General features: G+C 40.7%; 3 protein-coding genes across 4 annotated transcripts; 2 read left to right on the plus strand and 1 right to left on the minus strand.

Moving 5' to 3' along the window:
• Window positions 1-2,347: 2,347 nt before the first annotated feature.
• On the plus strand, window positions 2,348-6,095 carry LOC143883716 (ACT domain-containing protein ACR8-like). The gene is made up of 7 exons (XM_077387036.1): window positions 2,348-2,533; window positions 2,963-3,009; window positions 3,135-3,248; window positions 3,362-3,429; window positions 3,965-4,546; window positions 4,657-4,761; window positions 5,318-6,095. Exons 1-7 carry the CDS (start codon window positions 2,472-2,474, stop codon window positions 5,672-5,674), a joined length of 1,335 nt encoding a protein of 444 aa, XP_077243151.1. The 5' UTR covers window positions 2,348-2,471; the 3' UTR covers window positions 5,675-6,095.
• Window positions 6,096-15,873: 9,778 nt separating this feature from the next.
• LOC143885438 (putative protein cornichon homolog 2) lies at window positions 15,874-20,772 on the minus strand. Of its 2 annotated transcripts, none has more exons than XM_077389610.1 (4): window positions 20,545-20,772; window positions 18,333-18,514; window positions 16,470-16,592; window positions 15,874-16,380 (listed from the first exon to the last, which is right to left on the minus strand). In XM_077389610.1, exons 1-4 carry the CDS (start codon window positions 20,605-20,607, stop codon window positions 16,350-16,352), a joined length of 399 nt encoding a protein of 132 aa, XP_077245725.1. In that variant the 5' UTR covers window positions 20,608-20,772; the 3' UTR covers window positions 15,874-16,349. The 2 variants fall into 2 exon arrangements, with proteins under 2 accessions (XP_077245725.1, XP_077245726.1); XM_077389611.1 differs by lacking the exon at window positions 20,545-20,772 and adding an exon at window positions 18,733-19,244.
• Window positions 20,773-32,641: 11,869 nt separating this feature from the next.
• PBF1 (N-terminal nucleophile aminohydrolases (Ntn hydrolases) superfamily protein) lies at window positions 32,642-43,301 on the plus strand. The gene is made up of 7 exons (XM_077387037.1): window positions 32,642-32,828; window positions 33,119-33,226; window positions 38,399-38,480; window positions 41,758-41,887; window positions 42,166-42,308; window positions 42,387-42,473; window positions 43,044-43,301. The coding sequence occupies exons 1-7, from the start codon at window positions 32,782-32,784 to the stop codon at window positions 43,116-43,118; spliced, it is 672 nt and encodes a 223-aa protein (XP_077243152.1). The 5' UTR covers window positions 32,642-32,781; the 3' UTR covers window positions 43,119-43,301.
• The last annotated feature ends 18,637 nt before the right edge of the window (window positions 43,302-61,938 follow it).

A 61,938-nucleotide genomic window follows, 5' to 3' on the forward strand; every position in this document is an offset into this window, starting at 1 on the left:
TTATCCTACAGGGGGTGCGAATCTATCTACTCCGTTAATTTACAAAATGCCCTTCTATTTATCTCCGCGTCAGCCGCAACGGACGCGTAACGGCGTTCCATTTACATAAACGTCTCTTGCCGGCCACAGTTAGACGCCGTTTCTGAGCATACTGCAGCGCACGCTGATCATTAAATGCGCTTGTCTGCCACGTGGCGTGATCGTGGAGAGAGGTGGGAGATCGTGCGGTGGAGCATTATTATGTTTTATTTTAGTAGCTGATCCTGTCGGGAGGTGGGCCGTTAACACTTTTAAAAACGGCATCATGTTTCCCGCCTTTGGCATCTTTGAGAGACATCCCGCCGCGAATCGTAGTCACGTGCTTACTGACGCATAGCGCGTGATTGGTGGGGACCACCCTTGCACGAGATCATCTTTGCCCTGAATTCTGCCACGTGTCGGAACCGTAGCCGAAGGTTTTAAATGAACACACGTCTCGGCATGTGCATCTCCGCCCTCCTCGTGTAGCGCGGGAGTCACATGATGCCCAAAAATATACCCCAAAAACACGATAGGAAAATACCCACAGAAAAAAAAAAAAAAAACCTTTCAGGATGCCTAAAATACCCTTCGATGTAATTTGCACCATACTCAATTGGATTAGCTAGCTTAATCTTTTGGACTAATTAGTTGTTTCAGATGATATTTTTAGAAAAGGTTCGGGTTTAAAACTTCTTGATATTAAAAGTCCATGTGTAATGGGCTAACCCTAAAAAAAAAGGGGCCACACTTGAGGGGGAGTACTAAAGTATGAAAGACAAAGGAAGTGGTGGAGCCCGAAATCAGTGGGCGCCAATATATAATTATGCTTTTCGTATATAATAACACTTGAGGTGGTGTTATTTAGGGGCGCCAATCGATCCACTTCGTATCGGACGGGAAGAGGGGGGAGGCTCTTGCGGAAGCCCTGCCCGCTCTTCTCTATTTTGAGGGATCCCTCATATTGATGATTCTAGGCTGCTGGAGTGACGTGACTGCAAGTCCGTTCGAGGCTCCAGCAACGCGATCGTAACAAGTGCATAAGAGTAAAAAAGGGGATAAGAAGGGGAGACCGCCCCAATATAATACTATGAAAGCATTTTTTAGGTATAGTCAAGCCCCTTGACTCTATCAGTTTGAAAAATATATCAGAGTCGTCTACACCATCCGGGGACCTCTTTCGCGAGACCAGTCAGTCATTGGTTCAATTCTTCCATTACTCCTTTCAGTGATGACTTACTCCACCAATGTCCGAGTTGCACCCTGTGTAGGACTTAGGGTTAGGGGAGTGCAAAGTGAGTAGAGAGAAGAAACTAAAGAAACGGAGACGATGATCCGTCATCAAAACAAAAATAAGGTCAATGAAATGTAACTTATGTTTTTATGCAGTGTTTCCGAATGTTACTGAATATACCTAAACGAGTGAAAAAACAAGGGAAATTTTTGTTCAATGGTAACCTCGATTCGATTCTTGGATTCACCGTCGTGTTTTGTGGTGGCTACGCCTGGGTTATGATCTGAAATAATTTTAGAGCTTAGGATATGGATCATGAACATAGTCGGATCCAATTTTGTGTCCAAATCCTTGTAATAGGATTTGGATCCTTTGGATCCATCAGACTATCTTGGTCTATTGATACCCCTACATGAATTGCATCTATAATATCGGTTCACACTCTGTTTGTTGCGGTAAGTGGGACCCCATTCCAGCATGGAATTCCTATGGGCTGGAGACCAGGAATCAGTGGATCCCCACCTCACTCTCTTTGATTGTACCTTCTTTTTTCCTCCTTTCATCTTAATAACTCAAACTCACTTCCTTTGATTGTAGAGAAAGCTAGAGAAAGCTAAAGAAAGCACATTCCACCAAAATCATACCATTTCTTGCCGTATAATATGCTTCACGTGTAAATTGGCATTTCACTAGAAGAAGATTCCATAACTCAATCAAGGGTAAACATGTCATTTAAATGGAAGTTGAAGATAACGGACAAACAAACGGGGTTTGGGAAGTTCGTTATAAGCGAGTGTGGCGATCATACAATTACAAACAGACCCCAACGGAAATAACGACAAGAATAAAAACGGAGTAATTCTTTCCAGGCCTCACAAATCATGCCACGTGTGTGGGCCCCCCATAATTGGCCTCCCCAATTCAAAACCCTAGAGTCAATCGCACGCAAGGTGTGAACGACAAATATGCTGACCTGTCGTCCTAGCTGGACAGGCCAACCAATCAAATACTCTAAGATCGACACGTGTCCATCACTTTGGTTTTTGTCCTTTAAATATAGACCCAAGTCTTTAGTACAAGAAAATAGAAGCTTAAGAGCTTAAGCTTCTTTTTTTTTCTTTTTCAAGCTTTTTTTCTTTGTTTGTTTGTCTCGTCGAGATTTAGAAAGTTTGAGGTTTTGTTCTGGTTTTTGTGAGAGAGTTAGGGTTTTGGTGAGAAGATGGAATGGAATGCGTCTTTGAATGAGTTTGAAAAGCTCGTTATTCGTATGAACACTCCAAGGTTAGTTTTCTTTGATTTCTCTCTCTCGATTTGTGGTTTTGATTCTGTTAGGGTTTGAGTAATTCTCCTTTTTGTTTAGGTTTTTTTTGTTATTTTGTTTGTGTTTGAGATCTAGTTCGATTTTCTTTTACTAATCTCTCTGTTTGCTCGAGATTTCATGTGATTTTGGAAGATTTTCTTTTACTAATCTCTCTGTTTGCTCGAGATTTCATGTGATTTTGGAAGATTTTCTTTTATTTTCTTAGATTCATTTGTTTCAATGAAAAATTATGCCCTAATTTGTTATAGAATCTGTAGATATTTTCTTAATTTACTGATTTCTTGACTTTTCTGCTCTGGATTTTGTGTTTTTTCATCTCTTTTCCTCTTTGAATTTGTTTCTCGATTCTACAAAATCTTTTGATATTGACACTCATTCCTTCTTCTCAGGGTTGTGATTGACAATGTGGTATGCCCTAATGCGACTTTGGTAAAGGTATGATTCTCTGAAACCCTAGAAATGAGGGAATTTTTTTTGAAACTTTAAGCAAAAACAGAGAATTTCTGAGAACAGAGATTGAAATTCTTTCCTTGTCCTTTGCTTTTTTTTTAAGGTGGATACTGGATAGTATGAGGAAACATGGAATTCTTTTAGAGGCTGTTCAAGTTCTCACTGATCTCAATCTCTGTATCAAGAAGGCCTATATTTCATCTGATGGTAGATGGTTTATGGACGGTAAAGATCTTCCTCTTCTAAATTGCGCTGTTTCAACTAACGTGTGCTATCTAGATATAATTTCTATTTTTGAAAATTTTCATCTCATTTTCTCTGTGGTCTTGTTTATGCAGTTTTTCATGTCACTGATCAAAATGGTAACAAACTTACGGATGAGAGTGTTCTCAGCTACATTAAACAGGTAACAGAGACTAGAAAAAACCCACAGAAAAGAAAAATTAATATCATTTTTATTTAATTTTTACTTTTTTCGTTTGTCTTGATTACAGAAAGAATAGGATTCTAACTGTTTATTTATTTACATTTGGGGTTTAATTTTCATAAGTATTTGTTTTTATTTCAGTCTACTGGCAACTAGTAATGCTTGGCTTGGGTAACAAATACTAAAATTACGAAGCAAATAACTATGCGGATTAAGAAATCAAACGAACAAGAGAGCAATTACACAACTCAACTCAACTCGACTAAAAGAGCAAAAGAATACAAAAGAACACAAAAGATTTATGTGAAAAACCCCAACTCAACTCAACTAAAAGAGCAAAAGAAAAGAACACAAAAGATCACAAAAGATTTATGTGAAAAACCCTCCAATGAAGAGGGAAAAACCACGGGACGGGTCCGCGGGGGTTTAATCAAAATAAGTAAATACAATGTCTCTCTCAAGTTTTCCTGGGTTTAATTTTTCTTAATTATTGTTTGCTTTCATTTCATTTCAGTCTCTTGCAACTAGTAATGGTCCCCGAGCTAATGGCTTCAAAGGCCTAACTACGGCTTTGGAACTAACCGGGACAGATCGGCCGGGATTACTATCAGAGGTATTTGCAGTCCTGGCCGAGCTGCAATGCAATGTGGTGGAAGCCAAGGTGTGGACCCATAACGGCCGGATTGCCTCTCTAATCTATGTCAAGGACGACGAGGACTCGGGTTCTTTTATCAAAGACTCCCAAAAAATCAGCAGAATCGAAGGGCGTTTGAGAAATGTATTGAAAGGGGACAACGACATTAAGAGCGCCAAAACTGCAGTATCCTTGGCCGCCGTCGTCACCCACACAGAACGCCGACTCCACCAGATGATGTTTGCTGATCGGGATTACGAACTTAAACCAACAGAATCCTCCTCTTCTCCTTCTCCTCCGTTGGTTTCCGTTCAAGACTGGTCGGAACGTGGGTACTCTGTAGTTAACATACAGTCTAATGATCGGCCGAAGCTCTTATTCGATATCATCTGCACATTGACGGATATGGAGTATGTCGTCTTCCATGCCACCATTGATACCGCCTGTGCTCAAGCTTATCAGGTTTTTTTTTGTTCTTATGTTTTAATTTATTTACTTCACTTCTCTTTAATTGAATTGGGTTTTCTTTATTTGAGCTTTTTTTAATCATTTGGGATTCTTTTGGAATGTAGGAATTCTATATCAGGCATACGGATGGAAGTCCCATTAGTTCGGAAGCAGAAAGGCAGCGTGTAATTCAGTGCCTCCAAGCTGCAATTGAAAGAAGAGCATCCCAGGTATTATTTTTCTGCTGTTATTGTTGCCTTTGGTTTTGATTCCTTGCGGGAAAGAAAAAGAAAGAAAAAGCAAATGTGAATCTGATTCTTTTTAGTTTTAAGTATGTTACCGCAGGCGTTTTGAAAGTAGGATGACTTCCCCTTACGGGGCCGTTTGGATAGAAGGATTTTATAATCATGGATTGTAAAGAAATCCTGGATTTTACAAGCTAAAACCTGGATTTTATAAGTTAAAACCTAGATTGTACATTTTCAAGATTGTAAAATCATGGTTGGTTTGTAACTTTAAAAAAAAATAAAAAATCATGGTTGGTTTTAGCTTATAAAATACAGGTTCTAGCTTGTAAAATCTTGGATTCTATAAGCTATAACCTTGATTGTACATTTTTCAGGATTGTAAAATCATGGGCTTAGCTTATAAGATACAGGTTCTAGCTTGTAAAGTCCAGAATTTCTACCATCTTGGAGTATAAAATCCATATATCCAAATGGCCAATTTTAAATTTCCATGGGCATATTGAGTAAACATTGAAGGGTTTTTTGGGTTGGTGAACAGGGGGTGAGCTTAGAGCTATGCACGACGGACCGGCATGGGCTATTGTCGGATGTGACCCGGACGTTTCGAGAGAACGGGTTGTCGGTGACGAGGGCAGAGATCTCCACGACGGGTGAAACGGCAGCGAATGTTTTCTATGTGACTGATGCTGCAGGACATCCGGTGGAATCAAAGACGATCGAGGCAGTCCGACAAAGAATCGGACTAAGCAGCCTCAAAGTAAAGGAACCATCCATTGTCGACAAGGAGTCATCTACAAGGGATGGGAATGGTGGTGGTGTGGTGGGTCTCTTCTCCCTTGGCAGCTTAGTGAAAAGGAATCTATACAATTTGGGGTTGATCAGATCCTGTTCTTAGTTAGGACAACAAGAAGGATATATCTATGTGCAGGGGCATATACTTTGCTTTTACTTTAGAATTTGTACATAGGAAAGGAGAAAAGGAAAGACATCTGATAGATTTTTTACAGGTAGTTGGTTTGGTTGGATAGAGAGGTGGCCCCTTTGAAACAGTTAAACAAAGACAAAAAAAAAACAGAAAAAAAAGAGGGTTTGTATTTGGAGGGCTTATGGATGGGGGCGCCTCTGATATGTAGGTTCATTGCTTTGTTTGGTTGGCTGAGAGTAGGTAAAGAATTGGTGGTCAGTGTGTTTCTAGCTGTGGAAGTTTTTTAGTTTATTATACACATTGTATATAACAACTTTGATCCTGGTACTAATTGCTCCACTTTCCTTGTAAATGAATTTTTTTCCTCAGGAATATGACTTTATGTTTCACAGTGATTATGGTAATCCAAGGCAATAAACTTTCTCTCCTCCCTTGAGATGGTGAAATTGGGAAATTTTGGCAAACGGTCATCCAAATAGATAGGGTGTCAACGGATCCGCATCGGATTGGATCCACTTATGTCTTGGCCCAATCTTATTAGTAAGATGTGATACCTTTTCTAAGTCTTATTTTTGCTGTACAAATTTAGGGCTCGGGGGCTCAGGGACGGAAAAGGGAATGTAACTCTACAAGGAAGACTCCCAAGCTATGTAGGGTTGGCAATTGCGGGGTTGGATGTTGCATTCCTCATCCCCATCCCCGCCTCAAGGAAGATTCCCCGTCCCCGCTTCGGAGATGGGAAAATCTAATACCTGTCCCCGCCCCGATCGGATCCACCTATGTCCCAGTCACGATCCATTCAAATCCCTTATCGTTCGGATTTGGAGTATTCTTCGGATCCTACTTCCCGCGTCTCGGTCACGATCCATTTCAAATCGAACCGTCCATCGGAGAGTCCTAGTATGTCCTACTTACATTGTGCACAATTAAAATGTTTAAAAGAAGTTAGAATGCTTAGTTGACTATCAGCAAACCCTTGTCCTTTAATGGATCATAAGATATGTAATATCTCCCAAATGACTCAAAGCCCTAGTACTTGCACAATGGAAATCCATGAACAGAGTTGTTCACCAAATGAAATCCAAATAGGTCTTCTGAATTCACAAAAATGAATAACAATGTGATTCCTTTTTTTATCTTGACTAAAACTTGAAGATTGCAATAGGGAGAGCTAAAAATGTGATCCAATGTCGTTTCTTTCTAATTATTGTAGATGGAGCACATGCAAGATAAGATTGTGACTATCGACGGAATGGAGTGGCTAGTGAATGAGGGTATGGGTGAGCGACTAGTGATGGTGTGAATGGATTGGCCGAATGGATTAGGGTTACGGGAAGAAAACGACGGAGGAAGAGGAAGAGATGTATCGATCGACGAAAATGGGGGAAAAGGAAAGTAAATCACGAAATCTTAGAAGTGTGAAATTTATTTCGGACATTGAAATAAATGTACATTGAAAAAACCCCTTTATTTAGGACATTGACACCCTTCATTCGGATCTAGGATTGTTCATTTGAAATACCCTCATATGGATGGAATGGACAGGGTTCAGATACAACTTCTGTACATTGAACTTTCCTATTCTTTGGATCCTTGATCTGAAAAAAAATCATAGTAAGTTTCACCAAATGGGGCAGAAACCCTACCCGATCCCGTGACTCATGCTCCAAAATCTGGACAGAGGCATTTGGGGCCATTTCTGTTATTTTATTACTTTCTTTGTTGAGACTGAGTAGTGTTCAGACCTTCCACATGCATGCATGTAATAAAAGTAATGAACAAGAAGTGGAGAAGACCAAGACCAAGACCAGATTATCCGTTGGGAAGGGTTTGGTGACCAACCGCCTGCTTTCTTAGGCTTAAAAGAATACTTAGCCTCGCATGCAATATAAAGTTTAAAAAAAAAAAGAAAAAGAAAAAGAAAAAAACCCTGTAAATCTCCTCCATATCCTAATCCTCCAATTTACTACAGCTTATTTACAAGTGTTTGGATCAAGGAGATGATTTACTACAGCTTATTTACATTATGGTCCGTCAAATGAATGGTTTAGATCATCCTGTGAAGTGGGCCGCCCCACTATGCTTTCTGAAAATTATCGGACATCACACGACTGCACCATATAAAATCTCAAGTTCTTAAATAACTCATTTTGAGGGAGCTTGCCATATTTAAGGTGGAGATTCTGGGGTGGAGTGGGGAACTTACACCAGGGGGCTGGACTAATTTACACTTGGCAGGACTTATTTACTTTGCGGCCCAATAAATGAACGGTTAGGATAATCCTATGAAGTGGGCCCATAACACTTTTTGAAAAATGAGTTTTTATACGGTGCCCAACCGTAGCGTGAAACCAGTACCACTCCTGAGTTGGGCGACACCTTGTCTCCCACTCCAGTCATTTGTACTTATTGTTTTGAGCTTAAAAGGATTCGGGCACCCTCCCCGTAACGGCTAGCTTTTGAGGGTTAGTTCTACCCAGGTCCCAACAAGTGGTATCAGAGCTAGGGCGTCGTAATCCCGGTGTGCCTCCGAGGATGGAAAAATCCCTTGGGGAAGATCTCGTAGTTCCCATGTTACCTCCGCGTGGAGGGGCGAGATTGTTGGGGGGTTCCACGTGAAAGCAATTAATCCTACATTGGATAAGTGAGTGAAAGTGGATGGGCTTAAAAGGATTCGGACACCCACCCCTTAACGGCTGGCTTTTGAGGGTGAGTTCTGTTGGGTATATAATATAACCCATGTATCTTCTAATATAAGCCCAATAAGATAATGGACCGGTGTAGTGGGCCTATTTGGGCTAGAGTCCACTAACATATTAAAACCCTAGTGTATCTAATATATATATATATATATATATATATATATATATATATATATATATATATATATATATATATATATATATATATATATAGGGGCTGCAGGCAATAAACTTGGAATTTCAAATTAGATACCTTGGTGTAATGCTTCAAGCAACCTCTTGCTTGACCTAATTACTTTAACAATCTTGAAGCATTAATAATAAAAAAACCCTAATTTTCTAACGTTTTTTCGACGTGGGTTTTATCTCTAATTCCATTGGTTTTGATTTGGGCGTTGGGTAACTTCTCCCCAAATAGGCCGTGGGTTCTCTTCTTCCACAAAAATTGAATTGGGCTTGGACTCTCTCTCTCGTGTCTTGATTCTTGTTCTCTGTTTTCTCACGATCCCACCAAAAAGAAGAAGAAACCCACGTTTCAGAACCAGAAGAACTCGAGTAGAAATTTCGTTCCCTCTTGTGAAGGTTCTTCACCAACCATGTGTGCCTCTCCTCTTTCTAAAAAGGGATTTCGATTTTCTGTTGGGGCTTTTTCTCACGCTCGAATTCCTTTGGAGCTGAATATGTGGTGATTAAATTCACCTTGCAATCGTCAATCTTTTCAAAGATTTGGCCTTATCAAGAACCGGCCAGACGAGAGACAGAGGACAGAGGGCAAGAGAAGAATTCCGTTATTCTTTACCACACTTCTATGTCGTTATAACGAAAAAAAAGAAAAAAGAAAAAAGAAAGAAAGAAGAAGACACAAATCTGTTGACTTCATCATAGCTTGGGGGATCTTGGTCCATGGCAAATTCTCTCTCGTGAGTACAAAGAAGGGGATAGACACCCTCTGTTGAAATAAATCCTACCCATCTTGAGAAACCGAATGTATTTTTGGGGATACTACTTTCTCTTCTTCTCACAATCAACAGAAGGTGTGGCTCGGGTTTTTTCTCACCAGCAGAAGGGTTGGTTTTGGAGGGGGACGTTTTTTGGCAATGATATTGTCAGCCCCCCTCACTGGTTGCATATTGGCATCTCTTTCTTGTTGACCGAAACCCACTTGTTCCCCAACTTGTGGCAGAATCAGTCTGGGCTCTACCTTAGTGTGGCTGAATTCTTTTCAAAGCCAACTTGGTGGCCAAAGGGACAAAATTTACTCGGAGCTCGCCTTTGCATTGGTTCTTGGATTCGACTAGCATGTCTTGGATTTGGTTTTGCGACTCAAATCAGGTGCACTCTCTCCACTTTTTACTCTTATCTAATTATACAATGGAAAAGAACAATATTCCGTTTGAGATAATCAAACTTCAATAATTTGGTGGGAATGAGTTTAATTCATGGACGCGAAAGACTCAATTCGGTCTACAATATATGAATTGTTTTTACACCGTTTTGAGTACCTTTGCTGCCTCAAATGAAGAAGTTGATGAATCTCAATGGCATTCTTTTAAAAATGAAAAGTATAGGAAAAAGGTGCAAGTGAGACTGGATGATCTCAAACGATTCTTTCGAATCGAAGATGAGAATCGAGCCAGGAATAACTTGGAGATGGTTAGACAGCAACAGTCTGCTGCTAACGCGGTAACATATCCCAAGTTGGAGGCCAAAACGACTATCTTTCAGAAAAAGAAGAGCAAATGCCCCAACTATGGGACATGGGGTCACTTTGCTGCAGAGTGTAAACAACCAAAGAAGGCTAAATATGACACACCACAAAAGGAAGCTCATTTGATGGTGGGCAGTGCTGAGCCTAAGAGTTTTGTTGCCATGTTAGGCAATGGTAAGGCCAGTACTTCTTCACACTGGTGGTTAGATAGAGGCGCCACCTGTCATGTTTGCAACTTTAAGAACCTACTTACAAATGTTGTTGCTGCGAAAGAGACCGTTATAGTGGCTAGTGGAGCAGAGACATAAATTACTCACACTGGTACTGCGAACTTGGTCATTTCTTCAGGACAAATACTAACTTTAAAAATTGTTAAAGTAGTTCTTACTCTTCAAAAGAGTTTCATTTATATTAGTCTTTTAGACTATGCTGGCATATGTACTTCATTTATGTGTGGTAGAATAACATTGATTGTTAACTCATACTATTTTGATTGTGCGTATTTGATAGATGATATGTTTGATTTGAGTTTAAATACTGAGACTGTTAGTTAGGATAGTTCATCGCTAATTGCTCCTAAGTTGTTACACAACCGATTGGGACATGTGCACTATTAGAAAATGGTCTAACTTACTAATACTCATAAGATACCATTATATATGTCACTTACATTTGACAAGTGTGAGAGTTCGGAGTGATAGAGAAGGAGAAGATACACATTAACAAGGTTCAAGGAATTCTGTGCCTCTCAGGGCATAATCCTTGAACCTTCTGCTCCTCTCTCACCTCAATCAAATGGCATAGCCTAGTGTAAAAACAGGACGTTCACTTAAGTGTTAAACTCCATGTTAATGTTAGCTGGCATGCCTAGTTGCATTTGGGGAGAGGCAGCTTTGACTGCAAATCACATCCTGAATAGAGTGCCAAACTCAAAATGCTCCTCCACTCCGTATGAGTTATGGCATAAGCATCCTTGTCGATATGACACTCTTAAGATTTGGGGCTGTATTGCTTATGTAAGGATACCAGACCCTAGGAGACCTAAAGTGAGAACTAGATCAAACACTTGTGTTTATTTAGGAGGTGCAGAAGATAGTGATGCTGCTCGGTTTTTGGATCTATCAACCAATATGATTATAGAATCTCGAGATGCAGTTTTCTTTGAGAATAAATTTCTCAGAGATCAGGGTTTGACCATACCAAGTGATACAGAGATGGTTACAAAATTGTCGGTTGAGTCTGAACTAGTTACGTCTGACCCTTCTCCCAATCTGATTTCTAATTCAGTTATTGTAAGAGTTTCTATAAGAGATAGAGTACCCAAAAATTTTGGTGAGGACTTTGTGACCTACCATTTAGAGAATGATCCATTATCCTATAAGCAGCGATGCGATCTAGGGACTCTTTGTTGTGGGCAGAAGCCATTGATGATGAAATGAGCTCTCTGTTGTAAAATCTAACTTCACAGCTAGTCGATTTGCCAAAAGGATCTAAGACTGTGGGCTGTATGTGGATATTGAAGAAGAAACTTAATCCTGACGGATCTATAGCTCGATATAAAGCACGTTTAGTAGCTAAGGGCTATACTCAAGTGAGTGGGATAGACTACTTTGATGTCTTCCCACCGGTCTGTCATTTGGCCTCGATAAGAATTCTTCTTGCTTTGGCATCTATTGAGCATTTTATTGTGCATCAAATGGCTGTAAAGACAACTTTTCTTAATGGAGAACTGTCAGAGGAAATCTACATGAACCAACCTGCAGGGTTTGTCATGGAAGGTTTCGAGAACAAAGTTTGTAAGTTACACAAATCTTTGTATGGTCTTAAACAAGCACCTAAATTGTGGCATCAAAAATTTGACAAGGTAGTAAAGAGCTTGATTTTTCTAATCAATTACTCAGCTAAATGCCTTTACTATCGTTTTGTGTCGAATAAGGTCATGATTATTTACTTGTATATAGATGTTTATTCTTGTTTCCAATCTCTCTCTGTGGTGCGTAATGTGAAACTAACCTTGGGTAAAGAATTCGACATGAAAGACCTGGGTGTTGTTGACACCATTCTTGGTATGAAAGTAAGTTTTGACAGGCAAGGGATTTTCCTTAGCCAAGCCCATTATATGAAAAACTACTTTCCTTTTAAGGATGCAGTGAGTGCCAACCGATTGAGACACCATTTTGATTATACCAAGAAGCTGATCTCTAAGGAAGAGACAGTGTGAGTCAGTTAGATTATTCTAAACTGATTGATAGTCTCATGTATGTGTTGCACTAGGCCAGACATAGCCTTTGTAGTTAGCATGCTGAGTCGTTTTACTAGCAATCCTGGCCATGAGCATAGAGATGCCCTTATGAGCCTGATGAGATACCTTTCGTGTACTCAAGAGTATGCTCAAAACTATGGTGGCCATCCACTTATCATGGAAGAATATTCTGATGACTCATGGGGCTCAGAATTAAAAGACAGTAAGTCTACCAGTGGTTATGTGTTTACCCTGGGTGGAGCTACTGTTGCGTGGAAGTTGAAGGGACATATTACATTGCTCTGTCATCTATGGAATCAGAACTTTATGCTCTAGCTTCTGCAGGAGATGAAGCAAAGTGGATAAAGAATCTTATTATGGACATTCCACTAACTCGGTTAAGGATTAATTCCTTACGTGTGTTCTGTGATAATCAAGCTACAATTACGATTGTGAAGAACTCACTCTTTAATGGTAAGATGAGATATCTTAGGCTGTAACATGTCATGCTGAATTATCTCATTGAACACGAGATTATCACTTTGATTGATGTGAGATCGAAGGATAATATGGTCGATGCTCTCGCAAAGGGACTGAACAAAGATCGAATATTCAAAACTGTGGGGGAGATGGGGTTAAAGTCTGTATAGGCATGACTTAACCTACATTCATGTTATTTTGAAATTTCGAATCACCCTTTTGGCCAAGATAGGCACTTGATATGTTTCGATGATGTTTACAGTTGTTGTATGTCATTCTACATTTGATGACATGTCCTTCTTGAGAAAGGTTGTTTCATTCCAAACTTGATGATTCAGCTTAACTCAAATATGGATAAGATGACTGTAACATTCCAAATGGAAACATGAAATGGTTCTTTGCAAAAGAAACTATTAGGTCTTGTTCTTTATTGAAACTTGACAATGATGAATGGTTCTTTGCAAAAGAAGTTGTTTAGGTCTTGTTCTTTATTGAAACTTGACAATGATGCTTATGATGAGAATGATACTGATACTTTTTCAGCCATTTTAGAATTGTACTAAGTTCTTCAGGTAGAACTAGATACTTTCATGAATTATGAAATTGTACTAAGTTCTTCTTCAGGTAAAACTAGATGCGTTAGTGTTTTACACAAATGATTGGATTCATTTTCATGAAACCTATATTTGGTAATTCACAGGGATTGGCGAAAAAGGAGTAGCTTGTCTTGATTTGGACTTTGATGAAGATGACTTACTTGATGAGTAAATCTTCTAAAGTCATAAAGACTATGCTTTCATTTCAGTATGCATAGAGTTCATTTTCTTTTGTGGAACTTTATTTTGGATCTCGATGAGAATCATGCCCCATGAATGAATTCATCTAAGATCAGTGAGTTCACTTATATGTGAAACTATCTTTTGGTTGAGTTTAGCTTGTTATATATCTAAAACTCTTAGTTTTTTCATAAAAGGATTCATGTTTTCAGTTGGATTACAGATCTTTTATGATATAGACCATATGGTGATGTGGATGATTCAATATTTTGTTTTGAACATTACACTATCTATCTATTGGATTGTGCTATATGTAGAACATAGGAGGAGATTGTTGGGTATATAATATAACCCATGTATCTTCTAATATAAGCCCAATAAGATAATGGATCGGTTAAAACCCTAGTGTATCTAATATATATAGGGGCTGGAGGCAACAAACTTGGAATTCCAAATTAGATACCTTGGTGTAATGCTTCAAGCAACCTCTTGCTTGACCTAATCACTCTAACAAGTTCTACCCGGGTCCCAACAGGTTCACTGTTGGATTTCAGAACTGAAGGGTTTTACTTTCCTGTCTGGTCACTGTAGCTATCAACAACTCTAAAAGAAGAATCCCACTGGTAGCATGTAAGGCACATTAAACTGATGTTAAAAGTTGCACAGCCCGTGGCATGAGAAACATATAAATGATGCTGCTAGATCCAGTTCTGATGTGGACAGGCTAATCTTACTAGTAATGGTGCTGTGACTGATCCGCGTATGCTCCCAACGGCTTAGATAAAACTGATATCCTTGTGGAAATGTTCCAAAAATTACCTCAACATCACTTCCCAAGTGTAGCATCCATTTGCAACAATCGATGCAGTTTCTTTTGTAGGGAATGTGTTGGAGAAGCGACTGCACAAGTCTTCCTCAATGAGAAACTGATGAGAGATGGATGGGGCCAAATCAGTTGTAACCGTCTTCCGATGAGTGAAAAGATTCAGCCATGTTTAGTCTGAATACCCAACAACTAATGTAGACCTGCCAAAAAGTGACCCCAATCCACAGGTCCACCCAGCCCGCCGGCAATTTAAGGGTCTGGGTCACTAAATTAGTGACCTGTTGAAATTTGACCCAACCCGTACGTGTCCCATCAAAACTGGGCTGGGCCGGGTGAACCCGCGGGTGCTTGTAAAAACCCAAATAATAGATATTTTATATGGTGACAACCCTTATAATCCCGTATTTTCAAAAAGTACTGTATGGATCACATCATAGGATGATCTAAACCGTCCATGTGATGGAACACAACATAAATAGGTTGTGCTCAAAAAATCATTTCCATAGGATGATCCTAGCCCTCCGATCTATAGAGGTATTCATAAATAATAATATACAATTCCTCCATAAATTAGAGGCCTAGGCTCGTCATATGGAGAAATGCAAAACCCTGAAACAAATGAAAAACAAAACCGAGAGAGAGAGAGAGAGAGAGAGAGAGAGAGAGAGAGAGAGATGGGAATGACGTCACGTTTCAAGTTTTCGAGACTCCCTAGCGACAACGGTGGCTGAACGACGAGGAAGTTGACTGGTAGAGTAAAAAAAGAAAGTTGAAAATGGAAAAGTTATAAATAAAAAAAGAGGGAAAGAATAGAGAAGATGGAAAAGTAGAAAATTAAACATGTTGCTTAAGAAAAAGCATTTTCGTCCCGCTTTTTCTGACAAGACTTCTTTCGTCCCTCGTTGGTAATTTCAGCAAAGCATGGGTCATCTTGACAATTACGTCATGTTTGTATTCCCCATTGGTAATTTTTCCTTTGAGTTGGGCGACACCTTGTCTCCCACTCCAATCATTTGTACTTATTGTTTTGGGATTAATAAAGTTACTGTTTCTCAAAAAGAAAAATGAAAATGAAACCGAAGAACTTAACTAGCTATGCAACCTTTTACCAGATCATGGCATGTACTAAGAAATTTTCTCAAACAAGTTTTTCTATCCAGTGAACACCAAAATACTTCTCTTTCCCTTTAAAAAAATCCCACCTGTCTTTTTACCAGAAAACCCATTCTCCCTGTCGCATTGGAGGTGAGAAACCGGTCTGGTTTGCTGAATGGGATGTTTCCAAAGAATGGTTGCCAACATGAACACACCCCAAGACATACATGGTTCGATCATTGGATTATATCTGAACATAAGAAGCAAATAACAATCTCTCCTAGTATTAGCCCACATAGCCATTCAGTCGAAAATTCAATAATACTGGCAGCAATTTGAATGGAAAAAGCTACTGCTTTCATAATATTAAAAAACATTACGACACCACAACAAATTAAGCAAATAAATCATCATATGTTTACAACAGTGGAAACATCAGAAACTCAGATGCCAGGCTAGCCAAACTCTACAATCAAAACCAAACTTACATGCCTTCTGCTTCTGAACCCGAGGACCCCTGAGCAGAACTCAGTCATAAGGTGCCTGATATTGGTTTATCCGGCATGGTCACAACCCGGATTCTGAGCTAGCAAATGTGATTCCAAGTTGACCAGGAACAAACACATTTTATATTTTGAGAACTGATTGTGAGTCCAAAACTGATTATTGGACTCAAATTTCCATTTAATTTTGAGCCCTATAATCAGTTTGGGACTCATAATCGGTTCTCAAAATCCAAAACAAACAGCGCCTTAAAAGTTTGCAGTTTAAAGGCACTTGCTACTGATGCTCACTGTGTGGTGAAGAGAAAATTGATCAATCATCCTCCAATGCTGTCCAAACCATCCTGCAATGAATAGATGGAAAAGCACATTAATCAACTCAACTGCGGCAGAAAATACAATTTCTTAAAGCAAGAAGTATTAGTCATAATACCAGAATATGGAGAAGAATAGGAGGATAACAGTATAGATGAGCTTAACAAAGCGCTGTTTCTTTTCCCAATCGAGCATATTAAATATCTCTGTCACATCTACCAAGTGCTGCCTTCGTGTATACCTGAAAATCGCACAGAGAAGCCAACTAACACTATGCATGGGTCCAGGTTTATGAATGAGAAATACAAAGCAAAAAGGACTGCTTATGGTTATATATCAATGTATTCCAAACATCAGATATTACTAAGGATAAATCTACCATTCACATTTGTAGTTTCTTCCCAGAGGTAACAAAATATTTATCCTAATAGAATAAAGAAATATGGAGAACATCACGTCAACTGAAAATATAATATATTACAGTTAATTCTTAAATTTAGCTTAATTAAATTGCTTCGCTGTCAATTGTGTTCCCGAGACAGTTCCATTTTTCTCTTGGATTGGAACGTTTCAGTGTTCGATTTCAGAAATTATGCTCGTCTGTGTAGAATGGTATGGTAGAAGAAAAATTTAGAGGAAGCAAGAGAAAAATGATAAAAAAGAGGTCATCGTAAACCTCGGTTTAGGATTTCAGGAAACAAAAGAAACCCCAAATGTGACAATTGACATTTTTTTATGGATTTCAATCCTCCATCTAATTGGGAGGGGTGAAACACCTTAAAGCTACCCAATTCCTTGAAAAATCTGACAAAAAAAGGACAATATCTGGGGAAAAAAGGACTCCTGATATTAACTTTCTCAGCAGTTTTTGTCGGTCGTAGATAGAACAGGGTGTTCTAGACAGAATTTCCTGGATTGGTCCAATCGCAACATTTCATTGAGATATTCGTTCCAACTTCCAAATATCATTCTAGATTTAAATTTACCGTCAATTCAGTCCACAGTGGAGCAGAATTGATAACTAAGCTAGACCATGTTACTCTTTTGGGAACCTCTCAGAAAAGTGTGGAAATGGATGTTGATTGACTAAAGACACTACCAAAATCAGTCTGCCCTCCATCTAGAAAAACTCCTCCTTTGTTAACAAATAAATTTTCTTTATCTCTCCTTGAGATTCCATCATTGACCATCTTTTTCAGTGAGCACACGAGAAGAAAAAGAAAGAAAAGCTAACTCAGAGACATTATTAACTTAAGTTGATACTGGACAAGTCAATATCGGACCTGGACTTCAGACTTAAGCCTAAGTTAATAACTTCTATAAGTTGTTATTTAATTATATATGCCAAATATTGGCCAGGCCCCAATGTTCTTAAATAAATAAAAGAAATTTTATTACTACTTAAAGAACCATTGGTAGAGTGCCTCATTTAATTGAAAGAGATGTCAGACATTTTTAATTGAAAGGACCCTTAAACCCATTAATTGGTATGACTGTTAACCTTTAAAAGTTCCTCCTGGATAAGGTAATAAAATGTCTATATTTTTGTTTTTTCTGTTTTTTGATGAAACATGTCTATATTTTTGTTTTGTTGAATGGTTAATAACCTATCTATATTAATACCGCCCCACAGGTCCCCAGGGTCAACTATGATAGGTTCTAATGTATTTGACATTTGTAACCTTCTTCTTCTTTTTGAATGGTCATTTGTAACCTTCCTCTAATTCTATGATATGTACATTTACTTAGATCAAATCATCAATCTCCTATTTTTAGTAGCCAGCTTAGACTTTTAGCCTATTCCTATATTATCAACGGAGTCAAATTTGTCATGTTCATGGTTTTCAAAGGAAATATATCAACATCCAAATCATATGACAACTTCTAGCAACAAGAAAGAAAAAGCATTGATCTTATTTTTCTAATTTGAGTAATATACTCATGCAAAATAGTGATGTGGAACATGGGAGAAAGAACTTACAGTCTAAAATTGTAATAAAGGTTTGGCGCACACAGTAGAAACATAAACCAGTGTCCTGAGAGAAGAAAGAGTAAGCATAAGACTCCTTGCGTGATGAACTCCGGCAAAACTACACTGTTGATGCGTAAAGCTGAATCGTAGGGGTTGATATAATCAAACTCTAAGTCTGCCAAACTCATAAGCTGCAATAATTTCTTAACTGTCAGATTATGTGTTACATAATTTAAAAATTAAAAGCATAGAAAACAGAAACAATAGGGCCGGTACATAGCTCTTATACTATTTTACCAAAGGAAATCTATAATGACATGAGATGGCAAAAATTGAAACAAGGATAACATGACAGGCATATTGCACTTCTAGAACTTTACCAAACAAGGTCTGCGTTAACATAACTTACATGTCAAGAATCGATTATATCATGGCTGACATTCTAGTTAGCACATCATGAACCAGCTATAGTTTGCCTTCAGGGCATCTCTTTCACCAAGCCTACTATCATTTTAAGTAGGATGAAGCTTGGAACTTTGTTAAAGAATCTCGAAATATATAATGCAGTGCATATCACACATATTTCATTGTAGAACTCTTAAGCAATTACCGCTAGATGCTTTGAAACTGATTAGGATTGGTACTGGATATGTGTCTTGTACATTAATATCACGTATAAAATCCATACATACTTCATCGCATCTGTGATTTATTTAGGTATCGCAGCTAATAAAGCAGCACACACAGCATCAGATTGAAATACAGACATGCCCAATGTATAGCTCAGAGGCTTTTGATTTCTGAGGATTCTAAGGCCATGTTTGGCCACCATGAAAAATATTCCATGGAACATTTGTGGGGCCAGTTGTGGAAGATGGTGAGAGACTTAAGAGGGTGGGAGCGAGGCTCGCGTGAAAAGCTCCTACATACCAGGGAAACAAATAACGAAATCTAAATAGGCTCTCTCTCTCTCTCTCTCTCTCTCTCTCTCTCGTGTTTTTGTGTGTGTGTGTGTGGGTGGGGGGTGGTAAGCTGGGATTCAACCTCCGACCTCATGGTTGAAGAAAATTGTCTTTACCAAATGGGTATTTTCTTTTCACTAGTTTTCAGGATTTTTTGATGCTATCTCTACTTCGGCCCACTCAATTCTCCCCCTCTCCTTTGTGTGGGTGGGTGTGTGGGTGGGTGGGGGGTGGTAAGCTGGGATTCAACCTCCGACCTCATGGTTGAAGAAAATTGTCTTTGCCAAATGGGTATTTTCTTTTCACTAGTTTTCAGGATTTTTTGATGCTATCTCTACTTCGGCCCACTCAATTCTCCCCCTCTCCTTTGTGTGCGTGGGTGTGGTGGTGGTGGTGGTGTGTGTGTGTGCGTGTGCGGCGGGGGGGGGGGGGGGGGGGGGGGGGGGGAAGCTGGGATTCAACCTCGGATCTCATGGGTTGAAGAATATTGTCTTTACCAAATGGGTATTTTCTTTTCGCTAGTTTTCAGTAATTTTTGATTTCTCAGTTCCTCTCACACAGTTTGTCCTACAAATATTCCATAGAACAATTTTTCATGAATTCCAAACACATCCTAGTCCGCATGTGGCGCACATGCTCATTTTAAGCAGGCGCAGCCTCAACCTTACTTGATATAGAAGCGACGAACTGATAAAGAAAAGTGCAATTTCCCAACTATCAAGCAATGCAAACAAATAGTTGTATTGGTAACTTGAGAGGAAAAAAGGTAAGAGGGATGGTATCTGTGCTGTATCTTGATATCAAAGCAACAAATGCAATTTGTCAAGTTGATTAGCCAATAATTAAAGTCTCTAAATTTCATTTTTTTTAAGAGAATTTTGCAGCAGATGACCAATGATTAGTCTATAAGCATATTTCTTGTCAATAATTGAAGTTTCAAACTTCAAAATTTTTAGGGATTTTGCAGAGACTATGGGTACAAGTAAATGTAAATTGACATATTCAGAATTTAAGTTCTGAAACTCTCTCTCCTCTAACCAATTAGGAAAAAAAAGTAAATAAAAAAATACAGTACTAAAAATTCATACAAGAACATGAACAAACCCTAGATTCCCCTGCTCCTTCTTAGAGCATCACAAACTGTTTTTACAAATGAAAATCAATAACAATGGAGAAACAAATACAAGAATCAATCGAAACAAGAAGAAAAATGAAGAAAAAAGATTTCTAGGGTTTTCAATTTTGAATGAGAATTTTACCTGGAAGATGAGAAGGCCGAGCAGAGCGATAAGAAGGAAGAATGAGAAGAGCCATACCAACATTTTTTTGTGTGGTGTCGTACTGGGCACTTTTTAGTGCACTCAAGCTGCTTCTTTTGCGAGCTTTTTTGTTTTTATAGAGGATTTTGCCATGATGAGATGACTTCGGCCACACCCCATGGAAATAGTCGATAGCTTATGGCAGTTCAACTCTGTACCTTACCAATATGACAAAAAATCCAGAGCTGATGGTTGTCCCATACCAGGCCGGGTCCCACCCAGTCCATACCTAGGTGGGCTCCCACTTAGGAACATAACATCCCACTACTTGTCTGCGCTTCCGAATCCGCTGTCCTCAGCGACCCACTCTGTGATGACTTTAACTCTAGCCTTTTTCCAAGTACCGTTTTCCACAGGTCACCCCTTTCGAGGCGGCCCACTATGTGGCAACTTCACTTTGACGGCTTTCACTTTGGCTTTTTACTTGATACCAAATGTTACCTACTTTACCAATACGCCAAAAGCTCCAGAGCTGATGGGACGTGTTAGGCAAGGTCCTTTAAACCTGTCACATACCAGACTGGGTCCCACCTAGTCTCATACTTAGGTGGGGCCTCCACTTAGGATCGTAACACACTCTCCAAAGGGTGGTGTTGGTACTGGTACGGCTCATGCTCAAAAGTGAGCCGTCAAGGGGAGAGTGCTTCTTATAAGCTGTTAAATTTAAGATTAGTGATGCCTAAGTTCTTATAAGCCCTGTTAAATTTAGGATTTTCACTAATGATTACAAACAAACCCTAACTAGTGCTTATATAGAGCACTTAAGGAGAGATAGATAATCCTAATCCAACTACTAAATTCACCTTAATAAATCCAACCATCGTATCTTATAAGATCTGATCATATATTTTACCATGCCTCTCAAATGTATGTGGATTGAAAAATTTAGAAAAAAGAAACTGAATTTGGCAATTGATGGACATTGTTGAAGGTTGATGATGAATGCCCATTGATGGTGATAAATGATATCTGTTACCGAATGCAATTATGATGACTGATGTTGTAGACGTGTTGCTTGAAAGAGGAGCTGCAATGGATTTGAGGACCTCAAGCCTCAATGGGTTCATGAGTCGGTGTTAGAATGCCGATCATCATCGAAATAGGTCACTATGGACCAATGCCATAATTGACGAGAATGAGCATCAATGGGCAAGTCATTATTAGTCGGCTTTTGGAATCGATCTTCATGGAAATAGACATCATGGATCTTCTTTTAGTACTGATCCTCTTGGAATTTGAAACTACTCCCTCAGGCACGCGCCTCAAAGAGCTGAGACACCTCAACCAAGTAGAGGACTACTTCAGGCACGCCACCTCAGCTGAGACACCTCAACCAAATAGACATCATAAGGACATTAGACAGAGAGGTGTGGTTATCAATTGCAAGGTGAAAGTTTGTTGTTATGACAAGGATTGGGGTTACTAAGCATGAGGCCTTTCGGTCCAAGACTAGTAGGTATTGTTGGGTTTGATTGACAAAAAAAGAGTGATGATGATAAAGTAAGCCCAGATGGCTTTCCATGATGAAATGGGAAATAAAAAGGAGAGAGCCTCTCTATCAAAGGAAATGGCTTGTGATGGTTGAGATCTTCATCTTCGTAAGGACCCCGTGTTACCCAGAGATGGTGGAGGGGCTAAAGGGATTGGTGAGGTTGGTTGCAAATAGATTGGTGTATCAACTATATAGAGATTCTCTAAAAACCAACAGAATCACTTCATCTAAGATTGAAACAAAGTGGAATGAAGGAAAATAACACCGTGAAAAGAAGAAACTGGTTTACCGAAGAAGAGAATTGCTTGCGTTGAAGTTGGTGCGTGGTCCAATTGATCCACTTCGATACCATTTAAAATTTAGGATTTTCAATAACTTAGGATGAATACAATCAAACCATAAATAGTGCTTATAGGGATAAATAAGAAAAGAGATTAGCCAAGATTTGGGATTATCTTAGTTGCCTAATCTAATCCAACTACTAAATTTACCTCAATCAATCCAACGATCAAGTCCTAGAAGATTTGATCATATATTCTAACATAATCCCCTCAACATCCATTCACTTTTATGATGTGGGACTACACAAAAGTAACAAGTGAATTATATCGGATCTTCTCCGAGGGATTTTAATTTTATGTCCACGAGGGTAAACCAGGGTTACCATGCCCCGGCTCTAATACCACTTGTTGAGACCAACGTAGAATTCACTCTTAAAAGCTAGCCAGTAAGGGGAGTGCCTGACGGTGCCCAAGTCCTTATAAGCCCTACCAGATCCATTCACTTTTCTGATGCGGAACCTATGCTTTATCGTAGAACCCCAACAAAAGGGAGGTGGATTGGAAAAGTAGCAGCAACTACTATTCATGACATCTATGGATGGACAATTGTGGGTGGAACCCAATGATAGGGAACAGGAACTATCTGAAGCACAAGACGTGGAAGAGCAGAGGGTTATTAACAGCTAAGAACAATTGGGAAGCCAGTAGCGTCAAGAAGACAGACACCAAGAGAGTAAAGGCAGTAGAGTGAAAAGGACCCCCATGTGGATGAAGGACTATATCCACAGTTAGATTAAGAATGATCTCAGAATAATGAGTAGAGAAAGGAATATTACAATTGGTTGTCATCTTTTAATTTCTTGTTATTTTGTAAGAAAACAGAAGGGCAGAATCCGTTAGAGGATCATGTGAGAATATCTCATTCTGTTAGGACCAGCTCTATAAAAGAGCAGAGATAGAGATTAAACGTAGAGAAAAATATTACTTTCTTCTTCCTCTCTTTCTTCTTCTTTCTCTAATTTTTTTCAACCTCTTCATAGAAAATTAAACTCAGGGAGAAAATAGAGCATAACACCCAACCCCTCACATGGTCATCTAGCAAAGCATTGTCATAGGTACCAGTCTAAGTTGTGCCACATGCTTGGCAAAGGGTAAAGGCAAGTGTAGGCTCGGTTTTAATTGTTGATTGTGTGACAAGTGTTAGGTCTAAAATTGGTAACAGGTTATGGTAGGGCCGGAAGGGCTGATCTGTGCCTGAAGGGCTGATCTGGGCCTGAAGGGCTGATCTAGGCCTGAAGGGCTGATGGAGTCCTGCGCTGTTAGTGCCTGAAGGGCTGATCTATGCCTGAAGGGCTGATCTATGCCTGAAGGGCTGATCTGGGCCTGAAGGGCTGATGGAGTCCTGTGCTGCACAAGGGCACAGACAAGAAGACAAAGGGTCAGAAGACCAACCCGGAGTGGTGCTCCGGACGGGCGCTTCGACACTCAAGTCAGTATGAGCAGAAGTGCAGAGCAATGTCAGAGCAAAAGCTTAGGGTTTTGATTTTCAGATCCCTCACCTTAGCGCAAATGAGGGCTATTTATAGTGATTCTGAGCCACCTGTCCAGGACAGGTGGTGGCCTCTGTATGGACCAGGTCTCATGCCTAGGAGGGGCAGGTGGAAGTCCCTGATTGGTCCAGGTGTCACACCTAGCAGGGACAGGTGTTGGCGTTGCAGCGGTCCCTGTGAGGGCCACGTGTCAACAACCAATTAGTTGCTGAGTTCGGACCTCATCAGTGCTGAGTTCGGACCTCCTCAGTGCTGAGTTCGGACCTCATCAGTGCTGAGTTCGGACCTCATCAGTGTTGAGTTCGGACCCCATCAGTTGCCCCCTGGTTCTCCGAGTCGTGACAGCGGCTAGGGGAAGCAAAAAGAGGGTTAAAACAGCATCTGGCCGGCCTTAAGGCCTCTGGGCAGCTGAGGCCGGCCTCAGGCAAGGGCCAGGAAAAACCGCGGCGGCCAGGGGCCTCTGGGCGGCCTGGTCCTGCCTTGAAACTCGGCCTGAAGGAGCACGGCCGGGCAGGAGCCCCTGTGCAATCCAGTCCGGCCGAAATTTGAACCAGGAGTCTGGCCGGCCAAACCTCCTGGGCGTCGTGGCCGGGCAGATCTCCTGTACGGGGCGGCTAGGCCGGACAGGTCCTCTATCGCCTAGTGAGTGCGCCGTATCCTGTCCGGCTAAGCCTTCTGGGCGGCTAAGCCGGGCAGGTCTTTTGTCGTGTAGCGATTGCGCCATATCCTGTCCGACTCCGGCTAAGGACGGCCAGGCCGGGCAGGTCCCTTGGCGTTTAGCGAACACGTCATATCCTGTCCGGCTAAGCCTTCTGGGCGGCTACGCCGGGCAGGTCTTTTGTCGCGTAGCGATTGCGCCATATCCTGTCCGGCTCCGGCTAAGGACGGCCAGGTCGGGCAGGCCTCTTGGAGTTTAGCGAACACGTCATATCCTGTCCGGCTAAGCCTTCTGGGCGGCTACGCCGAGCAGGTCTTTTGTCGCGTAGCGATTGCGCCATATCCTGTCCGGCTTCGGCGAAGACGTTGGACGGCCAGGCCGGACAGGTCTTTTGTCTTCTGGCGAACGCGTCATATCCTGTCCGGCTAAGACTTCTGGGCGGCTAGGCCGGGCAGGTCTTTTGTCGCGTAGCGGTTGCGCCATATCTTGTCCGGCTTCGGCGAAGACGTTGGACGGCCAGGCCGGACAGGTCTTTTGTCTTCTACAGATGACCAGATTTTCTGGTCGGCCTGAGATGACCTCATTTTCTGGTCGGCCTGTGATGACCTCATTTTCTGGTCGGCCTGAGATGACCTCATTTTCTGGTCGGCCTGAGATGACCTCATTTTCTGGTCGGCCTGAGATGACCTCATTTTCTGGTCGGTCCGAGATGACCAGGAAAAATATCCTGTCCGGCCATAATATTGGACCGGAGTGAACCAAGCGGCTCCTTAACCCCAGTTTAAGAACTTGGATTTCATTGTGGGTGGTTTTTGGCCCCCGTACTCTCCTGGCCGGGAGTTGGCTCACAGCCATTTAGAGGCGAACCGAGGTGAACCACCAATGCAGGATCCCATTTTTCTGAACTCGGATTTCAGCTGGTTTTCCACGGGTGGTCCCTGGCCGGAATTGGGTTCCAAGCCATTTCGGGACGGACCGGAGTGAACCACTGCTTGGATTCAAGTCTTCAGAACTTGGGCATTATAAGGTGGTTTTTCACTGGGTGTCCTTGGCCGGAACTGGTCTCCAAGCCATTGCGGACGTGCCGGAGTGCACCACTGCGCCATATCATGTCCGGCTTCGGCTGTAGACGGCCAGGCCGGGCAGGTCTTTTGGCGTCTAGCGATTGCGCCATATCCTGTCCGGCTTAGGCTGCGGACGGCCAGGCCGGGCAGGTCTTTTGGCGTCTAGCGATTGCGCCATATCCTGTCCGGCTTAGGCTGTGGACGCCAGGCCGGGCAGGTCTTTTGGCGTCTAGCGATTGCGCCATATCCTGTCCGGCTTAGGCTGTGGACGGCCAGGCCGGGCAGGTCTTTGAGGTGGTTTTCCACTAGGGCGGGTCCATGTGGTTGGAACTGATCTCCACACCAAATTGGACGTGCCGGAGTGCACCACTGCCGCTCTCTAAGTCTGCAAACACTTAGGCTGAGAGCTAAGTCTGCAAACACTTAGAGTCTTTGAGGTGGTTTTCCACTAGGGCAGGTCCACGGTTGGAACTGATCTTCACACCAAATTGGACGCGCCGGAGTGCACCACTACCGCTCTCTAAGTCTGCAAACACTTAGGCTGAGAGCTAAGTCTGCAAACACTTAGAGTCTTTGAGGTGGTTTTCCACTAGGGCAGGTCCACGGTTGGAACTGATCTCCTCACCAAATTGGACATGCCGAAGTGCACCACTGCCGCTCTCTAAGTCTGCAAACACTTAGGCTGAGAGCTAAGTCTGCAAACACTTAGAGTCTTTGAGGTGGTTTTCCACTAGGGCAGGTCCACATTTGGAACTGATCTCCTCACCAAATTGGACGTGCCGGAGTGCACAACTGCCGCTCTCTAAGTCTGCAAACACTTAGGCTGAGAGCTAAGTCTGCAAACACTTAGAGTCTTTGAGGTGGTTTTCCACTAGGGCAGGTCCACGTTTGGAACTGATCTCCTCACCAAATTGGACGTGCCGGAGTGCACCACTGCCGCTCTCTAAGTCTGCAAACACTTAGAATGAGAGCTAAGTCTGCAAACACTTAGAGTCTTTTTGGCGTCTAGCGATTGCGCCATATCCTGTCCGGCTTCGGCTAAGGGCGGCCAGGCCGGGCAGGTCTTTGAGGTGGTTTCCACTAGAGCGGGTCCATGTGGTCGGAACTGATCTCCACACCAATTTGGACGCGCCGGAGTGCACCACTGCCGCTCTCTAAGTCTGCAAACACTTAGAATGAGAGCTAAGTCTGCAAACACTTAGAGTCTTTTTGGCGTCTAGCGATTGCGCCATATCCTGTCCGGCTAAGGCTGTAAACGGCCATGCCGGGCAGGTCTTTTGGCGTCTAGCGATTGTGCCATATCCTGTCCGGCTAAGGCTGTGAACGGCCATGTCGGGCAGGTCTTTTGGCGTCTAGCGATTGCGCCATATCCTGTCCGGCTTCGGCTAAGGGCGGCCAGGCCGGGCAGGTCTTTGAGGTGGTTTCCACTAGGGCGGGTCCATGTGGTCGGAACTGATCTCCACACCAATTTGGACTCGCCGGAGTGCACCACTGCCGCTCTCTAACTCTGCAAACACTTAGGCTGAGAGCTAAGTCTGCAAACACTTAGAGTCTTTGAGGTGGTTTTCCACTAGGGCGGGTCCATGGTTGGAACTGATCTCCACACCAAATTGGACGCGCCGGAGTGCACCAATGCCGCTCTCTAAGTCTGCAAACACTTAGGCTGAGAGCTAAGTCTGCAAACACTTAAAGTTTGATTGGAGGAGCTGGCATATATTAGTGACTCAAAAGTGAGGGACACAGTTTAGTGACAACTCCACTTTATTTCTTTTTGAAATTTCATTACAGAGATTCTTTACAGGCCTTCAAGCATTGGCTCTGAGGAACTCAACAAGATCCTGCTGCGCGGCCTCTGACAAGGCAGAGCCGATCCGGACAAGCCTTTGGTCGTCATCGCTGTAGAAAGGGATCTGGGCTTCATCCCTTAGATCGAACAGTTCGATTGGCAGAGACTCGGACGCATTCTTCCCTTTCAGTGCCGCTGCGTAGCACCGCCTCGACTGGGGCTGATCCCCTCTGATTTCCCCTATACCTCCTGGTGTAGTAAACTTCATCTTCTGATGATAGGCGGAGGGAACAGCTCGGAGGAGATTCTGGCCGGGGCGTCCCAGGATCGCATTGTAGGCCGACTTGGTCCTTACCACCAAGAAGTTCACCATGGCGAAGGACTGGCAGGGCGGCTCCCCGATAAGAACTGGAAGCTCGATCTGCCCTTCAACTTTGACAACTTCTCCGGAGAACCCGAACAGATCAGAGTTGGCCGGCTTCAGACGGTCAGTTCCGATCAGCATCCGCTCGAAGGCGTGATAATAGAGGATGTCTGCGGAGCTCCCGTTGTCGACCAAGATCTTCTTCATTTCCCAGTTCGCCACCAGCATGGTGATGACCAGGGCATCATCATGCGGGAGGATCAGGTCGTCGAGATCTGCATCTGAAAAGGACATCACGTTCTCTAGCCTGGCCTTATTGCTGCAGGTATGGATGGCGTTGACCTGCCGGGCATAAGTCCTGCGGGCTGATGAAGAGGTTCCTCCTGCGGTCGGCCCTCCTGAAATGGTACCAATAACACCATGAGGTTGAGGTTGAGGTACCTGAGGAGGGGGGCTGGCTAGGGCAGGAGCTTGGATGTGGTCGCCCAGAGGTTGAGCGCCCTGGGGGCTTCTGCCTCTGGGCCTCGGCTTGTCCTTGCGCTCTCTTCTGTTGTCATCATTTTTTAAGTACCTTCCGAGGTACCCTCTGCTGATCAGCTGCTCGATCTCCTCCTTCAAATGAAGGCACGCATTGGTGTCGTGACCGTGGTCCTTGTGGAACCTGCAGTACTGGGACATATTTCTTTTCGCCGACGAGGTCTGCCTCTCCGGCCACCGGATGAAATCCTCTTCCCGAATGGCTGCCAGGATACGTGCTCTGGACGCGGTCAGCCGGGTGTAATGCTCTCTCGGGTGGGGGCTTCTCTCCTTCTTCTGAGATTTATCATCCCTACGCTGCTTGGTAGGGTTCTTCTCCTCAGGCCTTCTCTTGCTAGCAGAGTCCAGGGCGGCGAGAGTTTCCTCCACCGAGATGTACTCCTCCGCCCCGGCCATCAGGTCTGCGAGGGACTGCGGATTGCGCCGGGCCACTGCTCGTCTGAAGTCAGTAGATCGGGCGCCGGCCAGAAGGGCGTTCATGGCCGCGGAGGGATCCAAGTTGAGAACCTGAAGATCTTCCCTATTAAAGCGACCAACGAACACTTTCAAGGCCTCATCATCTCCCTGTCTGAGGGCCATCAGCGAAGCCGTTGTCTTCCTGGGTCTTCTGCTGCTCATGAAATGGCGGGTCAGGTCATCCCCAAAATCATCAAAAGTGTCCACGGACCTGTGCTTAAGCCGCGAGTACCAGTCCCGCGCTGCTCCGGTTAACGTGGTGGGGAATGCCCGGCAAAGGAATCCATCCGACGCCCCGTGGAGGAGCATTGTGGTCCTGAAAGTCTCCAAGTGGTCCACGGGGTCGGTGGTCCCGTCATACTGCAAAATCTGCGGCATCTTCCAACCCGCGGGGGCCTCCGCGCTGAGCACTCTGTCCGAAAATGGTTGAGTACTTGTGAAGATCCGGGAGGCAGGCCGGCCCTGCTCTCTGGCGAGCTCTTCGATCCGGTGGTCGATCTGCTGGATTCTTCGCAACACCGGGTCCTCTCTTTCCTCAGCCCGGTGGACGGGCCTCTCTCTCCTTGCTGGCGGGCTCATAGCCGATCCGGACTGACTGGCCGGACTCCTTCGCCGGTGCCCCGATCCCTCTCCGTGCGTGGCGTCTCTCTTGCTACCATGCTTTTGTACGGAAGGAGATCGTGACCGGTGATATAGGCGAGGATCGGGGCGCACATGCTTGTCCCGGGAGAGGTGATCTCGTCTTGTAGAGTGACGAGTCTGCTCCCGGGGCGGGGGCGTGTGCTCTCTGCGAGAGCTTCCCCTCCTCTGGGCGGGATGAGAGGCTTCGGCTGGGTGCTGCTGGAGTGCGGTGGCCGGATTCCTGAACTGCGCAATCACAACAGTCATTTCTTGGAAAAGGGCCCGCATCTCCCTCGGGGTCGGGGTAGGGTCTGAACGGTCCGAGCGAGTCAGACTGCGCTCCCCTGCCGCCCCGACCTCTATCTGCGAGGCCAATCGCTCGCTTCTTCCTTCGCGGGGGGCTGTAGCCCGGGTCGTCCGGGAGGTTGGCACATGCTTTCCGTTTTTCCCTACCATTGCTTAAGTGAGGTTCCGAATAGCTTTTTGTTGCGGGGTCCCACGGATGGCGCCAAATCTGTTAGGTCTAAAATTGGTAACAGGTTATGGTAGGGCCGGAAGGGCTGATCTGGGCCTGAAGGGCTGATGGAGTCCTGCGCTGTTAGTGCCTGAAGGGCTGATCTGGGCCTGAAGGACTGATCTATGCCTGAAGGGCTGATCTGTGCCTGAAGGGCTGATCTGGGCCTGAAGGGCTGATGGAGTCCTGCGCTGTTAGGGCCGGAAGGGCTGATCTGGGCCTGAAGGGCTGATAGAGTCCTGCGCTGCACAAGGGCACAGACAAGAAGACAAATGGTCAGAAGACCAACCCGGAGTGGTGCTCCGGACGGGCGCTTCGACACTCAAGTCAGTATGAGCAGGAGTGCAGAGCAATGTCAGAGCAAAAGCTTAGGGTTTTGATTTTCAGATCCCTCACCTTAGCGCAAATGAGGGCTATTTATAGTGATTCTGAGCCACCTGTCCAGGACAGGTGGTGGCCTCTGTATGGATCAGGTCTCATGCCTAGGAGGGGCAGGTGGAAGTCCCTGATTGGTCCAGGTGTCACACCCAGCAGGGACAGGTGTTGGCGTTGCAGCGGTCCCTGTGAGGGCCACGTGTCAACAACCAATTAGTTGCTGAGTTTGGACCTCATCAGTGCTGAGTTCGGACCTCCTCAGTGCTGAGTTCGGACCTCATCAGTGCTGAGTTCGGACCTCATCAGTGTTGAGTTCGGACCCCATCAACAAGTGTCCTATATGCTACTTTGGCGATTGTATTCTTATCACATGGTAAAGACAAGGGTGTGTTTGGACTGCTGAAATTAGTCATTAGAATCATAGTCTTAGTCTGAGTCACCCCAATTCCAGCTTAAAAAATGAACAAAATCAAGGGATGAGATTGACACTAGCCGAATTAATGGGGGAGAAAAATCTAGAATTTGTTTCCAAAGACAAACTTAGTTATAAAGCTGCTCAATGGTGGCCCTTCACATGCAAAAACAAAACCCTTTTGAACTTAAAAATTTGCTAAATTGATCTGGCAGCCAATTTTTTGCCACACGTACAGTTGGTGTTCTTAAATTTTATATTCCAAGTGGCATCTTTTTATATAAATAGTAGAGCGTATTAAGTATTAAAAAACTAGTTTATCACCTGATTTTTCTTGGAATCTCACCACCTCTTATCACCACCCCTGAAATTTCATTTCCTTTTCAGCATCTAATACTGAGAAATAGGGTGGGAAAAGAGAGATGAGTGGTCTTACACTTGTGATTTGAGAGAGATGAGTTGGAGAGAACGGTCTTATAATCTTTTGGTTCGAAACATCTTGTATATATATACACACACCCTACAATCATGTCAGAATGCTTGTGGTATGAAATATATGGTTAGGATTTGTGTTTTGTGACACAAGTTTTCCTTTCTATTTTATTTTCTCTCTTTGTTCTCTTATGTTGTACCCACATATAATATTGTAAAGCATATGTACTCTGAACAACATTTTCTAAGAAGGTACTCTCTAATATCTTATTTTACTAGATTTTTTTATTTTTTTTCTTTATTAAGTATTAGAAATAAGAGCTTTTATAAATTATTAACTAAGAAGGTACTCTCTAATATCTCATTTCACTAGATTTTTCCATTTTTTTTCTTTATTAAGTATTAGAAATAAGAGCTTTTATAAATTATTAACTTAGGAACAGTCGGTTCCTGGTCTAACAAAAGGACATAAGAGATTACAAATTTATGGAGCATTAAGTATGAAAGCCCCAACTGGATGCCATTTGGACATGATTGGTCCCCATGTCTAAAAACGCAAATGCAATGCGGAAAGTGGCCGAAGAAAATCATAGTCGACTTGGCACGATGCGGCCGATTGACCTAGATCATGTGGGCCTTATCATGACTGTCCATAGATCAACGACCACGATTGCACATACATGACCCCCGTTTGAGACCCATTATTGATAGTTAGAATTGATCCTAACGGTGATCTTCTTGCTTAGTTAGGGGTGTCAACGGATCCACTTCGGGTCGGATCCACCTATGTCACAGTCACGATCCATTCAAATTCCTTATCGGTCGGGTCGGAGTCAGATTATTCTTCGGATCTTACTTTCCACGTCATGATCACGATCCATTTTAATTCGGACCGTCCATCGGAGTGTCCTATTATGTCCCACTAAGCTAAGTAAACAATTAATTTTTTTAAAAAGAGATAGAATGGCAGTCCACTATTAGTATGCACTTTCTTCAACTAAATTAAAAATTTATCTATGTTTAACTATGTGTATAATAATGCTTGTAAACAATAAAACTAATCAAAATTACATACACAAATATAGTGTATAACTATTATCAAAGAATATTATGCATAAAGAAAAAAACCCTCTCTTTTCCTACGTGAAAGTATGAAATGAAACAACTGAGATGAGTGAAATAGCATTCTCATCCGATCCATTAAGTGATAAGAGAGGTTTTGACCAAAATACCCTTCATAGAACGGTTAGCATTAACAAAATTTGGAGGGTATTTTTGTAAACCATTTTCGGTCGTGGCTATCCAATGGGCATCTGTGGCATGCCTATACACAATCCAAAAATTTTCGGATCCCAGATTTGATGATCCGAAATATGCCCGTGGATCCTATTCATATGTTTAGATCCCGTTCATTTATGTTCGGATTCGGACGATCCATCGGACCGTATGGATCCATTGACACCCCTGTGCTTAGTTACTTCAGACTCTTTGAACTTGGGTCATCTTGTCAAATCCCATTTTCTTTTCTCCTTTCTTGAAAAGAAAGAAAGAACAAATAAAAACAGCAAATCATACATTTCATACCCCTAAAACATTCCCTTCTTCTCTCTCTTCTCCTCCTCCTCTCATCAATCAATGACGAAACAGCAGGCCAACTGGTCTCCTTACGACAACAATGGAGGGTAAGCTCCATGAATTAGGGTTTCTTTCTGTATAAAAAATCTCCACGAATTAGGGTTCCTTTCTGTTCAAAAAAGTTCCATGAATTAGTGGTTTTCTTTTTATATAAAAAGGCTCCATCAATTAAGCTTTTTCGGGGTTCTTTCTGTACAAAAAAGTTGCTTGAATTAGGTTTTTTTTTTTTTTTTTTTTTGTATAAAAAGCTCCATGAATTAGGGTTTCTTTATGTACAATAAAGTTCCATGAATTAGGGTTTCTTTTTTGTGGTTGCTTATGAGGTTATCTGTTTCAGGACTTGCGTTGCGATCGCAGGCTCTGATTACTGTGTCATTGCATCTGATACGAGGATGTCGACTGGTTACAGCATCCTTACTCGCGATTACTCCAAAATCTGCGAACTGTACGTTTTTTTTCCCCTTCTCTGAAATTTAAGCTTTCTTTTCTGTTCTGATCCTTGATTTTAGGGCTTTGCGCGTGAGTATGAGATCCGAATTCTTTCATTATTGCACATTTGCTCATTTTACTAATCTTCGAGCATGCTTAACGAAACAAAAGGAGTTCTTATTTCTTAGGCTGCATTTTGGAGGAAATTGAAAAGAAAGAGAACGTATTAGGGTTTTATTTTACATTTGTATCAATTTTTTTCTTTTTTCCTTTTTTTTTTTTTTTTGAAAAACACATGTATCGATTGTTTAATTGCGGCTGGAAGAATTGCAAACATAGATTTAACAACTTGATTGGTCTTATGTGCTTAAATTCCGCATTAAGCTGAGGCTTTGCTTTTCTGTCTGTTAGATGAGTACAGACGATGAGATTTCAAGCATGCTTGAACTGTGAAAGAACATATATCTGCACAGAATAAACAGTGTGATGCAGGAAGCTTGAAAAAGAACACGGAAGTTTCAGTGATCTAAAGTAAGAGAGGAGGACAATAGACTTTAGATTTTGCTGCTCCAAGTTGGAGAAAAGTACAGCAATAGAAAATTCTGAAAAGTCTTTTGATGTGAATCTAGATCCAATACCAAATTGATGCGAACCTGGCTCTGATACCAAATTGGTGCAAACCTAGGGTTCACATGTGACTTTCTAGGAATGTAGGAGCATAAAATGAGTTATAATTCAATAAAATTAGCAACATGCATTCCCAAATCAGCATAAACATTACATAATAATCAAAACTTAGCTAAAGTTTTCAAAAAAATTCTAAGCTTTAAGGTTCATTCGTCAAAGAAATTATTTCATCCCAATAATGTTCCATACAATAATCCCAATTGATAACACTAACTAATGAATAAAATCACATCTTAATTCCGTCTCAAAAAATCACATCTTAATTCAAATTTGCTATAGAAATCATATTTATAAAAAAAGAACTATGGGTAGGTAGTCAAGCGACAAGGGTTAGGGAATGATTAGGTAAGTGTTGTAAGGGTGGTGATAAAGGTTTCGAGGGGAAATTTTTGTAGGATGGACTGCAAAGATGGAGATTATTGGATCCGTGCCTAGGAATGACATGCCGGACTTCATGCCTTGATTGTCTATTGTAGGATATATCCAAGAAAGGAAAGAGAGAGAGAGAGAGCTAGAGTGAGGGAAAGAAGAATGATCTTAGCAAATATAAAGGAGAAATGAATGAAAGAATAATCAAGATCAAGAAAGATCAAAATCAAAGAGACGAAGATAAAAAACGATCAACATTAGGAAGTGAAAGGAAGATCAAGAAATGAACAATTACGTAAGGGAACTTTTCACATGTTGCAGGATAGGAGGATTGGACCGTTCAAGGTTTTGAAGAAAATCAACTCTAATGCTTGTTTGGTGAAGTTATACGATGATCTCCATATCTGTCCTATATTCCATGTAGCTGATTTGTATGATTATCATTGGTTTGGTGAGATCGATGATCTAATTTGCAACTATGATTAGTTGAAGCAATTGAGGATGCTTCAACATGAAAGAATCCTGTTCTCGTCCAGATAATTAGTATCGGCGATTCCTTATCAAGTGGCTTGGATGACTGCAAAGTGAAAACACATGGATTTCGGACAACGAGTTAAAGAAATTGGATTAATTCTTACATCAACAATATTTGGTAATTTTCTCCTCGGGACCGAGTTCTATTCAGCCCAGGGGAGTTAATGGAAGAGAACCATTATAACCTTGGGGAAGGAGCACTAGCAGCCCTTTTTTTTTTTTCTTTCTTGGCGGGGGGCGTGGGGTGGGGGTGTTTTAGTGGCTTAAAATAATGGGGGCCATCAACTTAAGTTATAACCTTAGTAATTTAAGTTAGTCTTTAGTTTTAATAACTTAAGCAGTGAGGACTATCAGCTTAAGTTAGTAGTCTTTTATGTTTTCACTTAGGGGAACTTTTTAGGGTTGAGATTAGATTAGTGATTGCTTTTAGGGTTACTTACAAATAAAATGGGGTTATGAAAGTAAGGGAGATGGTTTTTGGAGATTAAAGAAAATATAGAAGAGGTTCTCTCTCCTAAACTGTATGACTGGCATGCACCATTTCAATCCCCCCCTCTTGTGTTCTCTTCTTTGAATATTTCTCCCCTTTATCTCTTATATCAGATCTGTCCACTTCTGTTCCTTTTACTTTTGTTGCGTCAGAAGGTCAACTTAATCCTTGTTTTTTTTTCTCCCTCCACGTTTGAACATTGTCGCCACAATGTATACTCAACTCAACTCAACTCAGCTCAGCTCAACTCAACTCAACTAAGCCTTTGTCCCAAACTAGTTGGGGCGGCTAATGAATCCTTTTGAAAATTTTGATGAAGAAGGTGAAAGAATCTACCCGGCTCAAATTGACTAAGTCTAATCCTGACACTAGTTGAGTTTGTCTACATGGATCATATTCTTCCATTCTCTCCTATCCAAGGTCATGTTCTCTGTTCTGTTCCTAGCCATCAAGTCTTTCTTCACTGTTTCTACCCAAGTTGTTTTCCGTCTACCCCTACCTCTTTTTACTCTATCAACTTGGCAAGAGTCACTTCTTCTCACTGGAGCATCCAAAGGACTCGGTTGGATATGTTCAAACCATCTTAAGCGGTGCTCTCTCATCTTCTTCTCAATTGGTGCCACCCCCACCTTTTAACGGATGTCTTCATTTCTAATTCTATCTAACCTTGTGTGGCCGCAATCAATCTAAGCATTTGCATCTCCGCTACACTCATCTTATGCAAATGCTGCCACCACCATGTGTCAGAACTTAATATTGTGAGCTTCAATTCTTCCTACAATCCGCTTGAAACATGGGCCACAATTTTGGCTGGAATTCGTGAATCTCTTTAGCACCCAAAGTTGCATCATCATTAGAGATCCCTCTATTCTCGCATCCTTGATAGGTCCTCTCTTCCATTGTTTGCAATGTGCAGATTCTTGTCTAGTAACTTCTTACTGATTAGCATTCCCCATTTTAGCGCCCAAAGGGTTAGAAAATGTCCTCTACCTCTTCCAGCCATCAGTCTGCAACAATCTAAATTGAAACAAGGTTTCAATACCAATTATTGTCGACTTGGTCTTATTTAGAACAAATCAGTCTTAGATTTTAATCCCATGGCAGAATTAGCGATGAGAATGTACCAGTAAGGATTTACTCTCGATCAGCTTAAGGATTAATCTGAGAGAACCCAATAGCGTCGGATCTGGTTTCTAAACAAACAATCGGACAAATGGCTATAGAATCTCAAAGAAAAAGGATTTGATTTCTAAACAAACAATCAAGGGCAGTAGGAACTCAAGCTCCAAATAGTTTAGATTGAGTGAACCACTTGGAGAGAAGAGAGTAGAATAAAAGGAATTGAAAGTAGTAGACCTTACTGAAATAAATCAACTAAAAATTCAATCTGAACCTTTGTACACCGAATCCCTACACAAAATTTCTTAATAACACTGACTGTAAAAAAAACTTTATAACAAATTTTGTATAGAGAACTTCCAGAGAACTTCCACCTTTTTTGAATGGTAGAGAACATCCAAGTAGTAGACCATATTGAAATAAAGCCACTAAAAATTCAACCTGAACCTTTGAACGCCACAAGGGAATCCCAACATAAAAATTCTTAATAACAAAAAGACAATATAAAAACTACTTTATTACAACATTTATATAGAGAACTTCCACCTTTTTTTTAACGGTCTTACTGAAATAAAGGAATTTTTTTAATGGTCTTACTGAAATAAAGTAATTGAACTTAGTAGATCTTAATAAAATAAAGCAACTAGAAATTCAACTTGAACCTTTAAAACAACAAAGTAATCCCGACACAAAATTTCTTAATAACACAAAGATAGTGGGAAAATAACTTTATAACAAACTTTATGTAGAAACTTCCACCTTTTTTTTGAATGGTAGAGAACTCACACCTTCCAAACTTATTCTCCTACTAGACTACTTCAACCTTGCAACTCAAAAGGCTGTGAAGATCCCTATTCTAAACCAACTAAACTCATTAAATTTAGGATACTAAAACCAAATTCCGAAAGAAATTATTTGAGAAGCTCTCCAATCCTTTCCAAACTTGTCTGTTCAAGTGTTTCTTCCTCTTTCTAATCGTAATAGGCCAGATTCTCTCTTGTTCAAAATTTATCAAACTAGAAACAATCTCAAAAACTCAAGAAACCCTATTGCATATGTTCATTGCAAGTGTGGGTTTTGCAAAACCATAAAAAATATATCGAAAGTTACTCAACTTATCAACGCCCTATACATTTTATGGCAATCAAAGACTCATGGGTCCCACTTGATTTATATCACCTATCCAAAATCAAACGGACAATTTTCCACTTAGTCAATTAATGCATTTCAGACCCTCCAAAACTTGGTGTTCCACACAGGTATCTAGTTAAATTTAAGGTTTTATTGTTTCTTAGACTGTTTTAGTGTATTTATGCGCACAAAAACTGAAGAGGTATTATTTTTCATCCTTTTCCATTTAAGAAAATAAAATAGAATGGAGAGCTAAAATTAGTTCATCAACAAGCTTATTAGTAGTTTATATACAAGAAATGACCATAGGTGTACACCAAAGGCTGCTCAACTGAATAAAAGTTACACTACTATCTGCTATTGTACTGCAACTGAATTACAACTTTGCCACTACAAGTACCATAGTTGTAGTTGTACTCCACCAAAGGCTGCTCAACTGAATAAAAGTTGCTCTACTGTCTACTTCTGCACTTCAACTGAACTAAAACATTACTTCCGCATTACCTGAATTATTTCAACAGATTCAAGCAACGTGGCCAACATTTTTTTGCAGCAGCTAAATGGCTATCTTTATTATAACTATCACATACCGACTGAATAAAATTCCTTGTGGTGGAATGAAAACACAATTTTCAGGACTATAGATGCTATCATAAAACCTCATATTATCTAATGTTATTAACAATGTAGTTGCATCATTCTGTTGGTCGTCTTTCTTTTCTAAACCATGTTCTTGAGTTGCATATGTTTCCATAGAGAACCTGTAATAGTTTTGGATGTTCAAGTGGAATTATTGTATAAAGTTATGCCTTTAACTTTTCCAAAAATGATTTGGTTTATGCTATAATTTTCTTGAAGGGCCGACAAATGTGTTTTGGCATCCTCTGGATTTCAAGCTGATGTCAGAGCTCTGCAAAAGAATTTGGAAGCCAGGCATTTGGTATGTGGTTAGAACTTAGAAGATCTAAGTCAAACTCTTTCAATACACTTCCATGGAAATCATAAAAAAGGGCGGCCCATTGCACGAGGCTCTTGCCATTGCGGTGTACTCTGTTGTTAATATTTTACGATTTACGATTTGAATCTTACGATTCAAATTGATTCATGGGTTGAACAATTTAAATCGAACGAAGAATCTTTTTTCGTAAAAATCTTACGATTCAAGTACGATAATCGACTTTGAATCGTGCGATCTTTACGACTTTTACGATTCTTTCTATTTTGGATTTTGGGAACTGATTGTGATTTCAAAATGAAAATCATTTCAAAATGCTTTGTTTATTGCTTACAGTTTTTTGTATGATGACTATTATAGATTTGAGTATGTGCTTTGTTTACTGTTGTGATTAATTATATAAGAGAAAACGGTTCCTACACACTTGTGTAGATAAGTTATCTACACACTAGCTTAAAATACAATGGGGCCCACATTGCTTGGGTGATCCAAGCCATTCATTTTAAAGGCCCTCACATAGATAGGGTGCCCACAAAAAATCAGATCCATAGGATCATCCCAACCCTACGATTTGTGGAGGTAAAATGGACGTCTTTAAACCTTCACAAATTAGTCCATTTTTTGCCTCCACAGTTCGAATGGTTGGGATGATCCTGTGGATCTGATTTTTTGTGGACACCCTATCTATGTGAGGGCCTTAAAAATGAATGGTTTGGATCACCCCAAATAATGTGGGCCCCCATTGTATTTTAAGCTCGTGTGTTGATAACTTATCTACACGAGTGTGTAGGATCTGTTTTCTCATTATATAATGACTTATTATATGATGTATATAGTTTGTGCTTTGTTTAGTAATTTATTGTGTGATGAATATGGTTTGTGCTTCGGATTACTAATCTTGGAATTTTATATTTAATTTAATAGTTTAAAATGGAAAATAGATAATTACTCATTTTATTCTTATTTTTTACCTATGTTTTTTTCTCATTTTATATATAAATCTGAAAAAAATCTTGCGATTTATGATCCGATTTACGATTCGATTCCGATTTTCAGATCCTTGGCGGTGTACTTTAAAGCACATCCCTGGCATTTTTATTATGTTCCATTGAGAATTGTGTATGTATGTTTATGGCTGAGATCTAAAACCTACCCTACGCTCTTGTTATTTGAGTTTATCCTTTTCTTTATCTTTATTAAAACGAAAAGGGAAATGATAAATGCGGCCCTTTTCATTACTTTGGACACACAGGTGCAGTGTATGATGGCAATCAGGTCCCTTCAATCCTCTTCCCATGCGTTGTACAACTGCCTCTTTGCAGTCATAGATATAGTGCATCTGGGTGTCCCAAGTGATGAAAAGGGGCGTATTTATCATTTCCCAAAGAAAAATGGTGGTTTTATTGAGGTTGTCCATATGCCCTTTATGTGGTGATGTGATTCAACCATCCTCTTATTGTATGTATGTTTATGACTGAGATCTAAAACGTACCCTATGTTTTGTTATTTGGACTTTATCCTTTTCTTTATCTTTATTAAAAAGAAAATTTGGAGGTTTTATTGAGTTTTTTCATATGCCCTTCATGTAGTGATGTGACACAACCATCATCTTATCCGTTAGATTTAGTTTTTTTTATGGGACTATTGGACATGTTGTATTTATCTTTTAGGTAGCATTTTTATTTAATTTATTAGTACTTTATTTAGGTAGAAACATTGATGCAGCTAGGAACATAACAGAGAACATGACCTTGGCTAGGATAGAATGAAAGAAAATGATCCATGTAGACGAACCCAACTAGTGTCAGGAGTAGACTTAGTCAATTTGAGCCGTGTAGATCCTTTCACCTTCTTCATGAAAATTTTCTAAAGGATTCATTTGCCGACCCCAACTAGTTTGGGACAAAGGCTTAGTTGAGCTGAGTTGAGTTGAGTTGAGTACTTTATTTAGCCTAGATGTGGGGGATGTCCCCTATGAGTCTATGGCCCTAGTTTTTTAGCACTTGCCCACTTATTTCTTATTTCCTATTGGCCAAACTCCTAAATTCCACTAAAAGCCCTTTTAAGTTTTAATGGATTTTCTTTGAACCTACTGGTCAAGTATGGGAGTCCAACACTTTAATAACTACGCCCTCCATATTAATAGTTGTGACCCTCTACAAAAAGAGAATTTTAAAAGTCGTGATAAAATATCCCCCCTGTGGTTGTCTTTCTTCCCCCTCCCTCTTCTCGATTTCCCCACTCTTCTTTCTCTCTCATTTTTTTGAATGATTGTCAAATTTATTATAAAAGAAAGGACCGAGATGGTCAAAGTACTCTCTCTTATTCTCTTTCTCCCATCGATCTCCTCCTCTCTCTACATGAGAACCCCCCTTCTTTTCTTGTCTATCTCTTCTCCCATCTTTTCATCAATTTCTTTCCTTCCCTATTTCACCCCTCTACTTTATTGTCTCGATCTTTCCCTTCCTTTCTTCCCTCTGACGTCATTTTCGCTCTTTCCCATCTTTCTTCTTTCCTCTCATTTTTGGTAGTCCCATTTCTCTTTTCCCCTCATTTCCTCCCCTTAATTTTCACTCCCCCTCGGTTAGGTTTATAAACGACTCCCCATTTCTATCTCTATCTCCACTCATTCTTGATCTTGATATCTTTCTTTCTCTTTCTCTTGATTCTCTTTTCTTATTTATCTTTATCTTGACTGAGATCAGCCCTTACCTTTGTACTCTAGCTATCTCTCTCCCCTCTCTTGGAGACCACCCGCAGTAGGACAACGCTTGAGGCACAATACACCATCTTAGGTACAGATCTATTATTTCTGTTCTTCTTAGTCTACTCGTATTTTCCTTGGATTTTCTCATCAATCTTAATCTTTCCTATCTTATTTTCCATGTTTTATGCCTTGAACTTATTAGCCACATTAGCCTTACATGCTATTAGACACGTTTTGGGTTGTAGTTAGACATCAATTAGCAGATCTGGAGCCCTAAAGCCCTAAAGTCTGCCAAGGTAAAAGGGAGTAGACTCGGGTGAACGATGACGGAGGGGAGTTTTGTAACTATGGTTGCTCATTGTGGCTGTCTTGTTCCACTTTTTTGTTGCCCCTCATTGTGGCTGTCTTGTTCCACTTTTTGGTTTTCTTAAACCTCACGTGTATAAAAGGGCAACTATACACATGACACATTATAGAAAGATGGTAATGTATCAATGGCCTTTCGTTGGCAACCCTGGGATTGATTGCTGATATACTTGTTTTGCCACAATGCAGATCTATCAGCATCAGCACAACAAGCAAATGAGCTGCCCTGCAATGGCTCAGCTCCTCTCCAATACCCTTTACTATAAACGTTTCTTCCCGTATTATGCTTTCAATGTCTTAGGTGGCCTTGATAGCGAAGGTAACCTTATTAGCTATATCCGAAAATATAAAGTTTAAAATAAGAGCAATGATAGATACAAGGGAGCCCTTGCATAAAGAGCCAAAAAAGGGCTCTTCATTGGATCCACGTCATTTTCAGTTACAATTTAAAATTGGTTGAAAAAGTAAAATCAGTTATATCTGATGACGTGGATCCAATCCAGAGCCCTTTTTTGGCTCTTTATGCAAGGGCTCCCTTGTATCTATCATTGCTCTTAAAATAATTTCTAAGATGCATTATGCCTTTTGTTTTTGTAGGAAAGGGTTGTGTGTTTACGTACGATGCCGTGGGATCATATGAGCGAGTTGGGTACAGTTCCCAAGGCTCTGGTTCTACACTCATAATTCCTGTCTTGGACAACCAACTGAAATCTCCAAGCCCTCTCTTGTTACCTGCAAAGGTAAGAATCCAACTTAACATGCCTGATCAGATCTCCAACCCCACTTAATCTATTTTTCAAAACCTTTGGGTCATGCAGGATGCTGTGACTCCGCTATCAGAATCGGAAGCAGTTGATCTTGTAAAAGATGTTTTTGCATCTGCCGCTGAAAGAGATATCTATACTGTAAGTTCCTGATATCATTCATTTCTATAAGAAAAATTTATAAAGCATAGTCACAATTATCTGAGATCTTTTTTAAAATATTGTAATATTTTTCAATTTTTTAACAAATGACAAAATCCTACAATTTTGGCGAGATTCTGAAAATTCACTTCGATATATTCTTCATATTTTATTTTTGGAAATGATATCAGCACATCCATGCTTTACTAATTGCACAAAAGCAGTTGTCTTTTCCTTTTTAATTGGTTTGTAAGAGCTTTTTGGGAACTGTAATAACCCTTGACAGCTCCTTAAATACTAAAAGACTCAGTGCAATTATCAAAACATATTTTGCTGATATCACTTCCCTTTATTTTTAGGGCGCTGATATCAAGCGCCCCCCCCCCCCCCCCCTGGCAGTACGCATGCGCCCCCTTTTAACGTGATTTGACGTTAAAAAACGTTGAAGTTGCCCACTGTTCACGTCAAATCACGTTATTTGGGGGGTTGGGGGGTTTGTGTGTGTTTGTGAAAATATCATCTCCCACGTCTACATTTTCTTCTGCTTTTTAAATTGTGGATTTTATGCAGGGAGATAGGGTAGAAATAGTCATCGTAAATGCAGGAGGCATCCGGCGCGAGTTTACTGAACTCAGGAAAGACTAATTTCTATTCAGATGTTCTTCGTATCATCTTACCATAATGTGACAGACATGGTGCTAAAACTTACAGGCCCAGCATTTCTCTGGGATCTTTTGGTGTTCCAACTCTATTAAAGTGTTACTGTGAGTACTTCAAAAGAACTACATTGCATTTTTTTTTCTAAAGAAAATGTCATGTTTGTGTGCATGTTTCAGTTCATACATTTTACAGTTATTTAAGTCTATTTATCATTTGAAGAGGGGATTCTGGTGCCCCCTTTCTCTCTTTTAAGAGAGAGATTGCTCATCAATAAATGTCTCGAAAAGTTGAGATGAATTCAATGTAATTTTCAAAAACTCGTCTTCGAACGAGAGTCCCAACATACAAGAGGAGAAATAGGGTAGGGCTCAACCCGGACCCATACCGTTTCAACCCAATTACAGCTCGGGTTGGGTTGGCATTTCCTTCGGTGGATTGGGAAAAGCCAACCCGATTTAATTTTTCAGATTGGATTAGGGTTGAGGCCTTGACCCAACCCGACCCAGTCTAATTTATTGCCATTTTTAAAAGGAATTTGCTAATTAAGGGCCCTCATTATGGTTCATTGGAAACTTAATTTTGCGATCATTTTATTTTGATAATATTACACATGTTTTGAGACTTTATATAAACAATTGTGCAAAATTTCTTTTCCGATGCACCTTAACTAGTGCCTTACATTGGAAACTTAATTTTGCAATCATTTTACACATGATTTGATAATATTACACATGTTTTGAGACGTATATAAAAAAAATCGTGTGTAAAATTTCTTTTCCAATGGCAGTCGTTAGCAAAGCCCTTAGTAAAATTATTGGGTTATGTTTTTTTTTTTTTTTGATATTTTTCTCTGTTTTTGCATTGAGCAAACCCGAATCTATCCCGAATCAACCTGACTCGATTTGGAAAAATGTGTTAGGATGGGTTGGGTTAGGGTTGAGAGTCGAGAGATCTAGAGGCAGGCTAGGTTAGATTTACCACTGTTGACCCATTGCTCGGGTCAGGTCAGGTCAGGTTAGATGGAATGCTATCTTGGGTTGGGCTAGGGTTGTCCTCAACCCGACCCAACAGAGGCTTGAGTTGCAACTATGAACAGCAGAATAAAAGTCCTCTAATAATGTGAATGTTTTTTCAATTAATATACCTTGATTATCTTTCGATTTATATTGGAGAAGTCGAAGCTCCATGATCGGAGAAAGGTACTGAAGGAGCGATTTCTTACCAGGTGGGAACCAGAACTCCACATCATCCACAAACTAGTGAAAACCACAGCAAATTTAGTGTGAATAAACTTGAGAAGGTGTTTAAAACATGAAATATAGTGAAATTTGGATTAGAAGAAGATTACATTGATTTCTTACCAGGTGGGAACCAGAACTCCACATCATCCACAAACTAGTGAAAACCACAGGAAATTTAGTTTGAATAAAATAACTTGAGAAGGTGTTTAAAACAACATGAAATATAATGAAATTTTAAAGGTATCTAAAGAGGCTGCTCTAAACATTTTGACTAAATCATTTTTCTTGAGACCTAACAAGATTCGTAACTTAAGTTTGGTTAAAGCGGATTACCATGGAGGGGCATAGTGTGTGCGATCATTAATATGATGTAGGCACCCCCATTTTGCTACATCTTAGTCAATGATATTTCATGAATTATGTGAGGAAAATTCCCTAGTTTAACCCGAAAATCAATGAGAAACAACATTTGATGACTTAAGTGTACTAAATCATGTGAGAAGCTCTCAAACATGGTTTCAAACACTTCAGGTAATCAAAACACTAATCTGACCGTAACAATCTTCAATCGGGTCAAAACTACCCAGGGTTGCTTTTAGGCCGACCAACCTACTACATAAACCCAGTTTTCGAAAGGACCCTAAATCAAGGACTAAAAATGATTGGGGAATTTTCATGGTTATCCAAGGTTGTTAGGTCAGTACCAAGACCCCTAGGATCATGGTTGTGATCCGATTAGAGGCTAGTGCGATCGAATTAGAAAAAATTCCGTGAATAGATCCACGGATCAACAATGGATCTTAGAGCCGTTGAGATCGCAACAATCGATTTAAACATCAATGATTTACCAATTTAAAGGGCTTAAATCCACAAATTAATGGTTTAGATCATCAATTGAGAGTGAGGATAAGTCACATGCTTAGAATGGAACGAATATATGATGATTTGATAGACGATCGGACTCCCCATGAAATCGACGACTCTCATTTAACAAGGGATTAATAAAAAGAATAAAAACCCATTTCCCCATAGACACCCCTTTATAACAACCCTTTAATCTTTTTTTCCTCCCACAAAGATCTCATGGCCACTCCCCAACTTTTCACTTTTTGTTCCTTAAATTGCAGGAGTGACACTCCAACCCCACCTCCGCCCCTTTTTGTCTTTTGTGCACCTCACACCCCCTCTCTCGGTGAACGAATTTGGCCACCTCACCCTATATTTTTTCTTCATTTTTTTGTCTTATTTGAACTGCCACATACCCCCGAAACCAAGGTAGACGTTTTTCATGAGTCACTAAGATTGCTTTTGCATAAAATTTGTCTTTTGTGCATATGTAGTCTCTCACAAAGTGACGAAATTTGTGGCAATCCCTACTGTTGCGTGGGAAGTTATTTGTAGACCTAAGGAGGAAGGTGGGCTTGGACTCCGTGGATTGAGAGATATCAATTCTGCTCTTCAACATAAATTGTTTTGGAGGCTTCTCCAAGGAGATACCTCTTTATGGAAGGACTGGATACAAGCGAAGTACATCAAGACGAAGAACATATGGACAATGAAGTCCTTTCCAAATCCTCATGGGCTTTCCGAAGCATTTTGAAAGCAAGGGAGACTGTAAAGGAAAAGATCTGCTATATTGTGGGGAAAGAATCAGAAATTGATTATTGGACCCAACCTTGGCATCCGGATGGCATCATAGAACATAAATTCTCCAAGACTGGATCAGATTATTCCCTATCCTCTGTAAAGAGCCTTGACGAAATTCAGTGCCACTCTTGTTGGAACCCAATTTTGAACAAACCTTCGTTCAAGGAGGGGAAAATCTTTATGAGGAAAGCATTGTTTTACGAGGAATGCAGTAACACAAGGTAATTTGGAAGCCCGCTGAATTTTCTGTGAAGAGTGCTTGGGATAGCATAAGGTCTAAACACAGCAAAGTGCCATGGGCGAAAACACTCTAGTTTGTGGGCCACATCCCGAGACATGCTTTAATAGTCTGGAAAGCAATACAGGGGAAATTACTCACAAGAGATCATCTGATCTTCAGAAATATTTCTATTGACGAGAAGTGTCCCCTTTGTAAAGCTGAGACAGAGAGTCCATAAATCACTCCTTCTTTAAATGTGGCTACTCCTCCTGGGTATGGAGGTCTATTCTCTGGCGTTATGGAACCCGTAGAAAAACGAAGTGCTCTGTTAATAACGAAGAAGAATGGATTAGAAATGAAAGAAGAGGTCGAGGTCAATATGCCACTGGTATTAGAATTGCTTTTGCTTTTGCCATTTACCACTTGTGGAGAGAAAGGAATCAGTGAATCTTTGAAAACAAATCAGCTCATAAATCCGTTATTCTGAGAAGGATTCTTCAAGATGTGAGGACTCGAATAAACTTTCTAAATCTCAGAGAGGATGATATGGAGTTCAAAGTTATAACGGCCACCCATTTCGGATACAAGCATATGGGAAACAAAAAAGAAATTAATTGTTGCAGGTGGACTTTACTTGGTGACCTCGAGTCTAAATTGAATACTGATGCTTCCCTAACAGACTCTGGTGGTGGGTCAGGGGGAATCATCAGAAATTGGGGGGGGGGGGGGGGGTCAATCTTTGCTTACTCTATCAACAATGATAGTGAGGAAATCTTCGAGCTAGAAATCCAGGCAATATGCTTTGGAGTTCAGGCGGCAAAAAATCTAGGCATTTCAAAGTTGTGGATAGAAGAAGACTCTACTTTTGCTGTCAACTTTATTAATTCAATTCCCCCCCCTCCTTGGAGGAAGTTGCTATTGATCCGGAATACTTGGAAGGATTTGAAAGACACTGATTGGAGAATCATACAGATTTGGAGAGAAGGAAATATGGTAGCAGATTACTTATCCAAAAGAGACTGCATATGCAAAGGCAAAAACGTCCCAATTTCAAAATTTCCCACTGATCTGCTGAGACTACTGGAAAGTGACAAGAGAGGGATGATTTACTTTCGAAAGCATCAGTGAATTTGCTGTCTGCTCAATCCTCTTTTATATATTTCTCTGTTTAGGATTTGTGATCTCCTGTAGCTTGTATATTGTTGTTTTTCATTAGCCCTTGGTGGCTTGTAGTAGCATGCTAAGTTAGGTCCTTGGTGGCCCGTTCTCTGTATTTCTCCTTTTCTTTTAATATATCTGGTGGGGGTCTTGCCCAACCCCAGCTTAATCATAAAAAAAGAAAAAAAGAAAAGAAGAAGAACAAACCCCATCCATTTCATTGCATGGCTTGATCAAGGCCATCCAAAGGAGATCAAATCATGGTGGTTTTATCTAAACCATTAAATTCAAACCTAAGGGGGTTATGCGGCAAGCCCATCCAAGGTGGCCAATCACAACCCTCCACCATCCTTAGATGGTAACCAAATTCATCCAAGCCTTCTCTTTTGCTCTTCCCCAAAATAACCTCACTTTGGCGTGTAAAAAGCCACCCTCGCCTCTCATTTACACACAACCCAAAGCTTTTAGCTTCCCCTTTCCTAAAATCCTTCCTCCCCTAGCTCTTTGTCCATCCGTAGCCATCAGGTCAATTTGACCCCACCCACACAACCAAAAAAGCCACAAAGGCCTCCACCAAAATTCGCCCATTCACCACAGCCCACACTCTCTCTCCGTTTGACTTTGACCGAGTAATCTCTCACACTTAAAGGTATGCTTAGTTATTATTAAATCCATGATGTGTTGCATATCTTTATTAAATCCATGATCTGTTGCCTGTCCTCATCAAATCCATTTTTTAGTTGCATATTTTATTAGAGTAAAGTGTTCTTGCTCCTCAGATAGCTTATCTGAGCAGCTCCTTCAAACACTCATGTGGCCCCACATTCTTGGGATGATCCAAAGCATTCATTTGGAAGGCCCTTCCATAAAAAGGGTGTGTACGAAAAATGAGCCATTTAAGATAATCCTAATCCTGCCAATTGTGGAGGGAAAAAATGGTCAGAAACAATGTCCGTCCATTTTCCTCTCCACCTTTGATTGGATTAGGATGATCCTAAATGGCTGATTTTTGGTACACACCCTATTCATGGAAGGGCTTTCCAAATGAATGCTTTAGATCACCCAAAAAATATGAGGCCACATGAGTTTTTGAAGCAGCTGCTCAGATAAGCTATCTGAGCAGCTGTATAGGAACATTATTCTGATTTTATTAAGTCCCGGTTCTATTGTCGACGTTATGTTCTCATTCTTTTAGTTTCACATCTTAAGTACATGATCTGTTGCATGTCATATGTCCTATTAAATCCATTTTTTTTGCACATCTAATTAAATCCATGCCTTGGTTACATCCATGTTATGTTACATGCCTTTGCGATCTCTGTCATAGCTTTACTTGAATAAACCGTTGTTTCAATCTTTTTTGGATCCAATAGTGCGAGTTTTATTTTGTTTGTTCAAGTCTCAAATCAATGCAAAGCAATCCTTTGTGTTGGCTTACATCAAATAGACATGACCACCTTATTACTCGGATCCCAACTTATTCCGACCCACTCCTAGTGGCCCTCTCGGCCTTGACCCAAACCTCACGGCTCACTCGGCCTTGACCCAAACCCCATGGCCCACTCGGCTGTGACCCAATTTCCAAGTGAACCGAAACCCGCCATCACCCCACTCACTCACCCACCCCGAACGCCCAACCCAAACTCGTCCTACCCGAGCTCATTTGACCCAAAATCCCAAATTCCTTTTATTATGTGTCTTGCCTTCTGTGTATTTTAGAGCCCATCTAGCCAACCCTATAAATCATGCACAGTTTGGATTTCCTCAAATATATGCATTCCATTAATGTAATGTACCATGCACACCTTTGAACGACCATGAACCATGCAAAGCACAGCCCATTTGGGTTCATCCTAATTAAACCAAAGTCACATCTAAACCATATGTATGGGTTCACTTCAACCGTATCCAAGATGAAACCAAACCTGCTTTGCGATGGTTAGTCGACCATGCCTTCCCAATTAAAGCCAACCCAACAGAACGTCCGGTTTAACATCTACACAAACCCGTGTGGGTTTTCTATGCATTGTGTACACTTTGGTTTTACCCCAAGCCGACCCACACCATATGGATCCAGCCGAAGCCGGTCTAACCCGGACCCACACCACCCAAACCCAACCCAAGCTCAACTCGAGTCCCAATCCGAGCCCAACCCCAATCTATCTAGTTCTTCTCTTATAGGTCCACTCGCATCCACTGGGCTCCAAGCCCTCTGGTATATCAACTAGAGTCCAAACCCTTTCTAATACATAGAGTCCATCTAGATTTTATTGCATCTAGCTACATGTCTGCATCGATGTCCTACATCGCCTCCTTGTAGTTTAGGGGTTCCCGTCTCGACCTTGTCAGAGACCATACTACAAACTTCACTAAGATAGATAAATCTATTAGTCAACTTGATCTCCCCTGAACTATGTCGGAGTGTTGGAATAGGTTAAGTGGGTCTCCGCTAAGTATCCTCACATGTCCTCTTTAGGATATCCAATAAGGACACACCTTTTGGTCCTCGTCCCCAACACATCAACGCCCATACTTTTTACAAGGGCTGGACAACCTCAAATCCTCAAATGATTCATTGCAGGTTCCTTACCCACACATATCCAATATGGAACCCCTGGCACTGACTTAGCTCATACTCAGTTGAGAATATAGAACACTATTTCTAAGGCGTAGCAAAAAAGAAACTTAAGTGCACTTGCAAAGCTCATTATCGAACCATGTCCATGAAGGTTCGGCATCTCCTCTCTGCAACACCGTCATTCCTTGACGTTGCAGGTTGAGTCATCTGAGAGACTATTCCACTCGCCTGTATGTAGTCCCAAATTCAACTGAGAGGTACTTGTAAGTGTTCATCATAAAAGGAACACGGGCAACGGATCTTTGGCGGTCCAACTTTGAGAAAATCACAATTAACCATATGGATTGAAATAGAAACAGTAAAGGCAACATACCGAAAACCGAATATCGTTTTGCTATCACTGGAAGGATTCCATTCCGGTATTTCTCCTCACTCCACAACAGACGGTGATGGGGACCGACTTCCTCTCTCTTTTGTCGTGGATTGCCAAGAGAAGGATGTAGAAATTGTTGTGTGCAAGTAGGGACCGGATGAGAGAATAAATAGACATTTATGGGAAGAGACACAACTCCTCATCACGCTGGTTCCCTCCCCAAAAGTCTCTTACATTTACACCCCTTCTTTTATGGCTTTTCACTTAATGCCTTTTCACAAAACCAACTAACAAAATGATCTAGGCCGTTGATCTTGCACATGCCACATCCACCGTTAGGATAATTTCCTAACATTCTCCCACTTGGCCAGCAAGATCTTTGAGCCAAACATAAGGGTCATATCTTTAAGTTAGTTAGATAATAAACACAACATTCCGTTCAGCAAAAATTACTAACAATAAACCATGTAACCATTGGGTCACCAACTCTACCCAATAGCCTACCCCACAATTATATCATTAGTAATACTTACCAACATGAATGTAAACGCATACATGCATAAGATGTAAATATGGTCCAAAACAGTCTACAGACATTCTACCTCTTACTCACAATCCATTTACGAAATGTGCACAAAATGGAGCGGTAGAAAATAATATATATCAGAATCATAAAATAAAATGTGATCACAACAGTGTATCTCAATACCTAATGCAGACTCCCACTGTCATAGGCTATCAAAAGTGTCAACCAACCTTATGCGCGCTACATGCTCTCTGAAGAGCTTTGGTGACAAGCCCTCAGTCAAAGGATCCGCCAACATAAGTGCGGTGCTTATGTAATCTTCAGATACACACTGATTCTGAACTTCCTCACGACAACATGTCAATACATTGACCCCATTACTTGATTTGTCGTTCTTGGAATTGTAAAACCGCAGCGGAATTATCACAATACATTCTCAGTAACTTGTCGACTATCAACAAAATAAAACCCTGAGATAAAATTCCGCGACTTCAAGGCATAGTACAAGGCCTTGAAGTACACAATAAACTCCGTACCCAAGGTGGAAGCAACTGAGTGTCAATTTAACATTCTTCCACGATTTAGAACTTTCTGCAAAATATACTAGAGCAGAACTCTAGGTGTTCCGACAACAGTCGGAATTAGATTAACCAATCACACAAAGGTTATCTCATTTACTTTATATGAGCATTAAACCTTTAGTCCCTTACAGACAATATATAACCTTTTGGCAAATTTCCAATGATCCATACATAAATAACATTGGTACTTTCTAAATTTGCCCACCATATAGGTTATACACTGATAGGTGCAGATTTAAACATTCAATAGACCCCAATTGCGGAACTATTAGGGAACCTCTTTATCTGCTCCTATAATGAATCGATCCTGGGACCTTGGAACTGACTGAATATATCACCCTTAACTATAGGAACACTACAAATGGAGTAATTTATCCATGTTCAATACTTAGGACTTTACCAAGATAGGCTTTCTGCAATCTCAGCAATCCTCGAGTCCTAAGTAGGTGAATCTAAACTCCTATTATGTAGGATGCTTCACCTGAATTCTTTCGTATGAATATCATTGAACATGGCTAAGTACTACTAGCTAGCAAGTAGTATACCATCAACACATAACACGAGGAAAATAATATTACTCCTCTGACCTTAAGATATATCAATTATCATGTGACAATTCCTTAAAACTTAACATAGAGAGTACTTGATGAAACTTTATGTACAATTGTCGGGAAGTCTACTCTAAACCTTAAGCAGAATCTCTAAGTCTACAGACTATGTGCCTCTTTCCTTAGCCTCAAGGATTGTTCGGTAGTCATTACCACCAAAACATCTATAATGTGGGTTGTTAACTTATATGTGTCTTTTAATGTTCCAATGAGCATTGGTACCACCTTCTCTTGGATCACCAGTACCGGTACTACAATCTGGTTCTCCTTAAAGGTGATTTTACTAAAGACACTACACTCCCACTAAGGTCACCATCCTTTAGAAGTCTTGGCACATTTAATCCCGACAATATACGTACTATGGGTCAATCAACAGAACCTAAAACCCTTAAATACTTTAAGATAATCTATGAAATTGCAACTTATGGTCATAAAGCTTAATCACTATATTCGTGGGTTATAAACTTTTGCCTCATATAAACAACCCAAAGTTGCATGTTTCCCAATTTCAGCTTCCTTATGACCCATAAATCTTAAAAGGTCTTAGACACAGCCTTACTTGGATCACAAAATACATTGGTGTTTTAAGAGTTTTAACCCACAATCTTAGGCAATAGAGAGTTGCATAAATGACCCTTATTGTTTTGATCGTTTATGTCAAGTTAATTCTCGACTCTTACCTTATAGATCACAAACAAAGATAGGGCCTCCTACTTCTGATTAGAGAGACACATTTAAATATGGCTAGAAAATTTAACAAAAAGGGTAACACCTTCCGCCACCAACTGTCAGAGTCCAAAGATCCAAGATGTCATTGTGAATGACCTTTAGTAGATCAATACTCTTCGTGACACCCTAAACCGATTAATCTTTGTATATTTCTCCTTCAATGTACCCCGTATCATTGTTTAAATCGGTAAAATCAAGTGAATCTAGAATTCTTCTTTTACCCAACTATCCTCAGATATGTGGTTAAAAAACTTAAGCCACTGATTGGATAAATTCTTGTTCACGCGATTACATTTATTTCTAACAATACTGATTATCTCATTCTAATGCAAGGTGGGCCAAGTCTAACCTTGAGAGAAGTGCAATCCAAGTCAATAAGGATTGCCCTGAAGAGAACCAAAATCACTAAATGGGAAATGAAAAACTAGAGAGAATCCATTATACTTCCAGACCTTGATTCATAGCCAAATGAATCAAGTTTTTCTAGAATAAGGTTTCTAGTTCATATGAAACCAAAATTTCATAAAAGAGTGGCGAGTAATAATGGCTTCAACAGCCACATTTATTCTATTTCCCGATATAATGGTATACTCTCCTCTACTAAGCACCTAACTCGCACCAAGACCTCACATAGAATTCTAAATGTGAATAGTAATGCCTTAATCTATTCACAAATCTTTTTCCGGAGTACTTACGAAATAGAAATCATAATATACAAAGATATGGTATAAATTCCAGGCCATATCGAATTTAAGGGATCCATACTTTATGTGTCATTTATTATTCAAGATAATGGCACTTGATACCAAGTTCACTCTCTTTAATTGATAATGCTAAGACTAGTCTATATCTTCAGGACTCTAATGTTGTCATTTAAAATAACCAAGAGGTGTGTCGAAAGTGAGCACAACCAAGGTTCTAAATCTAAAGCCTTTCAAAGTGTGCTCAAAACTACAACTTTGGTAAATATACTTTAAGGTTATCAAAACACATCATAAGGGTATTTGGAAGTGCTTCCAATGATCCTCTAAAAAATTCATTAACTACATTCAAGAACCCCTTTACATTTTCGAGTCTTAAAAACATCTCGAATTGCATAAAAAAAAAAAAAAAAAAAGGTCTACCATTACTACTAGAGTGATACTAACATTGAACTCCCACTATTCATAAGCATCTTTTAGATGTGGGTTTAGTGAGCCTGTCATTCAATGATACATAGTCTAGCCTTTTGTAGTCTTGAATTATGCAGATCTATTCCATCACTTGCTAAGGTTTCTGACCCACTAAAGTACTCAACATAATCGATATCTAGAAAAGACACTAAGATACCAACAACTTCAATGTCACAGACACAGACTTACAGTTCCAAACATGCTCACTTCTTATAACACCTATTCAGTCCACAAATGGAGTTCAATTAACTCAATCCACGATTTTAATCAATCCAACTGAAAAGAATGACTAAAATGTATAAAATCATGATGATACATAAGTGTGCTTCTAATTAAATACCATATGTGACATCGTGGGCCGTCCGTTGGGCCGTGCCATGATGCAGAATTGGTTTCTACTTTAGAAAACACAATACCATGATTATGAAGAGACACCGGTGTATCACCGTGGGTCGTCCGTTGGGCCGTGCCACGGCACACAATTGGTTCTCACATACAATATTCAGTCAATCTATCTTAAGGGAAAATTAGTTAGATTGCCCAGAATCACAAAAACACAAAAATGTGACCCCAACGAAACATCAGACGTGTCATTGTGGGTCGTCCGTTGGGCCGTGCCACAACACACAAACGATTTTCAATTCAGGAAATCACAATAGTGTGATTCTGGCGAGACACCAGGCGTGTCACCGTGGGCCGTCCGTTGGGCCGTGCCACAGCACACAATTGGCTCTCCCATGAGACCAACTAGGGCCAGATAACCCTATACTTGAGGCACACATCACCGTTGGGCAGAAGCATAACCCCAAACCAGGTTACCCAGACCTAGCCCTCTCACACCGTCTATTTGTGCAAAACAACAGTCATCCGTTGGGCTAAGTGTTGCTCTTGGACAAATAGTCGCAATTGAAAGTGGTTCATAGTCCATAAATGTGTCATTGTATGCGACATGGTTCTCAAAATTAACCACTTAACCTTAAGCGATTTCGTTTCCCAGTCGGAATCGCAGTTCTTTGTTCATTCATTTAGTGACCAATTATAACAAGCTATAGTTCAATTTCAACTAAAAATAATGAACAACGTAATAAACTTGTGTATACAAAACCAACTTTCAAGTTCCATGATCAAACATAATTCAATGTTTTAGGTTTTGAAAATACACACTATCAGTTTATTATAACCATAAGCTTGGGTTTTATCCATATCTTGCATGAACTAATGTGCATTCAAGTTAAAAGTTTAGTCCCATATATGATTTTAACTAATCATTTTAACCCTTAAGTTATATGGAAAACATAAAGCATATAAACAACATATAGGGGTTCTTAAGTTAAGAATTAGAAACCAAATGCCATTGACTGAGTTTTAATCATTAAACAACATCAAAACTTTACATAACTGGGTCTCCATGGCATTTAGTTAATTCTTTAAGAGTTTGAAATCAAAATTAAACTCAAGGCCAACTTTAAAAAAAAACCCAAACGTTATAAAAATACACTGAAATTTTAAAATCCAGACTCCGAACACCAAAACAGACCTTGGAAACGGGTTCAGAATGGTCTAAAACCATAGGAATGGTCTAACCCAAGTCCAAAACCCCAAAATATTTGACTTAAAATCAAACTTATAAAACCAAAAGTCTTGATTTTACACTGTAACTATATCATACAGTGCTTAAATACCAAAAATGACCTCAAAAATAGGTCCAGAATGGTCTGTAACCTTAGGAACCAATCTAATCCGAGCCCAAAACTCCAAAACTTTTGACTCAAAACCAAATTTATAAAGTCAAAAGTGTTAAAAATACACTATAAGTGTATTATGCAGTGCTCAAATGGCAAAATGGATAGCAAAAATGGCTTCAAAGGGTTGCAAAACGTTCGGAACCAGTTTTACTTGGGCTAAAACCCTAAAATATTTGACTCAAAAACCAACTTGAAAAATCAAAAGTGTTTGAATTTACACTATACCTATATGATACAGATGCCAAATGCCAAAACTGACCCAAAAAATGGATTCAGAAGGGTGCAAAACCTCCAGAACCGCTATAATTTGGCCAAAAAACTCACAAAAATGGGTCAAACCGAGTCAAACACAGATTTGGGCCATTTGGGCCTATGGGCCGGTTCAAGTCAGGTTGGGCCAAGCGGTCTGGTGGGATTAGAGGGTTTACGGGGCCCTTTTTAATTGAAAAACCCGTCGCGGATCCTTGATGGGCCCGCGCGGCCCGGTGCGGCCAGATAAGCCCGACACTATTCATCATCTTCTTCCTTAACATAGTGAAAATTCCAGCAAAATCCGAAAAAACACTCAAAGTTTGATTTATTATTGCGGCTTCGTTTGAAGTCCGATTGAGGCTCACAATACGCCGTTGGACTCGTCTCTCGACGAACTTTGTAACCACGCTGGAAAATCTCCGGTCGGACAAGCCGGTCACCGGCGGCACACTGTTTTCCGGCGAGGTCCAAAACTTCCCCAAAAGTTAAAATTTTCATCTTTAAATCGCCGTCAAACACAATCCAGACATCGGATCGACGAACCGTTTGTTGGGTTGGATTCATGGGAACACAAGCAACGTTTCAGTGCCATTTAATCATCGATCCGACTCCAGAATTGATGGCGGCACTCAAAATACAAGTTTTCACAAACCCTATTTGAATCACTTTTTAATTCGATTTTCTCGCCATTTTCTCGCCGGAACCGTGGCTCTGATACCACATGTAAGTGTTCATCATAAAAGGAACACGGGCAACGGATCTTTGGCGGTCCAACTTTGAGAAAATCACAATTAACCATATGGATTGAAATAGAAACAGTAAAGGCAACATACCGAAAACCGAATATCGTTTTGCTATCACTGGAAGGATTCCATTCCGGTATTTCTCCTCACTCCACAACAGACGGTGATGGGGACCGACTTCCTCTCTCTTTTGTCGTGGATTGCCAAGAGAAGGATGTAGAAATTGTTGTGTGCAAGTAGGGACCGGATGAGAGAATAAATAGACATTTATGGGAAGAGACACAACTCCTCATCACGCTGGTTTCCTCCCCAAAAGTCTCTTACATTTACACCCCTTCTTTTATGGCTTTTCACTTAATGCCTTTTCACAAAACCAACTAACAAAATGATCTAGGCCGTTGATCTTGCACATGCCACATCCACCGTTAGGATAATTTTCTAACAGTACTCTCCTTCTCCATCACAGGACATGAGAAAAGGATCTATTCACGACAGTGTGAATCAAACACAACAAATCCTTTGTCCTTCCACTCTTTCCCTCCAAGGGAATCTTGGTCATCTTAACCTGTAGGCACGGTTCACATGTTGGAATGGGTTCCACGTGGATAACATCCAATGGACCCTTCTCGACCAACCAGTGATCCGTTGTAGGTTACTATGACCTGATCGAAAGAGTAAAGACAAGTTGGGTTTTCAACATCCCTGCCCTTTTCAGGACGTGGAAACTCATAAACTGCTACGCTCTCAATACAGTCAACATAATTTGAGTAGGGATCTTTCATTACTAAAATATCCTTATTTTTCATAAAAACATTTTTATAAAAAACCATTTGGAATAAAAACAAATAAGTTTTTTGAAAAAAATATAGAAATTCAATTTCTCTCTATTGAAGGTCCCAATAAATAGTTCACTAAAATGATTCCTTAGTTCCAGAAAAATGGTAACTAAAATGATCCTAGGGTCTCGACTGCAACAATTGTTTCATTCCAACTTGGAGGAAGAGTTTCCCTTTTGTACACCTTCTGCTTTCCTTGCACTCTTGTAACACCTTGCAGACGTGTGGGATTACACCAGTATCCACACACGAAGGAAGAGCAGCACCAATTCCCATTGGTTTCGCCAATGAAACTCATTTTACTGCCTAGGGCGACTTTCACCCTCGTTCTTAACCACAGTGGGAGCATGTTCCCTGGAGCCCATCACCAACTGCCCAGTAGTGCGTTCTTTCCCTCTAAACATCTCTCTGACATTGGCCAGTATATCTATAGCTATCGCTAACCTGTGATACTGCTATTGTAGCATGTGAGCAATTGACGCCAAGATATTACCCTCGACCATGTCCTTGTTGTCGTGCCACTTTACGGAGCTATCCTTATTAGCGGCACTCGTACCTAGCGCTTTAGTCGCCCTTGTGGTCAGAACACAGTTGACTATCACTGTGCTGTGAATACTTTTGTCCAGTACCTCCTTCAGTCCACAAAATATCGACCGGATCATTCATTATTAGTTAATTGTCTAGGTAAGGGGTCGGAGGTGATCTATTATATATGCAGAGGAAATAGAGAGAAACATAAGAAAGTATCCACGTTGATTTTTCAAATTTCATGACATGTCTCCATGGGATCTGGGTTTTGAAATATCGATGGTACAGCCCATTGATGTCCCATCTAGGGGCCCCTCTATCTCGTGTATCAAGAGAAAAAATGCTTTTTCTCTAAGGCTCTGTTCAATTGCGTTCTCGGGAAAACGAATCCTAGGAAAACACCCCATTTTTTCCCGAGAAACCTGAAGTAAGGATGTTCACTTGCTTGCCTGAGAAAATCCCCCAACCTAGGTGGAAAGTGGCAAAAATTACGTGGAAATACGAAAAATAACGTGGGTAGAAATCGTTTCTCACATCTGTGGGAAACCAAATCCCACTAATTTAGTGTGATTTCGATTCCCACGGTGGCGAGAAAAAAAAAACGACTCTTCCCATTCATGCAACATTAGCCTTTGGCTTTCACCTCTTGCCATCCTTGTCGTGAACGGGTGGATTCCTCCAATCCGTCATGTCCAACATGATATTCGATTTGCTTCGGACTTCAAGCATCACAGTGTAATTTATCCTTTGGGCATCACCACCTTTGATCGTTTAAGTCACACCCCTGCCTAGGAAACACGTAGATCATCACAATGGCTTTTGCTTTGGCACATGACCATTGAATTCTCTACAATATTCTATATACCCGTGGGAATCTAGTGGTTCCTCTAGCTAAAGGATGAGGAATGGCTTTTGCTTTGGCATATGACTATCCTTATTCTTTGAGCTAGCCAACCACTGGATGGCTATGGAAGGCCATGAGAGCCGTTCCTTGTGATCGGGTTCCATTTAACAACTTAATATTCTATATGAGGGTCTTATGGGAGATTAACAAAACATGTACATTTCAAATACTCAACTCATGAAAAATAAAACTAACATACAACAATCCATGTATGCTAACCCCATCCATCACATGAATATAAAGCATACAGATATAGAGCCAAACCATAGCATGCATAAAACAAACATCACATGAAGTATTAATATGCATCAAGATGGCTTGCATTAGATATCTTGCCTTATGAGGATACTCCCACTTGCTTGATTGAAATCAAGCAATCTCCGTAGGCCATATTGTCAGATCGAGAGTGACATATGAGCAACCAATGCTTTCGCATTAGGGAAAAATTCGCCGACCTCAAGGCGATTTTTCTAGTGGATGTGGTGATCCAATCATCTCTACCTCCTTCATCCTATGAAGCCAATGTCTCTGAAAAGAATTCATCTGCGTGATCAACTGAACATCACATGCCTTGAATCATCACGACCGTCGATCCCCGCCCGAGCATCTGGTGCATCCCATGCCATTGTCCATCTGATCCATCTATTGCTCATCCGCTGGATCACCTCGTGCGTCCAATGCCTCGATTCATCTGCTCCCATTATAGAGACCGTCCAATGGCTCTTATGCATTAAGTTCATGTTTATATGAATCTCCCTGAGAAACTGGTTATTTACACAACCGCCCAGAGGGAGTGCATCAAATAGAAAAGAAAAAAAGGAAATTAATTACATTGCGGATTACGTCCATACATCCCCATGGACAATATAAACATGAACTTAATGCGTAAGAGTGATGTCAAACTTTGCCCATAGTCCACCAATCCAATTTCAAACATCATCAATACACACACACACACACGTATATCAATCCATGACAATCATGTCAAAAGACATGAATTCCACATAGAAGCCCCCTGACGACTAATCTATGCTACACACATGCGGGTTGAACTACGCGGTTAGCTCGCCGGGGTGCCGGGGCAGCTCCCTGTTAGAAAAATTTAATTTTCAATTTCCCTTTAGAGGAGATTATTGACCATACCATACAATAATATTCATTTGCAAAATTTCTCCAAAACATCCATGAATTGATCAACCAATAACACATAAAATTTCTCAAGGGGGTCTTCGGGCACCCTAGTGGAATTTCGGTTGTTAGAACATCGAAATATAAAAATCCAGATTTTCTGGCTTGGGCGCTTGAAGCTTTCCTTTCGGCGCCCGAACCCGTAAAAACCAGAAACCACAATTTTTTATCAGTCCCGATTATTCGAACCCCTGAGGGTACCTTCGGGCATCCGAGGGATGATTCGGGCGCCTAAGCTGGGTCCATTGGGCGTCCGAATCGACAAAGGGTTGTTTTTCCAGATTTTTGGGTTTTCTCGGGAAACCTCCATTCTTCACCAAAAATGATCCAAGAACCATCCAAAATCATTTAATCAATCCTCCTAAGGGTTTTTGATGCTCCGAATACATTGTAATTGAAATCAAATTGAAATTCCAATTGTTCAGACAAGATCTAAATACCCTTGAAAAAAAGTTCCACTAATCATTGCAAAATATAGACAAACCTATGTCTATTAAGCACACAAACGATCAACAACCTCCAATAGCCGGGATTAGCATCCGGGCTCACAAAGGAATACAACACGATCTATCCTTGGTTGGTTTTGATCACTTAATCTAGGGGACTAGTTAGCTCTGATACCATTTGTTGGACGAACGAGGGATCCATGCACAATGAAAGAGGCCGTGGAATCCATAAAAACAAAATTTCTCTCGTTCTTTAACCCAGCATCCCTAGATTACTAGATTGATAATGGAAATAAAAATAAAAATTCATAGGATCATGAAAACTTCGCCAATTTGGTTACCCGACGAATAACCTTTGCTTGATCCACTCCCTACTCGTCTTCGTTTTTTCTCAGACACGAATGCCCCGAAAGTTGGAGTGATGTTCCCTTGATTGCAACAAACAATGGAGGATCTTGAGAAGAACTCTTCTTCACTACCTTGGCTCCAAGCCAATGAGGAAATACCATAGAGATCTCGAAGATCTTTTCTCCAAACTCGGCTCAAAACCAGAGTGGAAAAAATGTGCGGAGGATGTCATGGAAGAAGAACATGAAGAGAGTATTTCGGAAATTTCGGAGAGAGGGAAAGAATGTAAAAATTGTCCAGCCACCTTTATAGAAGTGAGGAGGGATTATTGGCGTCCTAGGAGTCTTGTATGTTCCATGCTTTTCCCCAAAACCACCACTTTCCAATTTCACATAAAATACCTTTTAATAAAAACGATTTACTCCCTTTTTAAATTTGTTTCCCAAAGCACCTTTTCAAATATGAAAACTTTCTCTCTTCTCTTCCACACAAATCCCAAGGAATTTAGAAATTCCATTTTTCCTCAATTAATTAATTAGTTAATATAATTAATTAATCAACTAATATGCACCACATATGCACTAGAGTCATATACCATAACTATGGTATAAATCCTCCCTGAATCCAGTACAACAAATCTAATCCGTCCATGCAAGCAATAAATTCGGGACCCTGATCCTCTATGGATCCTATTAGGTCAAGCGAGTTATGAGTGAGATCAATAAAGGGATCCAACGACTGATCCTGTAGAAGTCCCATGATGGGCCTCACTGCTACCTAAGCAATGTAGTCCAACTACTGCTGCATTAGGCAAGAGGTCCCCATTATGACATTACCTTGAAGATGATCGTGAGATCAGCATACCCCTTATCACATCCAATATGTATGTCCTTCTATAAGCCCAAAGATTTCGATCTTGGCAATCTTCTATGTTTTGATGATTCCAAACAAAAGTTGATTTGTGTTTTTATTTTAATGTGTC

The sequence above is a fragment of the Tasmannia lanceolata genome, unplaced genomic scaffold (genome assembly GCF_043159265.1).
Source record: "Tasmannia lanceolata isolate RefF3 unplaced genomic scaffold, GAP_Taslan_0.1 ptg000008l, whole genome shotgun sequence".
Lineage (NCBI taxonomy): Eukaryota > Viridiplantae > Streptophyta > Magnoliopsida > Canellales > Winteraceae > Tasmannia > Tasmannia lanceolata.

What these genes read in the sequence shown, in the direction of transcription:
- LOC143883716 (XM_077387036.1), top strand. Translation starts at nt 2,472, where the DNA reads ATGGAATGGAATGCGTCTTTGAATGAGTTTGAAAAGCTCGTTATTCGT. An exon ending in ATTCGTATGAACACTCCAAG is followed by an intron (nt 2,534 to 2,962) that starts GTTAGTTTTCTT and finishes CCTTCTTCTCAG; the next exon opens with GGTTGTGATTGACAATGTGG. An exon ending in TTCTCAGCTACATTAAACAG is followed by an intron (nt 3,430 to 3,964) that starts GTAACAGAGACT and finishes ATTTCATTTCAG; the next exon opens with TCTCTTGCAACTAGTAATGG.
- LOC143885438 (XM_077389610.1), bottom strand. Translation starts at nt 20,607, where the DNA reads ATGTTGGTATGGCTCTTCTCATTCTTCCTTCTTATCGCTCTGCTCGGC. An exon ending in TCGGCCTTCTCATCTTCCAG is followed by an intron (nt 18,515 to 20,544) that starts GTAAAATTCTCA and finishes AAATTATTGCAG; the next exon opens with CTTATGAGTTTGGCAGACTT. An exon ending in CTTTATTACAATTTTAGACT is followed by an intron (nt 16,593 to 18,332) that starts GTAAGTTCTTTC and finishes TGCGATTTTCAG; the next exon opens with GTATACACGAAGGCAGCACT.
- PBF1 (XM_077387037.1), top strand. Translation starts at nt 32,782, where the DNA reads ATGACGAAACAGCAGGCCAACTGGTCTCCTTACGACAACAATGGAGG. An exon ending in AGGTGGCCTTGATAGCGAAG is followed by an intron (nt 41,888 to 42,165) that starts GTAACCTTATTA and finishes TTGTTTTTGTAG; the next exon opens with GAAAGGGTTGTGTGTTTACG. An exon ending in CTGAAAGAGATATCTATACT is followed by an intron (nt 42,474 to 43,043) that starts GTAAGTTCCTGA and finishes GATTTTATGCAG; the next exon opens with GGAGATAGGGTAGAAATAGT.